This window comes from Martes martes (assembly GCF_963455335.1).
Source record: "Martes martes genome assembly, chromosome: 5".
NCBI classification, from domain to species: domain Eukaryota; kingdom Metazoa; phylum Chordata; class Mammalia; order Carnivora; family Mustelidae; genus Martes; species Martes martes.
In genome coordinates this window covers 17,837,927-17,906,860 of record NC_137892.1, presented here as the reverse complement: position 1 = coordinate 17,906,860, position 68,934 = coordinate 17,837,927, and the positions used below count along the sequence as shown (strand labels likewise).

General features: G+C 48.1%; 4 protein-coding genes across 11 annotated transcripts; 3 read left to right on the top strand and 1 right to left on the bottom strand.

Annotated features, from left to right (window-relative positions):
- The first annotated feature begins 11,542 nt into the window (after positions 1-11,542).
- TRIM52 (tripartite motif containing 52) lies at positions 11,543-20,841 on the top strand. 2 transcript variants are annotated; one of them, XM_080803493.1, is made up of 2 exons: positions 11,543-13,889; positions 18,573-20,841. In XM_080803493.1, the coding sequence occupies exons 1-2, from the start codon at positions 13,098-13,100 to the stop codon at positions 18,852-18,854; spliced, it is 1,074 nt and encodes a 357-aa protein (XP_080659619.1). In that variant the 5' UTR covers positions 11,543-13,097; the 3' UTR covers positions 18,855-20,841. The 2 variants fall into 2 exon arrangements, with proteins under 2 accessions (XP_080659619.1, XP_080659620.1); XM_080803494.1 differs by lacking the exon at positions 18,573-20,841 and adding an exon at positions 17,039-18,382.
- Positions 20,842-26,343: 5,502 nt separating this feature from the next.
- RACK1 (receptor for activated C kinase 1) lies at positions 26,344-31,307 on the top strand. The gene is made up of 8 exons (XM_080803504.1): positions 26,344-26,860; positions 27,879-28,050; positions 28,574-28,721; positions 28,955-29,050; positions 29,650-29,760; positions 30,180-30,320; positions 30,717-30,827; positions 31,188-31,307. Exons 1-8 carry the CDS (start codon positions 26,752-26,754, stop codon positions 31,251-31,253), a joined length of 954 nt encoding a protein of 317 aa, XP_080659630.1. The 5' UTR covers positions 26,344-26,751; the 3' UTR covers positions 31,254-31,307.
- An 852-nt stretch (positions 31,308-32,159) lies between these two features.
- On the bottom strand, positions 32,160-42,545 carry TRIM41 (tripartite motif containing 41). Of its 7 annotated transcripts, none has more exons than XR_013966816.1 (8): positions 41,038-42,545; positions 37,170-37,265; positions 35,167-35,430; positions 34,579-34,601; positions 34,251-34,378; positions 33,337-33,762; positions 32,947-33,010; positions 32,160-32,494 (listed from the first exon to the last, which is right to left on the bottom strand). XR_013966816.1 is itself a non-coding variant. In XM_080803473.1 (7 exons), exons 1-7 carry the CDS (start codon positions 41,845-41,847, stop codon positions 33,003-33,005), a joined length of 1,755 nt encoding a protein of 584 aa, XP_080659599.1. In that variant the 5' UTR covers positions 41,848-42,545; the 3' UTR covers positions 32,160-33,002. The 7 variants fall into 7 exon arrangements, 4 of the variants coding, with proteins under 4 accessions (XP_080659599.1, XP_080659597.1, XP_080659598.1 ...); XR_013966817.1 differs by having other exon boundaries at positions 35,167-35,397; XR_013966815.1 differs by having other exon boundaries at positions 32,947-33,762.
- Positions 42,546-57,977: 15,432 nt separating this feature from the next.
- TRIM7 (tripartite motif containing 7) lies at positions 57,978-67,997 on the top strand. The gene is made up of 8 exons (XM_080803485.1): positions 57,978-59,154; positions 60,050-60,145; positions 61,224-61,454; positions 62,420-62,442; positions 62,739-62,854; positions 63,369-63,404; positions 64,855-65,393; positions 65,856-67,997. The coding sequence occupies exons 1-7, from the start codon at positions 58,648-58,650 to the stop codon at positions 65,364-65,366; spliced, it is 1,521 nt and encodes a 506-aa protein (XP_080659611.1). The 5' UTR covers positions 57,978-58,647; the 3' UTR covers positions 65,367-65,393; positions 65,856-67,997.
- Positions 67,998-68,934: the final 937 nt, after the last annotated feature.

Below are 68,934 nucleotides of genomic sequence, written 5' to 3'. Positions count from 1 at the left end.
AGGACGGGGAGAGACACAGAGAGCCAAAGCATTGCAGTGGGGATGGAGAGAAGCTGCGCCTGAGTTAAGGAAATGGAGGGCTGTACGGTAATCCACTTCCCACTCAGGGCACCAACTCAGAGGGAAGGCAGGGTAGGTCTTTCGAACCACCTCCTTCCAGGCATTTGCCTGGGAAGTAACACAGCAGCCAGTGGGAGGGAGCTGGGGCGTGCCTGGGAAGGTTGGGAGGGAGAAGAACCCTGCCAGGTCCAGGGTGGGTCTTTCATCCAGGTTAGGCCCTTGCCTGACTAGAATCCGATGGGGCTGGCTGGCGGGAGGGGCCGGTCCTTCTCAGGAGCTCTCTAGTGGATTCTGAAGCACACAGCCCCCCTGCTCTTCTCTGCCTGAGCACCAGGGGAGAAGACGCAGGGGAACTGTCGCGGGTCCCCTGCCCTGCATCCAGCCTGTCCCCACCAGGAGATGAGGGGCCCGGCACTCATCACCTTCAGTTCTAAAGGCTAGCTGGGCAAAGGGAAGTAGAAGTCCCCTTGGGAGAAATGAGCTTGGGGACAGGCTGAGCTTAAGCTCTCCCCTAAAATCTCTGATGATGAGAACATGCTGTTTTTGAAATCCCTAAATTCATGTGCTGCCTTGAGGACTGGTACCTCATGCCAGCTGGCCTGGCCTACTCTGGGGAGATGCCCAGCAAGGAGAGGCCTTGGGTAGCCCTCCAGGGGCCTGGTTACAGCCTCTCAATCAGCCTCAGTGTCCTGCTCTGGTCCAGCCCAGCCCAACCCACCCCCGTGAAATGACCAAAGTACAGGGGACTCTTAATCTCAAGGTTTAAAGAATAGTTAAGTAAGATATACCAAAAAGTAAAGACATGTATCCCTCTGGCTCAGCAATTGCACTCCGAAGTCTTATGCCCAGGAAAAGAAAATGCATACTTTCGTTCACCCAGTGATGGACAGATTCATTAATAGACCCACACTGGAAACAACCCAAATGCCCATCAAGAGAAGAGATAAACAAATCTGCCCTACTCACACACTGGAATGTTTATACCAAACGAATGAAGAATTTGTTACTATAAACAATGGCGTGGATGAATCTCCTGGACGTTGAGTAAAATGAAAGAAGCCGAGCATAAAAGCTCACGCCATATTGTTCCTTTTCTGTGACGTTCACAAAAAGACAAAACTAATCCATGGCTAACGGAGTGAGGACAGTGCTTGCCTGCGCGGAAGTGGATCTGCGGTTTCTGGGGGTGCCCCATTTCTTGTCCTGGGTGTACAATTTTAAATGTCTTTTGGAGCTATGCCTTTATGGTTTGTGCATTTCTGTATGGTCGTCACATTTCAAGTGGAGCCGAGGGAGAACCACCAGCATTTCTGGAGTCGATAACGGTGAAACCACCCACAAACGCACACCCAGTCTCGAGGCAGACCCGCTGGCTACATTCGCCCTGTCCGGGGAGGACTTCTGGAATCTGGCTCTGGAGTGCTAGGAATAGGGCAAGGGCCTGACTCTTGAACCCAGAGGGGAGACACACGCCAGAATTCCGACCTCAAAAGGCTCTCTGGAGGTCCCCTCTTCCATGCATCCTAGCCCGGGCAGCAGCTTTCTCTCCAAAGTATTATACAGTAAATATTTTAGATTTTTCTGGCCACATACAGTCTCCAACCACATACATAGGCTTATTTTTTATTTATTTATTTACATTCATAGATTGATTGACTGACTGATTCTGGTTTAATACATGCATACAACTCCTTTAACATTTAAGATTGGGACTCACAAAAAAGAAACCGGGGGCCAGTTTGTCAAGCCCCGTGCAACCCGGCCAAAGCCCGAGCCCCTCTGGAGCGCCTCCCACAGATGGTCCCCGGGGTGTGTGCGAGGGGGACTCGCCTCCTCACCGAGAACTGGAGCGGAGATACCGGCGACCGGGAGGAGAGAGGCAAGATGGCGGCGAAGTAGCGACCCTCGCGGCCGCCGCGGGACGCCGAGCTGAGCTGGAGCTCTCCCGGCCGTCCGGGACACCCCCGAAGTCAGCGTGAGATGTAGGGATACGCGTCTGGATCTCTACACGCAGGAGAAACCACGCGGGTGCGGGAGGAGGGGCGGTGTCACGGGTCTGCGGGCAGAGTCTGAAGGTAAGTCGACGCGGGGGAGCCGCGGTGAGCGCGCCCCGAGAAAGGGAGGTGGAAGATTCCGGGGCGCGGAAGCGTCCTGCGGGGACGGCGCAAAAGCTCCCAGCACCGTAGCCCCGGGAAGCACTGCAGGGCCGGGGTCCCACCGGGGTCCGGGAGCTGCGGCGGAGAGGGAGCGCGGGCGCGCGCAGACCCGGGGCCCCTGCCCCTTCTCAGGCGCGTGGGCAGAGACAGAGCTGGGACCCCTGGGCCGACCTCGGTGGAGGTCGCCGGGGGCGCGCGCGCGGGGAGGCGGCGGTGTTCAGCGGCGCCTGCGGAAACGGAGACTGTGTTCTGGAGGGTTCAGAGAGGAGCGGACTGTGGTCTCTTCGCTCTGGGACAGAGGTTTGGGGGCGGCTATGTTTGCTTGGCCGCTGGGGAGAGGCGGGAAGACGCCCTGAGAGCCGCGGGAGAACAAAAGCGCCAAAACTCCAAACGCGGGTTTCGAAGGAGTCCATCCCCCCACCTCAGCAGGGAGGCCTGAGCAGCGGCGAGGCAGGCCCCTGCCCCCGAAGACCGGCTGGAAGAACAAGGGGCAACCCTAGGGTCCCCATAAAACTGTAACACCCCCACACCGGGGGGAAATAGTGTATTGAATTCCAGGAGTTGCCTCACGGCTTGTGTCTTTTTCAAATACAGTTCTCTTTTTATTCTTTCTCTTATGCTTCTTCTGTGTGTGGTTTTTTTTTAACCTTTTTCTCATTTCAACTAGATGTTCAATATATCAACTTATATTTCATAAAGCTTTTTAACTTGTACTTTTGCACACCTTTTTTTTTTTTTTTTTTTACAAATATATGCTTTAGTGTAGTCCTTCTTTACCCATTCAATATTACCTTTGCATATACACCAGTTTTACTTTCCCTGTATTTCTGGGAAGTAGTATCCTCTAACAAACACAATAAAATAACCCCAGGAAGAACCGAAACACCCTACACTTTGCCCACACTGAGAGATTATAGCCCCCTTCCCCTCACCCCCCCTTTTTTTTTATTTTAAATTTTTAAAAATTTTTTTAAAACTTTTTATTATGTTTCAGGGCGCCTGGGTGGCTCAGTGGGTTAAGCCTCTGCCTTCGGCTCCGGTCGTGATCTCAGGGTCCTGGGATCGAGTCCCCCATCGGGCTCTCTGCTTGGTGGGGAGCCTGCTTCCTCCTCTCTCTCTGCCTGCTTCTCTGCCTACTTGTGATCTCTCTCTGTCAAATAAATAAATAAAATCTTTAAAAAAAAAAACAAAAAACTTTTTATTATGTTAGTCACCATACAGGACATCGTTAGTTTTTGCTGTAGTCTTTCATGATTTGTTTGTGTATAACACCCAGTGCTCCTTGTAATCTGTGCCCTCCTTAATACCCATCACTGGGCTTTCCCATCCCCTCACCCACCTCCCCTCTAAAACCCTCAGTTTGTCTCTCGGAGTCCAAAGTTTCTCATGGTTCATCTACCCTTCTGATTCTCCCCCTTCATTTTTCCCTTCCTTCTCCTAATGCCCTCCATGCTGTTACTTATATTCCAAAAATAAGTGAAATACATGATAGTTGATTTTCTGTGCTTCACTGACTTCACTTAGCATAATTGCCTCCGGTTCCATCCATGTCAATGCAGAAGTTGGGTATTCATCCTTTATGATGGCTGAGTAATACTCCATGGTATATATGGACCACATCTTCTTTATTCATTCGTCTGTTGAAGGGCCTCTCAGCTCCTTCCACAGTTTGCCTGTTGTGGACATTGCTGCTATGAACATTGGGGTGCATATGGCCCTTTTCACTATATCTGTATCTTTGGGGTAAATACCCAGTAGTGCAACTGCTAGGTCATAGGGTAGCTCTATTTTTAATTTCTTAAGGAATCTCCACACTGTTTTCCAAAGTGGCTGCACCAGCTTGCATTCCCACCAACAGTGTAAGAGTGTTCCCCTTTCTCCACATCCTCTGCAACACTTGTGTCTTGCCTTGTCAATATTTGCCATTCTAATTGGTCTAAGGTGGTATCTCAGTGTGGTTTTGATTTTAATTTCCCTGATGACTAATGATGTAGATCATTTTTTCGTGTCTGCTAGCCATTTGTACGTCTTCTTTGGAGAAGTGTCTGTTCATGTCTTCTGCCCTATTTTTGACTTGATTATTTTTTGGGTGTTGAGTTTGAGAAGTTCTTTTTAGATCTTGAATATCAGCCCTTTATCTGTAGTGTCATTTGCAAATATCTTCTCTCATTCCATGGGTTGCCTCTTTGTTTTGTTGACCATTTCCTTTGCTGTGCAGAAGATTTTTATCTTGATGAAGTCCCAAAAGTTCATTTTCACTTTTGTTTCCCTTCCCTTTGGAGACTGGTCTTGAAAGAAGTTGCTGTGGCCCATGTTACTGCCTATGTTCTCCTCTAGGACTTTGGTGGATTCCTGTCCTATACTATCACACTGAGGTCTTTTATCCATTTTGAGTTTATCTTTGTGTATGGTCTAAGCAAACGGTCGAGTTTCATTCTTCTGTATATAACTGTCCAATTTTCCCAGTGCTATTTATTGAAGAGACTGTCTTTTTTCCATTGGATATTTTTTTCCTGCTTTGTCAAAGATTATTTGACCATAGAGTTGAGGGTCCATATGTGGGCTTTCAGTTCTGTTCCATTGATTTGTGTGTCTGTTTTTGTGCCGATACCATGGTGTCTTGGTGATCACAGCTTTGTAATGTAGCTTGAAGTCAGGCAACATGATGCCCCCAGGTTTGTTTTTCATTTCCAACATTTCCTTTGGCAATTCAGGGTCTTTCCTGTTTCCATACAAATTTTAGGATTCTTTGTTCCAGCACTTTGAAAAATGCCCATGGAATTTGGATTGGGATGGCATGAAACTATAGACTGCTCTGGGCAGTACTGACATTTTAACAATGTTTATTTTTCTGATCCATGAGCATGGAATGTTTTTCCATCTTTTTGGGTCTTAAATTTCTTTCATAAGTGTTCTGTAGTTTCTAGAATATAGATCCTTCACCTGTTGTGTGGGTTTATTCCGAGATATCGTCTGGTTTTGGTGCTATTGTAAATGGAATTGATTCCCTAATTGCTCTTTCTACAGTTACATTGTTAGTGTATAGGAAAGCAACTGATTTCTGTGCATTGATTTTGTATCCTGCCACATTACTGAATTGTTGTATGAGTTCCAGTAGTTTGGAGGTGGAGTCTTTTGGGTTTTCCACATAAAGCATCATGTCATCTGCAAAGATAGTGAGTTTGACTTCTTCTTTGCCAATTTGAATACCTTTTGTTTCTTTTTGTTGTCTGATGTTGCTAGGACTTCTATACTACATTGACCAATAATGGCGAGAGTGGGCATCCTTGACATGTTCCTGATCTTAAGGAAATGCTCTCAACTTTTCCCCATTGAGGATGACATTCATTGTGGGCTTTTCATAGATGGTTTTTATGAAATTGAGGACTGTTCCCTCTATCCCTATATTCTGAAGAGTTTTAATCAGGAAAGGATGCTGTATTTTGTTGAATGCTTTTTCTGCATCAATTGAGAGGACCATGTGGTTCTTCTCTCCCCTCTTTTAATGTGTTCTATCACACTGATTGAATTGAGAATGTTGAACCACCCTTGTATCCAAGGGTAAAATCCCATCTGGTCGTGATGAAAATCCTTTTAATGTCCTGTTGGATCCTATTAACTAGGATCTTGTTGAAAATTTTGGAATCCATATTCATCAGGGATATTGGTTTGAAATTCTTTTTGATGGGGTCTTTGCCTGGTTTGGGGATCTGGGTAATGCTGGCCTCAGAATGAGTCTGGAAGTTTTCCTTCTGTTTCTGTTTTTTTAAAAACATCTTCAGGAGTATAGGTATTATTTCTTCTTTGAATGTTTGGTAGAATTCCCCAGGAATCCATCAGGTCCTGGACTCTTGTTTTTTGGGAGGTTTTGATTGACTGCTTTAATTTTGTTACTGGTTATTGGTCTATTTAGGTTGACAGTTTCTTCCTGTTTCAGTCTTGGTAGTTTATAAGTTTCTAGGAAGGCATCCATTTCTTTCAGGTTGCTTAATTTATTGGCATATAGTTGTTTGGTAATAATTTCTGATAATTGTGTTTATTTTCTTGGTGTTAGTAATGATCTCTCCACTTTTATTCATAATTTTATTAATTTGGGTCCTTTCTCTTTTCTTTTGGATAAGTCTGGCGAGTGGTTTATTAATCTTTTCTTTCAAAGAACCAGCTTCTATTTTCATTGATCTGCTCTACTGTATCTCTGGTTTCTAACTCATTGATCTCTGCTCTGATTTTAATTATTTCTCTTCTTGTACATGGCTTAGGCTTCATTCGTTGGGTTTTTTTTTTTTCCCCAGTTCTTTAAGGTGTGAAGTTAGTTAGTGAATTCGTGATTTTTCTATTTTTTTGACTGAGGCTTGGATGGCTGTGTATTTCCCCCTTAGGACTGCCTTTGCAGTATCCCATAGGTTTTGGACCAGTGTGTTTTCATTCTCACTGGTTTCCATGAACTGTTTGAGTTCTCCCTTTACCACCTGCTTTTTATTTTTTATTTTTTTCAGTGGCAGCTTCTGACACTACAGATTTTCCTCAGATTCATCTTGCCTGAGTCGTAGTTGATATTTTGGACTCTCTGCATTCCCTCAACCATCCCTCAAGAGAATGACTAGGAGGAGGAACTCCCAACAAAGGAAAGAACCAGAGGCAATGGCCTCTGCCACAGACTTAATAAATACGGATCTAAGAAAGATGTCAGAAAAAGACTTCAGAAGACTTCAGAAGTCAGAAGTAACATTTATAAAGTCACTATTTAGTCTTGAGAAAACTGTTAGCCACGGTTTAGAATCTATAATGGCAGAATGTAGAGCTCTTGTTGCTGACATTAAAAATGCTATGAAGGAGATGCCATCTCAACTGGATGCTCTGAATGCCAGGGTAAATAAGAAAGAAGAACGAATTACTGATCTAGAAGATAGCTGTTAGAAAGGAAGGAAGTCAAGAATGATAGAGATAAACAACTACAAGCTCATGAGATCAGAAGTAGAGAGACCAGTGACACCATGAAACATTTCAAAGTCAGAATTACTGGGATCCCTGAAGGGGTGGAGAGAGAGAGAGAGGACGAGGATGTATACTTGAGCAAACCATAGCTGAAAACTTACCTAATCTGGGGAAGAAAAGAAGGATCCGTGTCCAAGAGGCAGAGAGGACCCCTCCCATGATCCATAAAAATAGACCAACGCCCCGCTATATAATAGTAAAACTTGCTAATCTTAGAGCCAAGGCAGCTAGGGGGAAGAGATATCTTACCTATGGAGGGAGGAACATAAGAGTAACATTAGACCTGTCCACAGAGACCTGGCAAGACATAATCAGGGTACTAAATGAGATGTACATGCAACCAAGAATACTTCATCAAGCAAGGCTGTCATTCAGAACAGATGGAAAGACAAAGAGCTTCCAGGACAGGCAGAAAGTGAAAGGATATGTGACCACCAAGGCAGCCGGTGCGGGGGTGTGTTCTATAAAAGAAAAAAGACCCCAGGAGTAATATAGACCAGAAAGTAACAGAGATAACCTACAGAAACAGGGACTTCAGCGCCATATGATGGTACTAAATTCATATCTCTCAATGGTTACTCTCAACATAAACAGCCTGAAAAATGAAATGGCACAGGGTTTCAGATTGGATAAAAAGATGGGACTCATCCATATGCTGCCTACAAGAGACTCATTCTGAACCTAAAGACACCTCCAGATTGAAAGTAAGGGGATGGAGAACCATTTATCATGCAAATGGACCTCAAAAGAAAGCTGGGTAACAACTCTCATACAAGACAAATTGGATTTTTAAACCAAAGACTGTAGTAAGAGATGTAAAGGAACACTATTATCATACCTAAAGGGTCTATCCCACAGAAAAATCCAACAGTTGTAAGTATCTCTGCCCCCAAGATGAGAGCAGCCAACTGTTAACCAAAGTAAAAGAACCATATCGATTATAATACATTAATAGTAGGAGACCTCTCAGCAATGAACAGGTCATCTAAGCAGGAGATTAACAAAGAAACAAGAGCTTTGAATGGCACAGTGGACTAGATGGACTTTGTAGATACATACAGAACATTCCACCTTAAAATAACATAATACTCATTCTTGAATGCACATGGAACTTTCTCCAGAATAGATAACATACTGGTCACAAATCAGGTGTCAACCAACACCAAAAGATTGAGATTATTCCCTGCATGTTACCAGACCACAGTGCCTTGAAACTGGAACTCAATCACAAGAAAAAATTTGGAAGGAATTGAAACATGTGGAAGTTAAAGAACATCCTACTAAAGAATGACTGGGTCAACCAGGAAATTAAGGAAGAACTTAAACAAGTCATGGAAACTAATGAGAATGAAAGCACATCAGTCCAGAACCTATGGGATACTGCAGAGGCTATCCTTTCAACAATGTGGCAGGATACAAATCAAAACCACAATGAGATATCACCTTACACCAGTTAAAATGGCAAAAATTAACAAGATAGGAAACAAGTGTTGGCAAGGATGTGGAGGAAGGGGAGCCCTCTTACACTGTTGGTGGGAATGCAAACTGGTACAGCTACTCTGGAAAGCAGGATGGAGGTTCCTCAAGACATTAAAAAGAGAGCTACCTTATGACCCAGCAATTGCAGTACTAGGTATTTACCCCAAAGATACAGGTGTAGTGAGAAGAAGGGGCACATGCACTCCAGTGTTCATAGCAGCAATGTCCACAATAGCCAAACTGCTATGAGAGGCCCTTCAACAGATGAATGGATAAAAAAAAGATGTGATTCATGCATACAATGGAATATTACTCAGCCATCAGAAAGAATGAATACCTACCATTTAAATCAACATGGTTGGAACTGGAGGGGATTATACTATGTCAAATAAGTCAAGCAGAGAAACAATTATATGGTTTCACTCATATGTGGACTATAAGGAATAGTGCAAAGAACCATAGGAGAAGGGATGGAAAACTGAAGGGGGAGAAATTGGGGAGGGAGATGAACCATGAGAGACTATGAACTCTGGGAAACTGAAGGTTTCAGAGGGGAGGTGGGTGGGGGGATAAGGTCACCCGGTGACGGGCACTAAGGAGGGCACATTTTGTGATGAACACTGGGTGTTACACGCAACTGGTGAATCATTGGACACTACATCAGAAACTAATGTACTATACAGTGGCTAACTGAACATAATAAAAAAAAGTGAAAAAAAATTATCTGCCGCTGAACTCTTAAGTGGGCTTCTCCAGCCTAATAAAGCTGATGTGAGTGGCGCCTGGCTGACTTGGTGGGAAGAGCATGCAACTCTTGATCTTGGGGTTATGAATTCAAGCCCCACCTTGAGTGTAGAGATGCTTAAAAATAAAATCTTAGAAAACCAAAGAAGCTGATATGAGTTTGCATGGATACATTTTCTGAACGTCCTGTGAAAAATACACTGGCAGCTACCACCATTGCTAAGCTCCAGCCCCTGAGTACCCCCACTGCTGCCATTTTGCCAATGCCCTGAGAAAATGGCCTGATGCCGTGGGTGTGCCAGGTCACCTGCTCTGATAACCCACAGCTCCAGGTTGGGTTCAGGAGAGAGCAAGCAGTCCTCCTGCAGATAGAAGCATGCCTTGTTGCAGGGTTGCCAGGGTTGCAAAGGGGCTTAAAACCAAGCCTCACCTCTCTTCTGGTAAAGATCAGATAAGCTTTACAACAATCTGAGGGAATATGAAGGAAGCCCCTTCCCGCTGGCACTTGAACTTCAGGAAGGGTAATTTAGAGAAGATAAAAGAAATAGGTATTAAAGATTGGAGGGGGGACAGGTGATAACTGCATATACAATTTTTTTAAATTTTTTTGAATTAACATATAATGTATTATTAGCCCCAGGGGTACAGGTCTGTGAATCGTCAGGTTTACACTTCACAGCACTGACACACATACCTTCCCCAATGTCCATAACCCAACCACCCTCTCCCTACCCCCCTCCCCCGGTATTAAAGATTCTTATACACCTAGGTATACTTTAGAATGGGTATCTGCTATATGCCTTTTAAGTTTTACCAGTTCCTCCAAGATGCTCCCTCTAGCCTTCTCTCACCATCTTTTCCTTGTACATGTTACCCCTTGCTCTTTTCCTTCAGCCCTCCTTCCTGCCTGGGTTCAGTGCACCCCACCCCCCTCCAGGGCCGGCAAGACTTTGCTTTTGAGCAGCCCCCTCTTCCCTTGTTCTCCCCAGCTGCTTCTGCCATTCCATGTGTAAGGTAAAACCTGCATTCAGAGATGGGTAAGTATTCCAGCCCTGAAACAGAGTTCCAGTTCTTGTTGCTCAAGATTTTCCCTCATGGCTCCTCAGGCTCAGTCAAGACCTCTGCGAAGTCTCCCAGACTGCATACTGGGAATTTGTTAGTTTCATAACAAACACTCCCAATAGATGCCCCACTGTAGGCAGGTCAGGCCTAGGTTTCAACTCCCTCCCTCTCCAAACATACAGCTCTGAGAACCACTAAATGAGAGACGGTGGGCTACTTTTCACCACAGGGTTCCAATCTCTTGATCCTATTCAAAGAGGAAGAGGACAGGAGATGGGCTGAGTTTCTTCTATGGCTCATCTACTACAGGAATGGGGATACAAAGATAACACCAGGTCTAATTACAGATGTCAATAATAATTGGAATACCAACTTCACAACAACCCTAATGTGTGTGCTACTATCCTCTTTACTTTCCATATGGGGATATGGCAGCACAGTTGTTAAGAAAATAACCCAAGGTCACACAGAAAGTGACTGGTGGGGTGCTAACACAGCCTTGGACCAGCCTCGTGGAAGAATCCACATTGTGTCTGGACAGAGACCTGAAGGATAATTGGGGAGCTATATCTGGGGGGAGCAGTGAGACAAAAGCCTTCTAGGTGGGAGAATATGCCCAAAGACAGAGGCAACAGCCTGGGATGAGTGTGTCAGACTTCCATTTCAGGCAGATGGACTGAAATGTTAAGAAACTCCGTCCATCCAGCTGGAAGCCGATGGGGTCGGGTCTAGGTTGGCAGGAACAGAAACAGAGAAGGCTGCCTAGGTTTGAGGAGATAAAAATCAGCAGGACTTGATGGTTGCAGTTTATTGGGTTGGTTCATTATTTACCCAGCAGCTATGTAAGAAGTACTTGCTGTATGTTTGGCACGATGATAGAGGAGCTGCATGTACAATGTTAACAGCCCATTTACCATCCTTGCTCTCTAGAACCTTCTGTTCAAGTCTGGGCCCAGAGGGAGAGGAGGGATTCCAGGAGTGCAGGTGGTGTTCCTCAAATCAAACAGTGACGAATTAATGAGGGGTCCAATCATACCAGTGGATCTTGAACAGCATTTTACTTAAGCAAAATAGAACATATCACGGTGCATTGAGTGCCGTAAGGGAAAGGACAATTTCCAGAAATTCTGTTTCTGTTACACATGTGCAAGTCTGTATTGGATTAACGTGTGCAGTGCATTTCTTAGTGAGGGTCAAGTAAAAACAGAAAAAACAGACCTTGTGAAACCTTGGATTACAGATAACCGCACGCTTATACCTGAACTCCTTGAAGGGACTGATCATGCCCTGCTCACGTTTTTGTTCCTATAAAGTAGATGGTAAATGGATGGGTTATGCGTGTGTATGATGAACGGAATTAAAATGAATGGGCAGGGGCGCCTTGGTGGCTCAGTGGGTTAAGCCTCTTCTCAGGTCTTGATCTCAAGGTCCTGGGATCCAGCCCCACGTCGGGCTCTCTGCTCTGCAGGGAGCCTGCTTCCCCCTCTCCCTCTGCCTGCCTCTCTGCCTACTTGTGTTCTCTCTCTCTGTCTGTCAAATAAATAAATAGAATCTTTTTAAAAAATGAAATGAACTGAATGGGCAGCCGAGTGGATGGATGAACGGATTCACGCAAGCGTGGGTAGACAGGCGAATGGACAGTGAAGGGAAGCATTATCGATGAAGGCGAAAGCGTCTACAGAGTCAGTGCAGGGCATGCGGAGTCTGAGGTAACTGAGTGGTCATAGGGTAAAAGTCTCGGGAGAAAGCCGGCTAGGAGGCCGAGGCTCCTCAGGCAGCAGTAAAAGGGTTAACTAGTTTTGAGAAAAGGGAGGCACTCGAGCCCCCACACGAGTCCCCCTGACCTCACAGTAGGCCCCATCCCGCCGCGATTCCGCAGGCCACGCCCCCGGGCGCGACCTCGGAGAGGAGGGCGTTCTCACCACCACCAAGATCTCTGGCTAGAAGGGCCGGAAGTGCACGAGAGCGCGAGCTTGGCCGCCGCGCTCCCCCTCCTGCCGGTCGGTTCCTGGGTACTAGCTCGGCTGAGAGAACGCCGGGCCTTCTCTATCCTACTAATTGAAGCGGCGCTAACACGAATCGAGGGCTTAAATAGATTCTCTTCCCACCTCTGCCTATTCTCACCAGTCTTTTCTTCTTCGGGCCGGCTGCATGGCCGGCCGCACTCCCAGCTGTGGCGTCCCCTGCGGCATCATAGAGAATGTGGTCCTCCGTCGGCTCAGTCTACCCCTTCCCGAGTGGGGGTTAGAGCGCCTGCGTCATTCTCTGTTGCCTCGGGCTGGGTGAGGAGTGTAGACACCCGAGGAAGACGCCGCTGGGTCGGGCAAACTCGGAGGGAAGCGAGAAACGTGTCAGGATCTGGGTGTGCATTCTGAGCCTCAAAGGGAAGTGGAGGCTGCAGCCGGGACCGGAGGGCTTTCGTTCCTTGAGCTGGGAAAAGCCTGCGGGAGGGGAGCCAAACATCTTTTCGGGCCTGAGGAGGAAAAGCAGAGTTGAGAACAGCCTGGGGTCCCAAGCGTAGCTTGGGGGCAGGCCCGCAAGCTGTCCCCCAGCTCCTCAGCTCCGAGCCGAGACATCCACACCCACAGGCTGCACACTAAAATGGCTGGCTATGCCACTGCTCCTAACCCCGTGCAGACCCTTCAGGAGGAAGCGGTGTGCGCCATCTGCCTGGATTACTTCAAGGATCCTGTGTCCATAGGCTGCGGGCACAACTTCTGCCGAGGGTGTGTGACCCAGCTGTGGGGCAAGGATGATGAGGAGGACAGGGAAGTGGAGGTAGATGAATGGGAGGAGGACGAGGACGACGACGTGGAGGGGGCCATCGGTGGATGGGACACCTCCATTCGAGAGGTTTTGTACCAGGGCAATGCCGATGAGGTGTTCCAGGACCAAGATGATGATGAACTCTGGGTTGGTGACGGCGGCGTCAGGGACAACATGGACTATGTGTGGGACCAGGAGGAAGAGGAGGAGGAGGACCGGGACTATTACCTGGGAGGCTTGAGACATGACCTGAGAATTGACGTCTACCCAGAAGAGATACTGGAAGAATACGACGAGGACGACCAAGAGCTGTATCCTGACACCCACCTGCATCCTCCGACCCCTCCACGTCAATTCACCTGCCCCCAGTGCCGAAAGAGCTTTACCCGTCGCAACTTTCGTCCCAACCTGCAGCTAGCCAACATGGTCCAGATAATTCGCCAGATGTGCCCCACTCCTTATCGAGGAAGCTGGGAGAATGATCAGGGTATCTGCTCCAAACACCAGGAAGCCCTGAAGCTCTTCTGCGAGGTGGACAAAGAAGCCATCTGTGTGGTGTGCCGAGAATCCAGGAGCCACAAACAGCACAGCGTGGTGCCCTTGGAGGAGGTGGTGCAGGAGTATAAGGTGAGAGGCACAAGGAGGGAAAGGGGGTGAGGGCTTGAAGGGAGTGGAGAGAAAACAAGGGGAACTGGGAGATGGGTACTTGCTAGTTGAAACTCTTTTCTGTGAGAGATGAGGGCACAGTAGTGAAGATGGACATAGGTAGGCAAATTGGTTGAGGCTGATTGGCTTCCCCTGGGGAAGCTGAGTAAAGACACAACAGTCACCAGAAACATACTACTGTTAATTCCCTTTCAATCTCAGTATAGGTGACACATCCCTAGTTCTTGACTTGCCTCTGTTGAGTCTTGAGTCTGTACCTGACTCAGATTCCCGGACCCTTAACACATAGGAACAGAAAGCTTATAGATAATAGACATTTGGGACCTCAGAGCACAATGTCAAAACAGATGACTGGAGAAGAAACACACATACAGAAAAAACATAACTGGTATTGGTAGGCTGAAATGCCAGGTTTGAGTCCTGGTCTAATTAAGTGGAACTGGCCACACCCCTTCCCAAAGTCTGAGGTTGCTTCCTCATCCTCCTTAAGGATGGATGTAGGGAAACAATGGATATAGGAAAAACAATTTCCCTACAGAGGGAAGCAGAGGACATAAAAATGTTTTTACATCTTTTTAATGGGTCAGAAGAAGCTTCATGCCCTGATCACTCTCCTTTCCTGGTATTTTATCACAGTGAAAGGAGTGAGGGATTTAGGATCAGATGACCTGGCTCTGCCACTTACTGTCTAATCTTGGGCAGGTCTCTACCTCTTAGTTTATTTTTCCCTAGGCTTAAGATTAAGAGATCATGTATTGTGAAAGTATTTTATAAACCATAAAGCACTGAACAGATGTCTGCTTTTTTGGTTTTCCTCTAGCTTGTCTTCTTTTCTTTGGGTTCTGATTTGATTAATACATTGCTTTCCTGATCTGAGTATTACAGGGTTGTCTCAATGACAGCTGGAATATTGTCTTTCTTACCAAAAGCCTAGGTGAATGTGACTCGTAGCAGTACCAAGGAAGGAGAGGATGTCTCAGGCCCATAAAAATTTTGTCCTGGATATTAGCAGCTGCTCACATCTTGGTGTGCTTTATAGTTTATAAAATATCTCCTCATGTTCTCCTAGAGTAGGGGTTTTCAAAATATGGGGATTGACCAATTAGTGGGTCTTAAAATAAATGGGTCATGACCAGCATTACTTTAATATTAAACAGAAAATATCAGAGTGCATGGAACACACAAAGGAAAACACTGTCTTTTGAAACTTTTATATGTACACGTGTGTATACTTAGCCTGAGAGTAAAACGTATTGCTTACTCTGGATTGCAGTCAAAACATAAACAGAACACTGTCCTAAGACATCATATATTTGCTATTATCATTACCCTTTAACTTGCAGTTACTGGTAAATGGACACATAAGACACAAATCTTAACTACAAATCACTGCTAATTTCATCATACGAACTTGACTTTATGGACAAATCCTAGCACCATGCTTTCCCCAGGGTAACAGAAGTTGCCACCAGGAGAAACTATGGGTTTTAGCACACTGCCACTTATGTAAGGAGGTAACCTTTCAGTCCTCTGTTAGAATTCTCTGTAAGGATTCTGAAACCAAAATTTTAACTGAAAGCCAATTTAAACAGGAGAGATGGTCTTTTCAACCTGGGAAGCCAGAGAATACTCATTTGAAACTCGAGGAGTTAACTTATAAAGCATACCAGTAAATATAAACACCAAACCAAGTAAAACAAATTGGAGATAATCCCTTTCAAAATATAGTGTATTTAAAGGAAATTTAACTTTTATTTTCAAACACATACCAGAATTTAGGTAGGTGGTGTTCCCACACATAGAATTACACCGAAGAGGTAAAAATTTTTTATGTATGTATAAACTTTTAGTAATTGATGATATTGTTTTGTTACTGCCTTTCATTGGTCAACATATACATTACAGGAGCATAACTTAGAATTTTACCGAATAAACTCTCATAATAATAGTTAACATAATAAACTATTTTTGTATATGGTTTATTTAATATTATGCATTACCCTTCACACAGTTCTGGTTAGTGTATTCTTGACAGCTACCAATTTAACACATTTTTTATCTACTTTGGAGGTAAGCAAGCTTTTTAGTTTTAGGAACTGAGTAGGGTGTTGTCACGCATAGACTCAAGGACTAGTCAGTGATTTTTAGGAATATGAGAGAAAGGCATTCTCTCCCTCCACAAATTTTATTAGCACTGCAGATATGGGGAGAGTTATAGTTTATAAAATTGTATAGTTTATAAAATTAGTGTTGTAATGTTAAAAAGAGAAAATATTTCTTAAGAAATAAAGAACTCCTTGGCTGGTGGGAGTACAAAGACAGAACAAGAAGCGTTCAGAGTAAGGCCTAATTAATGAAGTTGGACAGACTGGGTAGCTACATATGTTCACTGCGGGTATGGTGCTATTTATACTGCTATTTTTATAACATATCCAAGACAGTTATATGGTTTTGAGGTCAATGTTCTTTTAAAGTTTAATTTTGTATAGAAAGAGGCTTTTTAGCTCTGAAAGCTTACTTATTTACATCTTCCATTTTGTCCATCCCATGAGTTAGAGTTCATCTTGACTCTTCAAGCTAGAATCAGAGGATTCTGAAAGTAAGATCATTTAGATTTGACCAAGGGCACCATTAAATGGTGTCAGGTTTTAGGCGGCAGATGGGTGTATAAAAAGGAAATGAACAAAGATTTCACCTTTTGGGGTTCAGGCATAACTGGATGCCTATATTGCTCTGCCACCCAGCTGCTGCCAATAAAATCACTCATCGTTCTCCAAGAGGGACCAGATGCTTCCATCATCAGTACTCCTTTTTCTGTTCTCTCCTTTGAGGTAGCTAAAGATGGCAGCCAAAAATTTTTTTGAGGCTTTTATCAAGTATATATTCACATTATGATGCAGAAGATAGGGTCAACTTCTTCAGTTGAGTTACCTGAAAATGTTGGCCAGTGACACCATGCCAAACACTGTTAAATTTATGCTATAAAAACATTGGAGTATTCTGCAAAGCACAATTCTCTGCAGCTTTAAGATTGGACAGTATTGGAATATTAACAGCAATCTTCAAAGGCTATGAAAGCATAATATTAAACAGCCCTTTTAATTGCAAAGGAGAAAAAAATGGAGAAACTTGTGAAGCCTTGCATTCCAAGTGCTGCCGCAACTTTAAGAGGAAATTGAGGAATTCCAGACTTTCTTCATCTACTTCCTGCAGTCTTAACTCTGGATTGATGACTGAGTATATCAAACTTCAAGTTTTAAAAACTTCAGCTCATCCTTCTTTGCTTAGTTGAGAAGAATCTACTGATAAAAATGTGCTTTGCTTATATTTAAAATAGGCTTTAAAAACTGTGAGTGTGCTGGTTTCACAAGCCTAACACTTGACCACTAAAGACAGTATTTTTGAAGCTGTACAAAAGGAACTGAGTTGGAAGAAAATTTAATATTATAAGGGTATATATTACAGTAGTGTTTTAGATCTAGGTTTTTGGCAAAACTGAAGAAAACTGTGTTTAAGATGTACTATAGCAATCACCACCAAGCATCAATTTCCATCAGCTGGCCCATAATCTACTGGAAATCTTCACCTTGCTGTCAGTGTAACCTTTGTGAAAAACAGTAGATCTGATCCTAGTTTGCCTTGATTTTTGAAGATCTGTTGAGAATCCTGTTGAAGAGTATTTTCTGTTACATACTGAGGTTCCTTGGTTGTCAAAGAACTGTATTCAGCTGAATTTATGGACAGAATGATTTTGGAACACCAATGCAAAACAACACCTCTGATTTTGGAATACCACCTGAAGAGAATCTGTACTTTTAAAATTTCAAAAATTAAAACTTTCAGCAGAATTTAATGCACTGAAGCCTAAAATACACTGACTGTGAAATGTCAGAAGGCGAGCACCAACAATCCCTGCTTGTTTTGAAATAGTTGGAGCAAAACTTACCAAAACCCAGCTACACATAGCAAACTCGTACTAAAAATGTCTAATTTGCTTGGCCATTTAAAGGACTAGATTCATGTTATTTCAAGAAAAAAGCATGAAATGTCCAGAACTATTTTGGGTGATTGTTCTTGATGTTTTTCTTAAAACCTACCTGTGGTAACTTTTGGAAAGAATGTTTTCACTGATATTTGGTCCTCACTGACAGCACTTCAAGAGGAGTATGAGAACTCAAAGACTTGATTGTTTTGACTAGAAACTTCCAGATAAATACTCCAGAGAAACTGAGATGTAAAATGTCTAAACAGATTAAAAGAATTTATTCCATTTTCTCTTTACATCTTAAAAGCTTTCTGGGAGAGGGGGTATATCTAGCTCCGGAGAGAAAACAGTACCAGAGTATTGTTAAAGCAGCTTGTGTTTTGTTACATCTTCTACATCACCCAGGAAAGAAAAGTTAAGGCTTAACAGTGACATGGTTATCACATCATCTGAATAAATTTTGGCTTCCAAAATTACCGTTGCTTTGATTTTTAGTCACGATACTTAATAGTGAAATTTTAAATAACACTGAAGGAGGGGGAGTGTGAGATTTTTAGGTATATGAAAAGTAGAGCTATGGGTTACAGAAACGTTGAGAAAAACTGGTATATCCATATTCACAAGATACTCATCTGTTTATTGAATGTTTTCCCTACTAGGTTCAGCTGTTGACTGCTGTATCACAAGTCAGACTGTTTAAACTTGCTCCTCGCTACTCCTGTGGCTGTACCTGGGACCTCATCTTTATACAGACTTGCTACACATCTGAAATCCTCATCTCCAGTTGCACTATGACCTTAGCTCTTAGCCTTCTAGTGCAGTCAAACACACTCCAGTTATACCTGCCCTTCAGTTTTATGGAGACCACAGTTCCACTGACTCCTCATTTTTTTCCTTCCCAATTTAATAGACACTTGCCAGCCTTAATTATTACCCACTGAGTCTGGACCTCATGAATAGTCGTGACTTTAAGAACTGATCCACACTGTAGTCTAGACCAGTGTTTCTCAACTTCAGCACTATTGACATTTTGAGTAAGATAATTATTTTGGGGGGAGAGAGGCTGTCCTGTGCACTGCAGGATGCCTGGCAGCATCCCTGGACTCTACCCACCAGATGTAAGTAGCACCCCTCCACCAATTGTGAAAACCACAAATGTCTCCCAACATTTCCAAATGTCTTGTGGAGAGGAGAGAGAGAAGCAAATCATCCGTGGTTGAGAACTAATGGTCTCTACTCAGGGAAAGTGGTCAAATCACAGATGTGCCATTACCAGCTTTACTTATGCCCTATAGCCTGTGACTGACCTAGGTGTTTAAGTGTTCAGTGGAAGAATAGCTCCACCTAGCTAGAACATTATTAAACATAGTCTTAGCAGATTAACTAATATAACTCCTACTTCTAGCTCTTGGCAAGCAGATGGCAGAGTCAGCAAACCTTTTTTTAAACCAGAGCTGCCTCTGTCACTGCCATTTGGGAGAACAAGGGCTATGACAGATAAAGCAGTATATGAAATGAAGATCTAGAAATGATTAATAAGGCAATCACTTCAGCAAACATCAGTTTCAGCAGGGCCATAGGACAGATTGTTGGTTTGTTTTTTTTTTTTGCTTTTTTTTTTAAAGATTTTATTTATTTATTTGACAGAGATCACAAGTAGGCAGAGAGGCAAGTAGAGAAAGAGAGGGGGAAGCAGGCTCCCCACTGAGCAGAGAGCCCGATGTGGGGCTTGATCCCAGGACCCTGAGATCATGACCTGAGCAGAAGGCAGAGGCTTAACCCACTGAGCCACCCAGGCGCCCCATTTTTGCTCCGGTTTTTAAGTATTAGGCAGAACTTATAAAACCAGAACCTGTCTGCTCCTGTTGGTTGTGTATGGCCCTAGATTAATACAATATAACATCAGCTCCTAAAGCACTTCCTTAAAACCTAGTCTCTTCTGCCACTGGCCATCAACCTCTGGCCCCTATGCCATGCCTCCAGAAATCTTTACAGGGTAAATTCTATGCTATTCCCCACCCCCAATCCCTGACCCCCCAGCCCGGAAAATTATCCTGTAACAGTGAAGTTATTACAAATATTTATCAACTGATAAAAAAGGATAACAAAAAGGGGGACACAAGACCGCCTATTGTACCAGGTCTAAAAGGACTCTGCAACAGTGGAAGTGTTCTGAATCTGTGCTGTTTGACATAGTAGGTATCACTAGCTACCTTGAGCTTGAGCTCTTGAAATGTGTTTAGTCCAACTCAGGAATTGAATTTTTAATTCTATTTAATTTTAATTAATTTGAAATAGCCATACATGGCTAGCGGCTGTCAAATCACAATGAATTGTATAGTTCCACAGAAAGAAGGCAGGTTGAATTCTGATCCTTTCTAGGACTCTCAGGAGTAGAAGCAAGTCCAAAGGGATGATGAAAAAGAAGTGAAACAACTCTTTTCCCAATCAAGAGATGTAGGTTCAAAGGTATTTTGGGGCATGGAAAATATTTAAAAGAAGGCCTTCTTATATTTTCTAAAAATCTGACTAAAGCAGTCTTTTTTTTTTTTTTTTAAAGATTTTATTTAATCTCTGTCAAGATCTCTGACAGAGAGGGATCACAAGTAGGCAGAGAGACAGGGAGAGAGGAAGGGAGAAGCAGGCTCCCAGCTGAGCAGAGAGCTTGATGAGGGGCTCGATTCCAGGCCGGTGGGATCATGACCTGAGCCAAAAGCAGACACTTAACCCACTGAGCCACCCAGGTGCCCCTGACTAAAACAGTCCTGAACAGTTCCACTTGTGATTCATGTGGATCACATGTGAGAAATGTGATAGAGGAGAACTCTAATAGGAAGTAGGTAAAATACAAACTGCGTTACCCTCTTCCCAAAAAAAAGCCAGGACTGAGGCCTCAAAATAGGAGGAATATAAGAATAAATAAGGTTTAAAAAAAAAAAGAATAAGGTTTTATTTGGTGCCTGACTTTTTGACAATGGGATGTGGGGCAAAACCTAGCATTAAAGTAGGTAAGTGGTTCTTCCCTTTCTCCTCTCATACCCAGATCCTGACAGAGGGTGGTAAAGAGATCAAGGAGTCCTAGAAGGAAAACTAGTGTACTGGCAGTGATAATGAGAAAAAAAGGAAGTGAGAGGTTTTAGGAATAACAGGGCTGAAAAGGAGGAGACTGTGAGAGCTAAAAGTGGTGACAAATTTAACTTTTAATCATAGTCTTTGCCCACAAACCAGAGTCCATAGAGCAGTATGAGTACCCTGGGCAGGGGGAAATAGCTTATCTTGGCACATGAGAAGTTGAAGATGTGACAACAGACCAGCAAAGAAGGAAGGAAATGGCCCTCTAAGTTACTACTCTTCTCCCCACCTCTATCCCTCGAAAAGAAGGAGGAAAATGGCCTTAAGTAGATTTGAGTTAAAAACAGCCTTAAAAAAAACAGGGAGGGGCTTATTCTTATTCTTCCATAGCTTAGGCCTTCCTAATATTTCACCCCATCCTAAAGGACTCAGATGCAGAGTTCATCAGAGACTTGATTGACAATTCCACCTGGTACCAAAGCAGGGCTCCACAAAAATGAAAGACCAAGGCCACCTGCAAGAGGATCCCTGGAAGTCACACCCCCTTTTTGTCTGCCATTCCCTAAACACATAGATTTCTCTCTCTACCCCCACCAGCAAAGGATGGAATTTCTCAGCAAGCTCTGGCGCTTTTACCCAAGTATGAGCATGAAGGACTGTTTTCTCTTCAGCCCTTTTGTGGTAAGCTAGCCAGCCTCAAAGTTCCATTTCGACAATTCTCCCAAACCTACTTCTTACCAAATTCTCTTCCAGGTAAAAAGCTGAAAAAAGACACCTTGGGTCACCTTCTGTTTCTCCCTACCACCTAATGGTGTTTTAAATCCTTTAACAAGCCAGAGGCTTGCCTTCTCCTAGCATGTTTATAATTCTGCCTGAACTACAGCCCAGACCTGCCTGGATCATGCCCACTTCCACAACCTCTGACTGCATATTTGCTGAAGCACCTAGGGCCTGGGGAATCCCACAGTCCCATCTCCCAGGGAAAACCCAACAGAATGCCTTAGATGCTTTCTAGGGGACTGTTAGACCTCAGATTTCTGCCTAAAGTGGACACTAAATATTTATCAAGACACATAAAGAAGTGATATGTGATTTTTTGTAACATCTGTTCCTGGCAGTGATTTACTATCACATCCCTACCTCTCACCAGGAATAATGGAATAGAACCTACAATAACAACAGAATTTCCCATGTTGCCTTCCAGCCTTTTTGAGCTTAATTCTTCAGGCCTCAATCATGAAACAGTTTCTATAATCAGAGCCCAATTCTAGATACTGGAGTGAAGAAGGTGGGATAGGGAGGAGAGAGATGGATTAGAGATGTTGACTTGATCACTCATGTGGCCAATGGAAAGTCCTCAGTGCCTCCTTTTACAGGACTCTCATGACCTTCCTACAGACCCTCCTGTCCAGCTTCTAAATTCTCGTTTCTAGTCTCTTCCAACCTACCCTCCATTCTGACAACAAATGACTGTCAGCAAAATCAAGTCTAGGCAGGAGAGGGATTAGACAATCCTAAAGAGACAATTAGAGGCTTCAGGACAAAATTCCTTTCTAGTCAACTCCTTCCTGATAGGGGCTCCCCGACCACCTTGGGTTTCACTCTCTCCTACCTTTGTATTAAACCATCTCCCAAACCTCTGCATGCAAACCACTCTAAGACCTCTTCCCCATGGTGATCCCTCTGCCTGGAACACCCTTTAACTACCTGCCCTTAACTACTTAGCCTCTGAGGCTAGTCACCAAGATTAGAATCTTCCACAACCAAACCCTCTACCAGAGGATGCAGCAGCCCAAACAGACCATCAGTCCCTGACCTCAGGGCACCGAGGAAAAGCCCTGAGGGATTCAAATAAGGGCAAACTGAGCTAAGAGCTATGAAGGCCCCAAACACCATCACTATGAGGGCAGGAAACAAGGAGCCTAACCTAGACTTGAAGGTCACAGAGGGTTTCCTTGAGCGGCAACCTGAGTTGAGACCTCAAGGAAGCTTAGATTAACAAAGAAAAGTGAGGGTGGGATATGGTGGACTTCCAGGCAGAACAATGTGTGCGTTCTGAGAGAACTGACAGATGGAGAAGCAGAGGGCCAGTGTACCCACAAAAGGAATATGGTGCATGCCAATGCCAACCACACAATCTGTGGAGGAACAGCAAAATGAAGGGAAGCCACTTGCTTTAGCTGACAGAAGCCCTCTGGTCTTGGCCACACCCCTTTCCCAAGCCCCTCGCCTATCTCCCACAATAGTCCTCACCACCTCATTGAAGAGAAGACCTGTTTCACCTCCTGAATGCTGGCAGGAGGAAACAGAGGCCTCTGTTCCTAGAAGAGAGGTCATAGGCCTCTAGCAGGGAAACCAGAGGGACTTCTTCGAGCTGTGTCCATCTTAGGGATTGCCAGCAGAAAAGGAATGGTGAGAGAGACATCCTTAGAAATTTCTCCTTTGTTTACCTTGTCTGGCGAATGAAGGTGGTGCCAATGGGGGCATGGGAGAAAACAGGCAGCCCAGGAGAGGGGACCAAAAGTGGGTGGGGAACTTACCAGAGGGGTGGCCTGAGGAGCAGAACAACTAGGCAGAGTAACTTTCCCCAATTTCTCCCAAGGTCGGGTGGGGCCCTCCAGCAGGTTTCCACCTTCGAGAGGACAGATCAAAGACACTTGGAAGGAAAAGGCCCTGAGGCCCCCACCGATGCCTACAGAGGCAGCAGACTGTTGTGGGAAGTGTGAAGCTTATTCCTAAAATGCATCCAGCAGCTGAGATTAGTCCTCCCTCTGGAAGGGGCCAGGCTTGAGGAGAGAGTAGTCCAGGTGGGCCCATATGCCTAGCAGGGAGCCAGCGGGCCAAGAGGGAAGCAGGCATGTGTGGGGCTCAACTCCAACTTGGGCTGAGAGGGGAAGGCTGCCGCTGCACCCCATCTCTACACTTAGCTACACCAAAGTGTCCTGAGAGTCAGGGCCAGGCCTCCCTCCATTCAGGAGTGCCCCTCAGTGGTTTTATGGCTTGCCGGCATCCTCTCCAAGAGAAGAGAAGCCAGGCAGTGATTGGAGGGAAACTTCGAAGTAGAAAGCCCAATCCTGTAGTCTGGTTGTTCAGGAAGTCTACTACATTCCATTTCTCCCTCTCCTCCGCTGGCATTGCCAGATCAGTGCTGGTGGGCTCCAAGGCAAAACCCGAATTCCTCCCTTGGCCCGGCAGGAGGGGGAGCTGCCAGAACAGTCTCAAAGAGTAAGGGGCCAGTGTAGGGAGGGGCTCGCGGAATTGCTGGAGGCCAAAGACAGCTACAGAAATCTTGGTCTGATATTGGTAGCCCGAGGGGAGGACTTGGGGAAGGGCCTCCCCGAACCCCCACCGCCGCAGAAGGGGCCTGGGGAGGGCAGGACTAGCCTGGGAACCAACCGGTGCCGAGAGGTGGCGTTTTAAAGCAAGCCTGAGAGACCTGGAGGCTCATGTTAAACCTGTACTCCTGCGGATGCCTGGGTGGCTCAGTCGGTTAAGCACTGGCCTTTGGCTCAGGTCATGATCCCACATGAGCTCTTTCTCAGCACAGAGCCTGCTTCTCTCTCTGCCTGCCATTCCCCCTGCTTGTACTCTCTCTGTGATAGGTTGACAGACAGACAGACAAACAAAACAAAATAAACCTGTACTCCTGACCCTACCTCAGGGATGTTGATTCCACAAGGGCTCCCTCGCAAAATTCAAGAAAACAGAGAGCCAAATAAGATTTCTCGGGGGGGGGGGTAGGAAATATGATATGACTAAGCAATGATCTCTTTAGAGTGTGGGTAAGAGATGAAGAACATGTATGTGTTCTTGAACTGAGAGCAAATCCTCTGCATATATAGGCCAACAGCCAGGGGAGTGTTTGCGCTGTGCATCTGCACTGGAAGATGCGTGAAATCTCTCACCCCTCCATTTGTCCCAACTGCCCAGAGTACTTGGCATGACCTGAGCTATGAACAGCAAGCTGGATATCAGTGTGGGTCTCCCATGACCACAGGATAAACAAATCATGGGTGTGAGTTGGGTTCCAGTTCGAGTTTAGTGTTGGAAAAGAGAAAAGGCAGCTAATTGGGGGTGTTATGGAGACAGGAAACAGGGCCCCTGAAACATAGGACTGCACCCTGAGAAGCCATGGCCCTTTGCCAAGCCTGCTGGCCCTCTGTCAACTGCTCCTCACCTCCGTCTCACTGTTTGATTTTCCGCAGCTCCAACACTCCAGCTCAGGGCTTTTGGCACTGACTACTTCTCCCCTCCCCCACCCCTGCCATATGAGTTCCCTTATGAAATCTTATCTTCCCATATATCCACAAGGCTGTCTCCTACTTCTCCTTTCTCTTGTTGCTCCAATTTCCCTCTCAGTCTCCTATCCACTCACCACAGAAAATGTACACTCCAAGAAAACCGGCTCCTCACCATCTTGATCACAGCTGTATCCCACAAGACTTAAAACAGAACCTGGTACCCAAGAGGTGCTAGGGAGTTTAAGTTTGCCTGCATTCATTCTGCCAGGCATTGTTCTGGCACTTTACCTATCTTAACTCATTTACTCTCCTCAATACCATTTTTGGTGGGTAATATTATTTCCAACCTCATTTCACAAGTGTGAAACTTAACACGTGTTACAAACAGAAAATAAATACTTACGTATAATCCCCCCTTATTTTGCATAGATGACAGCGACTGCTATCACTCTGGTCTATGCATCTTCCCCTTAAAAAATTTTTGTGACAAGGGCGCCGTCTGCCAGCATCGTCTCTTAACAGCAAGGATGTGCGGTAGTGGGAGGCACCACATATTCACGTACCATGCGGTTATATGGGAGGCCGGTAAGCAGCCTGGGAGCCATGTTCCACTGCTTCCCAGTCTGAGGGGATACGCCTGGACCCCCAGACACGCCGACCTTTCTGTGAGGTGGTGCGGCTCAAAGCCGGCTTTCCACCGGAGTCCCCAGAAGTCAGAGCCCGGAGGCCTTTCCTCTCCTTTTTGTTTCTGCGACGGCTCTCCGCACTCCTGCCCCGGCGAGAGCTGGGTGGCCGACAAGGAGCCCAAAAGCCAATTTTTCGTTCTTCCCCGGTTTTCCGCTCCGTAACCCATTCGTGCCTGAACCTCCGCCTGCACTAACTCCTTCCGGTCAGGGAGTGGCTTAGCCAATTTCCTCGGAGCAAAAACCTCCTGAGGGAGCAGCTGCCCTCTGCGATGAAAACCTGTCAGGGTTTAACAGTTCACCTGAGCAGTGCACTTTAAAAAAACCGAGCGCCACATTTTTCATATTGCTTACCCTTCTTCGCAGTTCTCACCTCGAAATGAAGGCGAGCAGCAAGCGGAAAGGGCGGTGCTCGCGCTGCGCCACGTGGGGGCAGTGAAGGCGCGGGGCGATCCTTCCGGGAACGTGCAGTGCACTTCGGCTCTTCCGCTTCTTACGCACCATACCCCAGTGGACGTTTGAGGGCCTTTTTAAACACTTGGTGGAGTTGGTTTCAGCATGTTTTTGTATAGCCCTGCCAAACTATGTTGCGTCGCAGAGGGGACCATGAAGTTTTGTCATTTCAACTCGCCCTTTACCCTACGTGGCGCCGCCATCTTAAGCAGAAGTGAACGACGGGGGCCGCCATTTTTGTTCGAACGGGCGGGTATTTCCGGTTCCGGCGGGGGCCTTTTCTCCCTTTTCTTCTGCAGGGCCGCGGCGGGAGCGGCCGGGCTGCTAGTCTCTCTGAACTATCCAGTTCCATCCTTGTCGCCTCGGCGACACCCGCACTCGCCACCAACATGACTGAGCAGATGACACTTCGTGGCACCCTCAAGGGCCACAACGGCTGGGTGACTCAGATCGCCACGACTCCCCAGTTCCCGGACATGATACTGTCCGCCTCTCGAGGTACGAACTAAGGTGCGGGGCAGAGGATTGAGGGATAGGGGGGTTGCGCGCGTCGCCTGGCGTTGTCAGTGGCGCGCGAGTTGGCTGCTTGGAAAACTCGGTCCGGGTGTGCGTTGCGGTATGCGGACCCGGCCCTAGGCCTCAGGCCGGACAAGCCCGTGAGATATCCCACTTGGCCGAGATGGAGGTCTATCAGCTCGTGGCTGGCAGGAGGATTGCAGGGTTAGGTTTTCTTTCTTGCCCACCTTCTCGCAGGTGTGGCTGAGCGTGCACAGGAGCCTACGGGGTCGGGCGGGGCGGTGATGATCCCAACATGCCATCTGAGTGCCTGTGCTGAGATCCAGAGGCTGTTTCTGAGCTTCCGCCCGGCCCTGTGCGTGGTGGGTAGTGGATGGACTCCACGGAAACGTCGTGATTCCAATCTCCTTGCTGGCCCGTGCCTTCCACCCCCGACCCCGCGCCCTCGGTTTTTTCATTTTCCGAATTTGGCAGCATTTGGAGGTTTCTCGTGTCTTTTGTTTGCCCCGCCGCCCACTATAAAAGCAGTCTGGGGCCAGGATAATGTTTGGCGCTAAATTGGAAAGCTTACTGAGCCTAACACGTTTCAGTGAAAGCAACCAGTCCCATAGCGTGTAAGGCAGCTTTCCAGCAGCAGTTGTAGGAATCCCATAGTTCGTCTTCCCATACCCAGGCGGCAGTGTTCATGGTTCAGACCTCAGAGCTGACTCAAAAGAGATGGTGAGTTGATCTGAATATTAGAAGAGGGCATCCATAGTCGGCTCAAGTTCTGCACCCCTGAGTTTAATTTTTGTGGCATTACTTAGTTCTACTTGACTCCTTTCTAAATAGCCAATCGCTTGCCGTTGACTAATAACAGCTCTCAGCCTGTGGTTCTCCTCCGCCCTTGGGTGTCTTTAATTTGTTCTCTTTTGAGTGCAGCAATGACCTTGAGGGATCCTGGATTATCAGGAAGTGTCTATGGGATTCCTCACTGGGTTTCTCTCTTAACCTTCCCTAGATAAGACCATCATCATGTGGAAGCTGACCAGGGATGAAACTAACTATGGCATCCCTCAGCGTGCTCTTCGGGGTCATTCCCACTTTGTTAGTGATGTGGTCATTTCCTCAGATGGCCAGTTTGCCCTCTCCGGCTCCTGGGATGGAACCCTTCGTCTCTGGGATCTCACAACGCAAGTAGCTGCTCATTTAACTCCGGGGCAATGGGGAAAAGCTGAGCAGAAATGAGGTAGATGCTGTTGGGAGGTGGTTTCCAAGGGACAGTGAGGTTCACTGTGGGAACTGTGAGGCAAGAGAGTACCTAGAGAAGCTGTTTGGGGTTGATAGGTTTCCATCCTTGCTACTTTTAATTAATTAGGCAGAATTGTTAGGAGTGGGCTGGTTGAGCAGTTTTGCCACACACTGTGGTTGGGAGTAGGCGAGTGTTTGAAGCTGGTTAGCTTGGGAGTTCAGTCTTTGGGTGGTCAGGCATAATGGAGGATCCCAGTGATGACAGATGACATTGTCAGCCAATCCCCACGTGGGAGTGAGGACATGTCCTGCAATTCTGAAGGGATGCTCTGGCCTGTTGTGATCAGACCCATGTCCAGGATCATGTGATTAATGGCAGCCCCAGTGAGACAGGAACAAGGCCAGGGAAACAGTGTGACGTGGATGTTTGTGGCATTTAGAGACTGACCAAGTCCTCCTCCTCAGGGGTACCACCACACGCAGATTTGTAGGACATACCAAGGATGTGCTGAGTGTGGCCTTCTCCTCCGACAACCGGCAAATTGTTTCTGGCTCCCGAGATAAAACTATCAAGCTGTGGAATACTCTGGGTGTATGCAAATATACTGTCCAGGTAACCGTGAAGGCACATGCAGAGAGCACATGTTGAAGATTCTCTCCTCTTAACCTTCGCAGTATGTGGTGATTTCAAACCTGGCCTGGACTCTTAAGGGGTTTTGTTAATATTAAGGTTTGGGTTCTGGGGGTATGAATACTTTCCATGTAAGTGAGGGAAGGGGGGGTGGTGGCGTTCTGGTTTCAGAGGGACAGGACAGTTTCTCCTGATTTCTTTTCTGTCCTTTGCAGGATGAGAGCCATTCGGAGTGGGTATCTTGTGTCCGATTCTCACCCAATAGCAGCAATCCCATTATTGTCTCCTGTGGCTGGGACAAGCTGGTCAAGGTGAGCGTGGAAACAGGGTGTAGGGCCTTTACCAGCCACAGTGTGCTCCCACTGCCTCCCAGGTGGTCATAGGCTCTAACTTTGAAAGCTTTGTCCTTCAGTTGGCTTTTCCTATTGCTGTCTTCTAAGTACAGGTCATTAGTTCTAGATACCTTGCTCTGAGGTAGCTAATTAAGCCCAGTGTCCCTCATAAAGCAACACAGAACATTTGTTAATCTTTTTTTTTTAAAGATTTTATTTATTATTTATTTGACAGAGCGAGATCACAAGTAGGCAGAGAGAGAGAGGAGAAGCAGGCTATCTGCCAAGCAGAGAGCCCGATGTGGGACTTGATCCCAGGACCCTGAGATCATGACCCGAGCCGAAGGCAGAGGCTCAACCCACTGAGCCACCCAGGCGCCCAGTCTTTTTTAATCTTAATTGTCCTTGGGTGATCCAGATTCTTTGAACCTTTTTGTTACTGATAGAATGAAAAATGGCCACCCTGTCCTTGAGCGCTTTTAAATAAGGTGCCATGCCTTTTTGTCTTGAGCTCTCCTGACCCCAGTGGATTCAGAGCCAGTGTCTTCACCTGTTAACCCCCAGTGTCCCAAACCTAGGTATGGAACTTGGCAAACTGCAAGCTGAAAACCAATCACATCGGCCACACAGGATACCTGAACACTGTAACTGTTTCTCCAGATGGATCCCTCTGCGCTTCTGGAGGGAAGGTATTCAGGAAATGGGAGTTACTACTCAGTGGGGGACAGTGTTTTAGAAAGAATACTTAGAATAATGAGATAGTAATCCATGAATAAGTATTTCTTAAGATTGCTTTCTAGAAATGACATAAATAAGGTATACTCTTTGAAACAAAAAGATTGTTTTCAGTAAAGCTGATTTCTTGAAGCTATTGATTAGGAGGTTTCAGTTTTCAGAACTAATTGTAGTGATTTACTTAGAAGTTGTCAGGATGTTGCAGGGTTGGTGAGGTTTCCTGGATTAAAGGAAAGGCACTCAAGTAAAGACTGGTTTTTGAATCATTAGCTTTGGGGACATTTGTTGGGGGGAGGGACGGAATTTTGAGACCATTGAGATTAACATCTGCAATAGGTTGCATACTGGTTTGGTCACTCCCTTCTCTTCCCAGGATGGCCAGGCCATGCTGTGGGATCTCAACGAAGGCAAGCACCTCTATACACTCGATGGTGGTGACATCATCAATGCCTTGTGCTTCAGTCCTAACCGATACTGGCTCTGTGCTGCCACGGGCCCCAGCATCAAGATCTGGGTGAGTGTGGGCTACAGTTAAGGCTGAGCACCTGGCTGTACTCTCTGAGCCCTAGCAGTGTTGTGAGTTCCTGATTTGTCACGGATGGGATTCAAGCTTCTTGAACCGTGGGGCTCTCAGTGGAGATGTGGGAAAAGCAAGTTAACAGCTTCCCGTGATTGGAATTTACAGTGGTAGCAGATACTTGCCTGCTAAAGGGGATGGCAAATTATAGCTTATTCAGTCTCAGCATAAATGACACGATGGTCTAGGTTGTTCTGGAGGGGAGGAAGAGAGGCAGTCCTCTGCATTTTTAGGCTGTTCAGCAACATCCTCAGCCTCTTCCCCCCTGCCCGGTACCCAGAGATGCCTGTAGTAGAGTCTGTTCTTATCCGGAATTTTTTTCCTCTTCCTCAGGACTTGGAAGGCAAGATCATTGTAGATGAACTAAAGCAAGAAGTTATCAGTACGAGCAGCAAGGCAGAGCCACCTCAGTGTACCTCTCTGGCCTGGTCTGCTGATGGCCAGGTAAGTAGGTCTCTCCCTAAGTGACCTGGTTTCTACCGTTTCTCTCTCCCTTTATGTCCTTGCTGTATCTTTGACATAAGGTAAAATGACGAAATTTGCCAGGGTGATTTGGGAGGACCAGATTAGCTGTGTCAGTGAAGAGTACATGTTCCCATATTAGAAGGTAAATTGATCTAGCAGTCAGTGATTACCTGCCTTCAGTTAACACCTTGGATGACTTAACCATTTTACAAAAGTATGACTCCTTACAACCTGGTGGTTAGAAGACTAGGAATCTTAAAAGAAAGGCCATCCTTATTGTTAGAAATGTAGAGTTCTGTGGCTCTGACATGACCGGTTGCTATCCTTTCTCCCTTGCAGACTTTGTTTGCTGGCTACACGGACAACCTGGTGCGTGTGTGGCAGGTGACCATCGGCACCCGTTAGAAATACGTACCGCAGAGCTTTAGGAATAAAACATGGTTTTCTGACTTTTAGAAAGTGTCTCTCTCTGATAAGCAAAAAAACTACTTTGTAATGCTACGCTGTATCACAATATCCTGTGTTTAAGGTATACATCCTCTAGGCCTCCCTTAAGTCTGGAGAAAATGTTCTTCAGGATTAGTAAAACCTCAGTTCTAGCTTCTAACACGTAAGAAATAATTGAACAAATAGGCATTTTGTCATTGCTCAAAGCAGTATGATAAAAGAAGATACTCTGAAACGCCTCAGGTTAGGATAGGCAGTCAGGTTGGGTCTTTTTGTATCCTTCATCTATGATGAAAAAGCTCTCATGAGAAGAACTGCTGCTTAACCATTTTTACTCTTTCCATTGTTGGACATTAAAAATTGTAGAGTGGTCTGCAGGTATTTGTAAATAGAGTCACAGCAGGCTTTTTTCTCAAATGGTGAAGGAGTAACATGGAACATGTTGATGTAGCCTGTACAGATTTTTCATTTCCTTTTCTATCAACTCATAATAGTAATGAGACTTCTCCGGCTTTTATGGTATTTCAACTAGATAAAATGACACAGAGATTATGAAAATGTGAAGATTCTTGGAAAAACCATAGTCTTAAAGCCTCAAAGCAGTGATCTACATAAAGCAGGAAACAATCTCAAGTACATCCTAAAAAGAGTTTCAATTAAAAAAAATACTGTAGGTCATTCAAATGGGGCTGGGGGAGAGTACCACAATCTGGGAATAAGATCACAACTGGTGACCAGCGCAAAAGGCAGGTTAACATGTGAAGGTATAATCAGTCCTCAGTTGTTTAGCATCACAGAAGAACTGGCTTACTGTGGAGATTGTCTAATCCTGGTTTTGCTCATCTAAAGGAAAGGACTCCACAAAAGAAGCAAATAAACTTTTTATTTCCACAACACAACCCATCTTCCCTTTTCCCCAGGAACATAAATTGACCTCTGCCATCAAAGTAGAGGACAAAAGCTGACAAATGACAGAAGGCAAGGGGTTACTAGAAAAATAGATTATACCCAAGGCTCTTCTGGGGATCCAAACCCCTGTCCCCAGGCTCCTGGTCAAGGCTCACCAAATGGAGAGAACTAAAGACATGAAGAGGCTGGAAACTGACACAAGGAACTCCATTGAGCAAAGGGGAAAGGAGCCTGGCAGTGAAAAGACCTGGAGGGGTTGGGTGGGGTGAGCTTTACTCCTAGTTTGAGTGCTGGAAAAAAGGAAGGGGGAGAAAATAATTTATTGGGTGATACAATGGTATATAGTTTCAATCATGTCAACCATTCCAGAGCTCTCAAGCTAAATTCTGGCCAGTCTATGGAGGTAGAAATTGGGGATGGAAGGAGTTCAGAATCCCTCCTACTTCCCCTGGAGAGTAGACATTTATTACCCAGCTCTACCCTTTCACCCAACCTGCCTCCCCAAAAAAAGCTTCCAAATCCCTTAGCTAAAATTTGCATCAGAAAATGGAATGGGGGCAGATCTGTGTCTTGCCCAAGTACCCCCAGCCTGGGAACTGACAAGGTAGAAGAGCAGGGGCAGGGAAAGGGAAGTTAAGTAATGGAGTTAAATCTCCCCTCATCCCCTACTCAAACTCAGACCCCTGGGTGGATAGAGGGAAGGAAAACCAGGCAGCTGTTCTCATCAGGGACCCATGCAGACCTGTTGGACAGACATTGCAGGTGAGAGAAGGCTGAGCTGCAGGCCAGGAGGGTTCTTTAGGCTCCTAGAGGGAGAAGCGGGCCTGGGTCAAAGGGGAGCAGGAAGCAACAAACAGTGGAAGGAGCCTTTGAGCCCCCAAACTTAATGGGCCACCCTCCACCACCACCCGCCCCCCAAGTGCTAACCAGAGGGGCCCCTGCGGGTGGCAGGCTAATCAAGGGCAGAGCTTAATACGGGTGCCCTTGGAGAGCACCCGAAAGAAAGGGAAGACACGCTCGCCCAGGAAAGCAGCTGAGAAGGTATGCACGTGGGCTAGAGTCTCCGCATTGTAGAAGCCCAGGCGCCCAGCCTCATAGTCCAGGTACACGCCAAAGCGCCGTGGTTTCTCACTTGGGCTCAGCAGTGTCTGCTCCGTTGAGCTCTGTGCCTGGTAGCGTTTCCCGTTGGTGCCCACACACCACACTTCCCTCTGGAGCAGGGGCTGTTGGGGTAGGTGGAGCCGGCGGCGGCGATGGTGATGGCGTGAGGAGCTGGCATCCCCGCTGCCCGCAGAGGACCCCCCAGAGCCCACCTTCTCCTTATGATGGGTCGATTCACGGGCAGCGCCCACCGCCCAGCCCCGCCGCCCGCCCACCTCTACCTCCCAGTAGTGCCGGCCAGAGCGGAAGCCTTGGGCCCCCAATACGCAGCAGTCGGCTGAGAAGCGCTTGGAATGGTCAGCAACCTCCTGCCGCCGCTCTGCCAGGCGGACCCCCCGGCGGTCAGGGGACAGCATCAGAGCCGGGTGAGCCGTGTCAGGGTCCAGCGTCAGGTCCACTTGGGGCGGGGTGGGGGTGGGGGGAGAGGACAAATACGCCAGAACAACTGAACAAAAGAACAACTTTTCCCCATCAGTAGCCAACTCTAAGATTCAGCCTTTCCTGCTGTCCACCCCTTGCCTCCCTCCCTCCCAGGCTTCCAGGTGTCCTCACTCCACCCCATCCTAAAAGCCAGACTTGAGTTTCTACGGCCTCCACTTCTTGTTTCCGTTCTTGTTTCCAGGACACTGGACAGGTCTAACCTCTGGCCCTGGCTGTTCTTGCTATCCACCCCTCCTCCCCCACCACCACCACCTACCTGGTCTAGGATAAAAGCTGCTCTTGGCTTGAGGCCCCAAGCAGCCTACCTGTATCCTGCTCCACTTCAGCCCCAATCTCCCCCAGCCTGGGGCCCCAATCTTCCCCCCAGCTCAGAGCCCAATCAGAACCCAATCTCAGGTTTGTAAAGGGAAAGGCAAAGGAAGGTCGTAGAAGTGACCTCCCTACCTCGGGCAGCCTGACAGAACATCCGGCTCATTTTCCTCACGATGGCATCTGTCAAGAAGTCATGGCTATGGGGTTGACACGGGTCAGGGGACCAGACCTCTGGGGGCTGCAGCTGTACCTCTTCACACCTGGAGGAAGGGGACCGGGCAGGGGGTGGGACCATGATATTCCCCAGAGGGAAGAGCAAAAGCTGAGGGAAAGGAGAGGAGGGTCCAGGAGGCAGAAACTCGGGTCCTGGGGAAGGAAGGAAAGGAGCGGGATATCCAAGAGAGGTAGGGATGGGGAACCAGATGCCACTGGGTCACAGAGGAAAAGGGTGGCAACACACCTATTGAAAGTCTCCTTGATGTCCTGGGAATAACAGAAACAAAAAGAGGGAGAGGGAAAAAGAGACAAAGAGAGAGTCAGCTGCACAGAGACAGCTCCTTTCTCCCAATCTGATTCCAGCCAGAGAAAGGACTGAACTTGAACAGGGAGTAAGAAAAACCATCCTCAAGGCCCTCAATAAGCTTATGTCTATCTCAATCATCCCTATGCCTCAGCACACCTAATTCATCTCATCCTGTTACGAGACCAGTAACGGAATTTTCAACCCCAATAAAAGAATTTTCACAACATGACTTGTGAATCTTTTTCAGGATATCTCTGTCAAAAACTCTTTCCTCAACTCTCCTTTAAAACCTTCATTCTACAATTGAATCTTCTTTCTTTTCACTGGGTATAATCACACGCACACCATATTTGGCATTAACTCTGTCCCCAGCCTCAAAAAACCTTTTGGTCTTAGGGTAAATCATTGTGGGGTCCTCTCAATGAGGAGAGAGGCAGCTCTGAACAGATGTTTGGTAAGCACTGCCTGACAGAGCAAACAGGGGTTTGGGGGAGAAGGGGTGATAAGGAAGGGGACACTGCTCACCTGGAGCAGCCGCAGGCCCCCCTGCTGGCTCCGCTCCTGGGCCTCAGCCAGCAGGCGGCTCAGCTGGGCAGCCTGCTCTGCCAGGCGGCTGGCTGCTGCTCCTGCACGCCCTAGCTGGGCTTCATGCATCTCTCGGAGGCGCCGCTCCAACCCTGCCTGCTCTTCAGCCAGAAACCGTGTCAGCCGCCCGAACTCCGAGGCCACAGCTGCCAGCTCTGACTTCATCTGGCTCTGGGATGATGCAAAGGGGATGGTGGATACCACCTCAACACACAGAAACATAAACTTCCAATTTTGCAACTGCTGCCCCTCAACCAAGGTAACGGAGCCCTACATCCCAAATGGAAAGAGGTCCCTGTCCCCTTCCCCACCTCCCAGCCTTACCGGGCACCACTCCCACACCCCCAGCACACTGGTCTCAAACTCAACAATTTCTGTCTGCAACTTATCTCCACCCTGGCTAACTAACTTCATTCACCCTTCTGGTCTAAACTTAAAGATATTCCTAGAGAGAAGCCCTCCCTCCCCTCCAGATCTAAATCAGGACCACCCCCATAAGTATCATTGTATATCATGGCATTAATCTTAATTTAAAATGTTATGTTTACATTGAAGTATCTTTTAACATCCTTTTCCACCACTGCATAATCTCTGTTTACCACAAGGTCCTCAGACCCTAGAAGAGCACCAACCACAAAGTAGGTACTTAGTAAGAACTTTTTGAAATGAATGAATACAGGAATCAAGATGTCAAGTTAGGATCTTGACTATACTACGAATGACCTGAGAAAAGTCACCTAATCCTTCTAGATCAGGAGTCTAGCAAACTTTTCCTATAAACGGCCAAATAATATTTTACATTTTAACAGCCAAGAGGCAAAATCATGGGCATCATGGTGTAGGTACTTCTAAATGTAATGACAGAAAACTTCTGCTCACTCTCATCCCATTTGCCTGGGCTGGGGACTCCCAGATAAGGGCATGCTTTCCACCCATCAGCTAGAGACATTCTTGGGACATAGTATAACAGGCCAGAGAGGGGAAAGGAAGTTCTGACTGACCAAGTGAGTGAAGGAAGTCAGTTTTACCCTCTGTCCCAGAGACACTCAGATCCTGACATCATCTCTCTGTAACCCAGGACTCCAGAAGTCACAATCTGAGTATCTGACTAGAGGCAAGAGGACTCCGTGACTCCCAGACTCAGATTCCACCACTTGGTCCCTGGCAGTTGCCCGCAGCACAGTTCCTAATATGTAGGTGCAAAAAATAAGCACAAGCCCTGGGAAGTGGCAAGACCCCTCACTGGCCAGGGCAGTAGGCACGGAAGAGATGAGGGAAGAGGCTTGGTCTCCAAAGCTCAGTGCCAAGTCGTTCTCAGTGCTTGCTGACCTTACAAAAACAGGTACGGAGTTGGGGGTGAGGGATTGATATTAGGGGAAAAAATATCTAAAAATACTCTTTGGGGAGGGGTGATCAATCATGAGAAACAGCTGAGAAACACTGGACTAGAAAAGACTCAGTCTCTGCCATGCTAACAGTCACAAATTCCTATCCTCCATTAAACACCCTGGTCCCCCCTCTCCTGCTCAGGGCTGCTCTGCCATCTGTCCTGGGAACTGTACAATTCCCAGGAACTGGGAACTTCTCTGATGGCTGTTACATGGATTTTCCTTGCTCACTTCTGCCCTCTGTGCTATCTGGTGTGCTGGGGACTGGGCCTGGAGCGAGGTGTCTGAGTGGTAAGCCTGCTTCGCAGCCCTGGGCCAGGGACCCAACCTCTCCTCACCATGCCTGCTACCACTCCATTCTGGAACATAGGAACAAACACGCTCTCTACCATCCAAAGCCCCTCTCTCTTCCAGATCCTGAGAATGTGTCTACTTCTCTCCCAGGCCTCCGCTGCCCCTCTTCAGGGAATCTAGTCACCACTTTAGAGCGTAGGCAGCCCATCTTCCCTGCCCTGATTACAGAGCCAGTCAGCCCTATCAAGGACATTCACCCACCTTCAGCTCTGTCACCCGCCTCTCCTCCTTGGCCTTCATCTTCTGCACAGCCTCTAGGTGCTTCCTCAGTGGTTCCACGTGCCCCTGCAGTTTGGCCTGAGGGAATAGGAAAGGGAGGTTAGAGGCCTGGGATGGGAGAGGCACCTGCTTTCAGTGCCCATCTGCCCCATCCTCCCTGCAGTGCACTGGGGCCCAAAGCCTGATCCCCACCACAGGTACCAAATAAGCATCATACTCCCTTCTTCCCCTTTCTTCTCTTCAGATGACAAATGCCTCCAATACTCTGCCTGTACCCATGTACAGAAGCCCTGGGTGTGTTCTCTAAAAGTAGGATCCTGAGGACTACAGAGCTCCATACTCAGAGTTGGGGTGGACCTGGCTTGAAGCCCTCATCACATGAAGTCCTCCTGTATGGTGTTCCTGCCTATGGTCCCTTCCCCCTCGTTAGCAATCTTCCTTGTAACTTTCATCTCTAAAAACTTCTCTGACGATTTTGTTCCTGTCCTAAAGATCCTTCAGTGGTTCTCCACTATCTGCAAAATATGAGGCCCTCATTGCCTCTACGTTTCTAGCGTCCTTTCCTATACTTAGCCCTTTCTAATACAGACTCTTAGTTTCAGCCACATAAAACTACCTGTCTTTTCCTGAATGTAATTCTGTATCTTTATCCGTGCTGCTCCCTCTACCTGGGATTGCCTTTCTCCATTTGGCCCAAGGCATTTTTCCTTTAAAACCCAGCTACCCGACCATGGTCCAGATCCTCCCTGCCCCCACTTCCTGTCACCCCAAAGAACATGAATACAACCTTTATAATACTTCTGAGGCACTGTAATGATTTTTAAGTATGCTTCCCCCAAGACACAGGGGCTCCTGGGGTCTGATTTCTATGCCTCTCTGTCCATTTGTCTCCCACTCACTTACTAAGTGAAAAACAAGGGGCGCCTGAGTGGCTCAGTGGGTTAAGCCTCTGCCTTTGGCTCAGGTCATGATCTCAGGGTCCTGGAATCGAGCCCTACATCGGGCTCTCTGCTCAGCGGGGAGCCTGCTTCCCCCTCTCTCTCTGCCTGCCTCTCTATCTACTTGTGATCTCTCTATATATATCAAATAAATAAAATCTTAAAAAAAAATCTTACAAAAACCCTCTCTTCCTATGGTTTTAATCTTCACAGGTAATATGCATTGAGCTCTATGTTCCAATCATCTGTAACCGAATCTTTTTCTTTAAAAGACTGTTAGAGACCAGAGATGGGCCCAACCTGTTTTCTTCCCTTTTCAATGTCTCCTACTACTTCTGCCTTTCTCTCTCCTTTCCTTGAGAGGCAGTACAGGGCAGAAGAGCTTAAGTCTAGACTCCAATCTAAACCTGAATGTATCCAAGTGACCTGATGCAAGCTACACTTCAAGTTTCCTCACCTTACACAGGAATTGGTAATAACAGAATCTACCTAATGGACAGTATGCTTCACACAGTCTGGCATGTACCAAAGATCAGTAACTGTTATGTAGTATTCTCTACCTATGTCTAAGCTGCCAATGACAACCTGATAATGACCCTTGAACTAAAGAGGTTACTGACCCAGAGTACAAAAGGCAGTTGTTGCACAGGATAAGTGGTTGTAGAAAAAACTACATTAAAAATATTATAAGCAATCACTAACATGAAAGCAGCATGAACTACAAAAAATTGTCTTTTCATACTACTTTCTACTTTTCTCCAACTCTATTCAGAATTTATGATGCTTAAATTTCTCATTTAATATTTTTCCTAAATACTGGAAAACTGACAAAAAATTCATAAGCACAAATCCAAACAGAGTACTATTTAAGAAAAATTATCAAGGGCTTTCAACTTTTTAGGAGCTTTATTTAAACATCATTTGTATTATTACCTATTCAATAAAGAAATACTTCTAAAAAACAACACTGTTTCAAGCTAGTGCTAGTTAATGTACATATTTGAAAAGATTAACTGATTAACTATCTGCCCATAACATAGCCTGTAAGTTAGAAAAGGAATCACTCAATTTAGTTCTATATAATAAAACTTACGTATTTACATTTGCTGATCAGTTAATGGCAGATTATTTGCATCTATATGGCCTCCTCAAACTGCAGAACCCTACTGGGCTGGCATACAACAGATGTGGCTAACACAAATTAAAATCCAGTTTCAGAAGCTCTTCAGAAGAGTCTTGTAGGAGGAGGGTGGAGAAGGCGTGGAACGCCCATGAATAGTCCACCCCAAGATTCAGTTAACAAACTGACTGTCCGTTGATGTGTATGGTTAACTAGGAGCCCCCCCCAAAAAAAGAGGTAAAAAAGGACAAAAGGAGATCACAACTTTCCCCAATAATGCAGGGTTTAAAAGACAGGTGATGTTACCAATGCAGTGATTCCCATGCTACACTGGGCTTTCTTAAAGATATTCTGATATTCTCCCTGTCTCTGACTCAGAATCTTGAGTGGTAGGGCCCACTGTACTTTTGAAAACTCCCCCAGTAACTGGGACAATCACTGCGTGGAAGAAACAGTTACTTGTCATGAAAGGATGTTAGGTTTGTCTTAGCTGTACTACTCATAGCTGAGAAGTTCTAGACTGGTTACTCTAAAATTAGGGTAATGATAAGATTACCTAAATGAGGTTACTGTGTGAGAAGATACGAAAACATGGGTCATAACACAAAAAAGTTCCACACATGGGAGTTACCCTCTCTTCCTCCTGGTCCCACTATTTCAAACCCATCCCAGCTTTCACTAAGTAGTGCTATTGTGCTGGCTGTCTCATAGACAGATCTTCATTTATATCCCAAAAGACTGAAGGCCAGAAGTACGGTGCAAAGTATTAACCAAACTAGAATCAGACTCCAAGAAGTCACATGTCAGGAAAGTCAAACTAACAAGACATCTAAATGGTGGTGACAGTTAACAGTATGCAGGGGCACAGGCACAGGGGAGGGGGATCATAACCAAGTCCATCACTTATTAGTAACTGTGTAGCCCTGTGTGTATATTACTTAAATCTGTTTCTTAACCTGTAAAACAGGGATAGAAACTATATCAAACTTACACGATTGTTTTGAGTTTTAAATGAGACAGTCCATGAAAAGTGCTTAATACAGTGCCTGGTGTACATCATAAGTTAAGTGTTCCATAAAAATTAACTTTTAATCCTGGAGAAATTAGAGTTCCAAAACTTTCAGAGATGCCTGAGTGAATATTCGCAAGTGCAGAGCCCGATCTTCTGACTTAGAAGCGTCTCCCTTTTCCCTGCGTTCTCAGGAAAGGTAAGTTCTAGTCAGTACATTAGACTGATGCAGATCCAGCAAAAGTCCGTGAGGAGAAACAAGTCCTATCAGGGGGTAGGTGAGAAACGCATGAAACGGCAAGTGCAGAGTATCTGGGTATGACACTAGTAATCATTTCCACATTCCTGCTCCTTAAGGCACTTTCTTTTTCCTTGAGGCCCCAAGTCCTTCCCAACTCTAGGGGTCTGAGTCAAGGACAGAGTGAAGACTCACCCAGAGGAAAAGGAGCCTGTCACCTGCACTCCTACACTTAATAGACTCTGGAAGTGGGAAACAGGAGTGCTTTCCCTAAGAGATGCAACCCAATGATATGCTATCACCCAGGCTTTGCCCAATTTCTTTTGAGGAAGCCAATCTTCCTGGTCTTCTTCACTGTTCTGCTTTGTCTGTGTGCAGGATCCTTCTCAGTCTAACCCACCTTGAGGCCAGTTAAGTGCTGAGAAAAGGAGAATCAGCGCACCAGGGCATGAAGTTCTGGGGTTAGGAGGGGACATGTTTCCTTTTCCCAACTCCTCTTACTTCCTCTCCACCCCCACTAAACTCCCATCCTCTACTTCTCTCACCTTATACTCCTGCACCACCTCCTCCAATGGCACCACGCTGTGCTGTTTGTGGCTCCTGGATTCTCGGCACACCACACAGATGGCCTCTTCATCCACCTCGCAGAAGAGCTTCAGGGCTTCCTGGTGTTTGGGACAAATGCCCTGCTCGCTCCCACGGCTCCCTCGACCAGGAGTTGGGTGCATCTGCCGAATCACCTGGACCATGTTGGCCAGCTGCAGGTTGGGGCGGAAACTCCGCCTGGGAAAGCTCTTTCGGCACTGGGGGCAGGTGAAGCACCTCCGAGGGGCTGGAGGCGGGGGCAGTGGGGTGACGGGGTCTAGCTCCTCTTCCTCGTCCTCCTCCAGCACTTCCTCCTCGTCCTCCTCATCCTCCCCTCTCAGGTCCTCCTCCATGTCCCCCAAGTAGTAGTCCAAATCTTCCTCCTCGTCCTCCTCCTCCCACACGTAGTCCATGTTGTCCCAGTTGGACCCTCCCATGCCACTGGTCCAGAACACACCCTCCTCTTCCTCCTCGACCTCCTCCTCCATGTCGCCCTCATAGTCTTCATCCCGCATGGGGGTGTCCCACCCCCCACCGGCCCCCACAGCCTCCACTTCCTCCTCCTCTCCGTCCTCCTCTTCCTCCTCCCGGTCCAACTCGTCTCTGTCCTCCTCATCCTCCCCTCCCCACAACTGGGTTACACACACTCGGCAGAAGTTGTGCCCGCAGCCGATGGACACGGGGTCCGTGAAGTAATCGAGGCAGATGGCGCACACCGCCTCCTCCTGAAGGGTCTGCACAGGGTTGGGTGCCATGGCAACGGCAGCCATCTTAGTGTCCAGTCAGCCAGTGTAGATGGGCGGTGGGGGGGGCGGGGGGCGGGGGTCTTCCCTCTCAGACGCCCTGACGACCCGGCCCCACCCCCACCCCGCCTCTCCACACCTCGCCTCAAGCGCAGACAGAGGAAGGTCCTCCCGACAACCCACCCCTCCACACAGAGTTCCCTACTCCTAGACGACAACCGTGTCTCTGCGAGTGGAGGGGACAGAGCTGAGAGCTACAGCCAAGTCCCTCAGGTGGCCCTGAGTGCAAATCTGTCCCAACGCTCCCTTGGCCTCCTCATAAACCCCCGCCCCTCCTCACTTCCTGGCTCCGCCCCCTCACTTCCGGCCTTCCTTCCAACACTTCCGGTGTCTGCGAGTCTCCTAAGCTCGCGATTCCCTCCGCGGTAGCGCTACGCCCCCTTCTTTCCTCCCGGGCCCCTGGGCGACAGGAAACGGCGAGGAGACGCTCTAGCAGGCACACGGGAACAGGGCGGGAGGGCTAGAACGATGGAGGCCCACGTCTCTGTAATATGAAGGAGGAGGGAACGCGGACGACCTGGAAGAACTGGCCTCCCCCATCCCCCGCCAATGGGGGGTAAACTTCGGGGAACGGCGGAAGCGCTTAGCGGCCGTCCGCTCTCGGTGCCGTGACCACGTCGGCCCGGCGCCATCCTACTAACCGAACACGGAGGACTGCACCAGGGACTCCCCACAGCCGATTCCGGAAGCGGAGGGGCGGGTCCCGTTGAGCATCCTCAAGTACTTCCGGCCCTTCTAGGCCGCGTACTTGGTTGTTTGGGAACTCAGAGTTCCTCGGAGACGGCTCGGGGCGGGACCGGAGTCCTTGCCCGTCCTCCCCCACCACAGTGGGCGTTTCCACACGCGTTTGAGGAACGGCCGTGCGCTCGCTGCCGTATCGTTCAGACGAGTCGTCCAACTGCTCCTCCGTAGAGGAGGAGCGAAATCATGACATGAACATTCACACAGTGGAACGCTCTTTAGTTGTAGGAAGGGAATCCTCTTCAGGATGTGTCGTGAGGTGTGGAGGGCGAGGTGCTGAGAAGTGTAGAACCATGCTACCGTCTGCAACACGGGACGGGGTGTCGGGTGTATTTGGTAACTTTGTCGTCCTGCGTTTGCTCATGTAAAGTAAGGGCAAGCGTCCCTGTCAGAGGGTTTTGTGAAATTAGAGTCACCGTCATTTCAAAGCGGTTAGCAGGTTGCTGAGCACACGCTGGGTGAGTTCGGGGCCGTCGGTTCATTCGATGAAGCTCGGCGCTGGGCGCCACGCACGCCCCGTGCCCACACTGCCTTCAAGTGTGCGCGCGCGCGGCCCAGCCCGAGAGCAGGGCGTCAAACCGGGTTTGCGGTGCTCAGTTTATCCGGGAGGCTCCCATCCAGGCTGCGGGACCGTGTGACTACAGGTGACGCTTTGGGACGCAGGGCGTCTCCGTCAAATACATCTTTGGGGCGACCGAAACAATACCCGAGGCTTCTGAAGAATTTCTCCTTTAATGAAACAAGACAGGGAAGCCTGCAGGGGCAGTGACAGGAGCGTCCTTCGCGGGCCGACTTCCGGGGGAGCGCCGGCCGCCGCCGCAGGATGCCCGGACTGGGCGCGCGCGCTACTCACCCGGTCCTGAAGGCGCTTTGCCGCCCGTGGGGACGCGCCCGGGGGACGCGCCCGGGGGACGCGCCCGGGGGACGCGCCCGGGGGACGCGCCCGGGGGACGCGCCCGGGGGACGCGCCCGGGGGACGCGCCCGGGGGACGCGCCCGGGGGACGCGCCCGGGGGACGCGCCCGGGGGACGCGCCCGGGGGACGCCCGCTTCCTCAGAAGGGTGGCCGAACACGCCCGAACCAGCAGTGCTCGTGGGTGAGCAACCAGACGAGGCCGTCCCCGGAAAAGTGTGGCCGCGAGCCCCGAACATAGCTCGGCCGCCGGCGCAGGGAACGCCCGCTGCTCGGAGCCTCGGCTTCACCCAACCCGGTCACTCCCGACCCTGTGTAGCTTCAGGGAGGTGTTTCCCAGAGCACGTTGACGTCGGTTTCCGTAGTGTAGTGGTTATCACGTTCGCCTCACACGCGAAAGGTCCCCGGTTCGAAACCGGGCGGAAACAACTTTTGGTCTGCGGTCACTTCGCGCCCCTCCTGCACCCCCAGGAGGGGAGGGCTAGGGTCACGCAGAGGAAAGGACGTGTGCACGTCTCCCTCTTTTTCTTGTTGGAGACAGGCAGTAAAACGGGACAGCGCGGAGCGCGCCCTCCATAAATGCTCCAATGTAAAGGGAGGCTCGCTCCTCCGCTGATCTCTCGCTCTTCCCCCGCAAGCGTGCGCAGAGCGTCCCCTCCCGGGTTGGGGCAGCCTTATCTTCGGCTCCTCCACCCTAGTCAGGAGGACGGTCGGACACACAGTAGGTCCTCCATATTTGCCTCCTCCCTGCATGGGCATTTCAGTCTTCTGGGATAGAACAGAAGGCGTATACATGTGCCCGGCTAGCTCAGTCGGTAGAGCATGAGACTCTTAATCTCAGGGTCGTGGGTTCGAGCCCCACGTTGGGCGCAGGTTGTTTTGAGAAGGGGAAAAAGAACTTTTGAAGCAAAGTCCCGAAACGAAGTTCTCTCCAGACGGCAGCGAGTGGAACTCGGCCCCCTGGCGGGGCACGCGGGAACTAGGCAGGTGGCTGCCGGTACCCAACAAGAGTCTGCTGCCAGCTCTCGGGCCCCCGCTGGCTTAGGCAGCAAGGCGGGGTCGGTGCTGCCCGCGGATAAGTTCCCCCCGAGGGCCTGCTCCTTTGGCCACCATTCCGCTCGCTGAAATCCTCCCGCCCACGATCAACGCGGGTGGGGCCCCTTCTGTGGACCGTACTGGCTGTATGGTGTCCGCGGGGTGCGGCGGGGCTCCCGGAGGCTGCGGGGGACCCAACGGCCGCCCGATTCGCGACCACTTTACTGGGTGACAGAGAGGCTGAGCACTCTCGCGCTCTCGCCGCGCCGCGGGGTCTTTTTTCCGGGGAGACAAGAGTGCCCTTCCTGATGGGAGGCCCTCCTCTTCAGCGCACTCCTCTTTTTAAGGGTCCATCCGTTGGGAAATGTTGCCCCTACACAGAGAGGCATGTAAAAATATCCTTTATTTTGGAAAACCCTAGCATGAACATCGTCAGTTTACTGGTCTCTTCAGAAAATTCTTCCTTAACTTCAGTTGAACTGCTTTTTCAGTCCTGCAAATTCAGCCCGTTTTCTGGTTTCTGTATGTACAAGTCTCCCTGGATGCCCGTTAGACCGCAGGAGAAGTCTATCGGGCACGCAAAGCTGATTTGCTGGACTTGCTAAGCAGAGGGCTGAATCGCCGTCAGTCTTGAGAATCCTGTGTCGAAGACGGGAATTAGGGGAAGTTTAGCCTGATAATGTATAAGGGCAGTCTGGACAGGAATTGGTTAAAGTTTGTAAAATAGGTGGATTTGCTTGTACAGTCCTACCTGGCTCATGGGAAACTTACGGTTACTGTATGGTCTTAGCTTGGAATTAATGGGTCTAAATAAGCTTGTGCCCCAGGAGTTTCAACTTTGACATTTTCTCTTGGACAAGTATTTGTGGATTCATTTGCAAATTGTAGTTTCGGGGTTTTAATTTTTTTTTTAAACCTTCTTCCCTGGAAATGGAAAACATCGTAAAAGATCCTGGCTTTCATTAAGGGGAAGCCAAAGCGGACAGGCATACCGTTGCCATCTCCCAGCAAGCTAGGGGCATCCCCGCTGGAGCTTTTTGCTACAATTCCTGCTTCTCTTTCCCCTCCACTGCTTCCACGGTTGCCCCTCCAGCCAGGCCCAAATGGGAATCCCTCTGGTTGTTATGCCTGAGTTTTCCCGTCGGAGAGACCACCAAGGAGCCAAGCACCAATGCAATCACACGAGGGTTTATTTGACAAGCTTAAGCTTGGGCCTAAGTATACCGTACACAGCGAAGTAGGGACTTGGACCCGGAGCCAGATTACAGTCAGAGTTTTTAAAAGGAAGAGTAGAGGCGGACTTAGCGGTGGGTGAGGACAAAGGGGGTTATGGATGATGTAAGTCTCTAAGGAATTTTGGAAGCAAGGTCTCCAGGACCTTGAGGGACTAGCTATTGTCTGGGGAAAAGGTTATTCATTACCAGTAATAAAAATCTTCTCATGAGACCCTTTAGATGTGTATCAGTGGGTCATATGCTTGGGAATGATTGCTGACACTATCTTGTAGGTTTAGAGATAAAGTTTCACATTTCTCCTATCAAGTGTCCTTGTTAGTGAGATTTAGGCTTAGAAGAAATTTAACTTTATTTACATTTCCTTCTGCCTCAACCTCCTTTAGTTTTATGGTGGGGAGGGCGACATTATTGTTAAGATAGCTTCTTTGTTGTAAATGTCTAGGACATTTGTAAACCAAAGGAGACTCCTGTCTTGCAGGATTGTGATCTCTGCAAGTTAACTATTTGTTTTTCTTTTAGGGCAGCCAGGGGTGCCTGAGGAATGTCACACATACTACCGAGGGGAGGGGAGCGGGTGGAGAGGGGGTGCAAGGTGCCAGCTTTTGCTTTGTCAAGATGGCTGTACTTATGTCAGGGCTAGACTCGAGGTGGGTACAGCCTTGTTTTTCTTGGCCTCCACATGGTAAGTGATCCTCTGCTCTTAGCACAAAAGAGGCAAACGCTGATCAGTTCAGACATTCAGCAAACACAAGGAAAGTAGGAGTTTTGGTCTTTCTCCTCCTTGGCAAAGGTGGCCATGGAGGCAGAAGGACTCTCTCTGATTTACCTTTCAGAAGGTAAATCCTTCAGGAACAGTGACCAGAAGGTGTGACGGGAGTGAGAGAGGAACTGGAGGTACACAGTCATGGTCTAGACAGGAAGCAGTTAGCACAGCAGTGGGGAGGCAGCAGTCAGATGGGAGAAGTGGGTGAAGGAGCTAGGTGCATGGCTTATACCTGGGCAGGAGAGGGGGCTCCTTGGGTTCTGCTTTAGATGGTTTAGTAACAGAAATCAAAGTCTGAGGGCAGGAGTACGGCCAACACTGACCCCCCTTTTGGCGCTCCATCCTCTTCAAGCCAGGGCAATGACCTCCCTCCCACTACATGTTCCAGGCCCGTGGAGGTTAATTAATGCCATGACACAGAATTTGGGAAGGCTTGTTCTGATCTTCCTAAAGTGGCACACAGAAGGCACCACTCTAGGTAACTAGTAGAGTTCCTTTGATGTACAGATGGCGCCACTTTAGATAACTACCCTGTGACCTCACCACCATATTCCTCATTCCATAAAATCTAGGGACTAAGGTCTGGACTGCACAGAGAATAGCTGTGGAGAATGGCCCAGCACCGCCTGGATGGTTTGTCCCCACCCATAGTCCCTATCAGTAAGTTACCCTGAATGAAACTCTCCATAAGCGATATGGAGTGGCTTGCTTTATTTTTTCCCTCTTAACATGCCTTCTCACTCTAGAGGATACAATACTGGCTCTCCACCTTCTAACACTAAGGAGTGGGGTGGGGGGTGAGAGAGAAGTAAGGAGTTCAGTTTTGAACAGGTTGGACATGTCAAAACATGTCCAAGACACATGGATCTGAAGCTTGGGGAGAGCTGTCTTTGCCGGAGCCACAGATGGGTGGGGTAGAGGTTGGGTCAAGCTGTCAGTCGCAGTGTGACTCTCCAGGGAGATAGTCTTGAGTAGACAGATGGAGGAGTCAGAACAGGAGTAAAGCTAGCAATGAAGCTTCCACTGAGGCCAAGGGAGTCAAGATGTACAAAACAAAAGAGGAACAGATCTGTAGAGTCAAATTCCATACACGGTCTAGTAAAGGAATGTGGTAAGGCCTCTATGAATTGGGCCACCTGCAGGCCCCTGGTGATCTTGATGAGAGAACTAGACTCATGCAAGAGGACCTCCTGCCCAGTGGTTTGGTGGATAGGGACTTACAAATTGAAGACGCTCAAGGATCCCGACTCAGCAGAACTCTGCCTCCATTCCAATTCCTGTCTCTACAGGTCTTCCAGAATCAGCATAGGTGACCAAAAACCCATTTTGCAATATTAAATCATCAATAATAATCTTACATTTGCAGATATAGAGATCTACATACACCATGCGTTAAGCCTCATCCCAATTATGGACATTCAATGCTAGAATTGATTAGTTTTATTTTTAGAAAATACTTAAAAGATTTAATTACATTTCAAATTTTAAATTTTCAGTTTTATTTAAATAACATTGACTTAGAATTTGATATTTCAATATCCTTTTTATTTTTAATAGATAATTCCACCTAATTTAGAAGAAACAATCATTTCTGAAACATATGTAAAACTAATTTTATTTTTGGCTAATTTATATCTACATTTTGACAAAATATATTCAAAGCTCATATTCTTTGAATGTATTTACCATTTCCTTAATCCTTTAGATCGTTAGTGTCAATCCAGCTCAAAATGGGTGAAAACTTAAACCCTCGAGTTGTCTCACTAGAGAAAAGAGACAAAATGGAGAGAATTATGTAGTCTCAAACCTCCAAAGCCGCATCTACCTTCCTTGCTGCGACGCCTGCTTTCTTTCATTCTCTGTTTTGAGTTGCTGAATGTGACTGGTTTCCGGATCTACTAATCGGTGGAGCTCGGCAGTTAGGCAATATTACCGGGGCCCACGTGGAATGGTTCCAAGAGCTCTGCCTCCAGGGTTGGGTAGAGACCCTGGCAGTGCTCATGACTATGAGTCTTATTAGACTCATGAAAGGAATGCACGTCTGTCTGTTTCCGTAGTGTAGTGGTTATCACGTTCGCCTAACACGCGAAAGGTCCCCGGTTCGAAACCGGGCGGAAACACTGAAAGGGCGTTAGTTTTTTCCTCCTTATCTAAAACAGTTTCAGTGAATTTGTGTACTTCAGTCATCTGTCTTTGGAACGCACGTGCATTTATGTTTGAATACTTTTTTATAGTTTTACACGTACTCTTGTCTTTTCTAATTCTTGACCCGTTCACTTCAACCAATACAGTCCAGGCCTCTAGGTCTGTGGTATTAGAAGGTGGTGGATGTCTTTGGAGCATTCCTTCAAAGAACTTAACCAGCGTGACCGGTTAAAAGGCAACGAAAGGCAAGAAGGCCACGCAACCACACATGAAATATTAAAAAGTGCAAGCAGGCATGAGCTGGAAATATATGGTGGAAGTCAGGCCAGGGAAAAGTACTCTCAGGGAAGACCGTAGCGGTGGTAATCACCGCGCCAGGTGCATGCTCTGTGCTGACGGTGTCCGGTCCTGTTTTAGGGGTCCGCCTCAAAGGAGCCTAACAACCCCGGGAGGTACGTAACCTTGTTGTCCCCGGTTTCCAGGTGACGCCGCTGACGCACGGACACTTCACAGAGGGTGAGGGAACCTGAGGGTACAGGAAACAGAAGTGGGAGCTAAAGGATGGAGGAGAGGAAAAGCCGCAGGGCACGGAGAGAAATTCAAGCAAGCCCAGGGGGGAAAGCAGCTTTGGTTCTGCCCGAGGACTGTCAGTGATTGGCTGGGTGGGGCCAACGGCGACGGCGGCCAGTCCACACCACCGACAGTCCCACGTGTAAGTTTAAATTCTTCTACCCCCGCCCCCCGTTTCACTCCCAGCTTGGGGCCTCCATCCACCTGTCCTCAGGGGGCCCACCCCTGCTCCTCCAAGTGGCGCCCTACTGCCGCTCCCCGCGTTGCCCCCTAAGGCAGACCCACCTGGCGTCTACCCTGCATTCCTCCCACTGTGTCCTCCTCAGCGGTGGCGAACCGTCAAAAGAACCATCAGTCCCTCCAGAGGTGTCTCAGCCAGCCGCCCTCTTCACCCAGCCTCACGTGCAGCTCGTTGGTCTGGAGCCTGTGGGATGCTGCAGGTGTGTAGAAGCAGGCTCTAGAGTTCAAGGGGGGAAAGAAAGTGAAGGCTTCCGGGAAGCAGCCCAGCGACTCTTGAGGGAGCCCCCCAAGCCCAGTGCTCCTGGCTTGAAAGATGTCGGTAGAGACGCACCCCTGTGCACCTCTGTAGTGCAGCTTGCTTTCCCGCCTGGAAAATAGGCCTCATGCTGTCACACCTGATTAACACATCTGACAAGCAGCTGCTTTCCCAGCACTTCTATCCAACTGGAAGGCCAAATAAAACATCAGTGTTGTAAATCACATTGCCTTTGAAGTTTCACACATCTTAAATGCAGACAAAGCATAACCAAAAAGAGCATAAGTTTCTAAAAAAAAAAAAAATCAATGCCCATCTCTTTGTCATTTCTCTTTCATCCTTATTTGTACACTTTCCAGAATTTACAGATGTAACTCACCCACCATGAAGGCTAGGGACCAGCCATGGAAATTAGAGACCCAGAGGAATGAAGAGGGAAGGATTCTGGACCTCACCTGGAGAATTCTCCTCCTTCGATTGCTGATCCAGTTTTTTCTCTTTTGTTTTGTTTTTCATGCTTTAATGAGTTGAGGTGAGTTAGTACATGCCCCTCACCCCAGGTTCTATACTGCTGGAGTGTCTCCCGCACACCCTCCAAACTGACTTCCTTGGTGGCCCCAGAACTCTGGGAGGTCAGCACCATCACTCAGCCACTCTTGCCAGAAGGATTTTGGTTTGTGCCTCGGCTAACTTAAGAGTTTTCATCCCTGCTCCTTGTGGAGACAGTAAACAAATCCAAAGCAACAAAGTTAACACCAAAAAACCAGCTGGACTGGGACAACACGCTCCACAGGAAGCTGTCTGGTTTGAGTCATATTTCTTTTGGATTACACTTAATGCTAACTTGTCATTTAACATTGACATTAACATTGTCATTTAAAGCTTTCCTAGACTTATCTTCTTTCAATTAATGCTATTATTCTCTTGTTGATGCTTAAATTATAGCTGCTTATCAGTGGGAGCCCCTTCACATTTGCTACTTTTATCTTTTCATCATTGCCCCCACAATTTGAAAGCATCTTTGTTTCCTGGAAGCAACTCATGCTTTGGATCCATCTGTAATATTTCCTGCTTTAGGATGCAGGAGGTTGTACAGGGAGCTTCAATTTTTTTTTTTTCAGTGATGAGTAAAAGAAAAGGCCAAATCTAAGTGCCAGGACAATGCATGGAGCCCAAGGTCTCTGATTCCCTCACTTCCAAGTACCCTAGGGAAATAGTTTAAAGGCCATGAGTTAACACTGAGCATTCTATTTAACTGTAGCTTTTGCTAGATCTTTACATTTTTTCAAGTAAGCCTCAATATCATTACTGTACAAAATTACTTACCTAATTTTTTAAATCTCTCACTCATAAGTATATAACCTTTTGCTTTATTTAAAAAATATTTTTATTAGGAAATTTAAAGTAGAGACAATGGTATTATGAAATGCCAAGTACCCATCATCCAGCTTCAGTTTTCTCTCTTCTACAATTCCAATTTTATCTTTCCCCACCCCACTGGCTCTATCTCAGAGGGTGAAAAGGACTGTAAGAAAATTAATGAGGGAGATCTGATAGAGTGGCAAGCAAACAGAGGACAGCATTAGAGAAGGGCTAAGAAAGATGTATCAGAAGAGGTAACAGTGAGCTTAGTCAGGAAAAAAGGAGCCAGCCTTTCAAAGATCTTGGGAAGAGGCCTTTGGGAGAGGGAGCTGAGGGTTGGAAGGCTCGGAAGTAGGAGTGTGCTTGGTGGATTCAAGGCGGAAAGGAAGATCAGGAACTTGGAGGATAAGGATTCACAGCCATACCTCCCTGGCTCTGCATTCTGGTGATTCCATCCACACCAGCTGATGATTTTGTTTACAAGTGGATAGAAAAATGTGTGGAGGACACCGGATCTATACTCCTAGAGGACTCCCAGGCTAATGAGAAATACAGTAGGACTTCGATGTGGAGTTTTTAAGGGCAGATGAATGAACACATAGGCTCATTCAGAAGATTGCAAGTAGACAATACACGTGGTGTTTCTAACTGCTGTGAGGTGGTGGTTAGGGAGACAACAGCAGCAACTGAGGTTCAGGTCCTGGCTCTGCACTCCAGCTGTGACCTAATCAGTGCCCCCTTCTCCTCCATACTCAGTGGGGGTTCAGTCCGTAATTGTCACTTGGAATGTCTAAGAGAAAATATCACCAGTGGCTCAGTTGTTCAGAATGATGCCTTTTGATAATCACAATTCATGAAGGAACTAGGGAAGGAACTAGTTAAAGGAAATAGTAACTTTTCCTGTTCCAGAAACTGCTAGTTTGATTAAAAAAACAAAAACAAAAACAGTATTTGTAAATTGAACTTCAAACCTTAAGAAAAACTAGGCTTTAACATTTACAACTAGATAAATTGAATATTAATCACACAAGTTTGTGTTCTTTTCCATATTAAAAAACCTTCCTTAGTCCTTGGACATTAAACATCTCAAATGACAGCAGAGAGAGTTTCCCAAAATATCCAGTGATTTTAATCCAGTTGGTCCTGACACAGAATGGAAGAGCAGGTCATTCTGGGTCATCTATTTGGCCACTGTTCCTTTAGCACGCAGTCCTCCAGAATTAGGTTGCTCTGGTCGACATTTTGTCTTCCTATTTGCCCCAAATTTACATTCCCCAGGACAACACCATGTGACTGAGACCTGCCTTTTATTTAGGGGATTTTGCACCCACAAACATCAAATGCTGTCCTGTTTATATACTATAAACAGGACAGCATTTGATGGTAGTTGAATCGTTTCTCCTGATGCTACACAGACCCTAAGAGAAAGGCTTTGCCAACTCTAGTAAAGGGAAACCACTGACTGTTAAAGAAAGAGCTGATATTGGAGTATTTTTAGACTAGCTAGAAAATAGCCATAAATAGCTTAAACCAGGAGATAATTTTCTGTCTCAAATGAGGTTTTAAATGAAAATATTCAGGAGGATGTTTGATGTATTTATTTATATGTAGATTATATATTTATATAATTATATAAGTAAATTATAAATTATATATAATTATCATAAACCACAAGTCACATGCATGACCTAATAATTTAAATATGCCCCACATGACACCAAGACCAAGTGGAAAATCACATACAAATTTAATTTTTTATATTTACTTGGATTCTTTCTGTCCAAGGGAGAAAAGTCTCAGAATAAGAAATAACTGAGTAGGCCTTTCCAGTGGTGTCGTGGCTTTGCAGTGATGTCATGGTTTTGAAGAAAACATGATAGCCTTCACAGAAACAAGCCTGAAAAAAGAAAAAATGTATTAGAAGCCATAAATAAGAGTGACACTCATCTTCAGAATCTTTTGCCTGAGTATGTTCCTGTGAGCTGCAAAAGGAAGGCCCCTCTTCCCGTCAGACAGTGCCCTGCCATGGATATCATCTTATCTTGTAGGGCAAGCAGTGAGGGAATTTTAGGGGGGGGGGTGGAGTCATGTCAGATTTGTTAAAGCTGCCCGTTGTCACCAAAGCAGTGGAGAAATAGGCAACCCGGTTCATGGCTGGCAGGAAGAATTATCAATCACCCCAAAAGATCTACAGTCCAGTGATTTATTTCCATAAAGTTACAATCACATATAAACCTTGACCCAGCAATCTCACTCCCAGGAATTTGCCCTACAGATATGAGTGCAAAAGTACAAAATAACAACACTATATACTTCTTAACTGCAGAATTTATTATAATAAGAGATTGGAAACAATACAAATGTCCATCAGTAGGTGATCTGTTAAATAAACTATGAGTCATCTACAGGTGAACATTATGCACCTGCAAAAAAAAAGATTTAGAAAGTTTTCTACATCTTGAGATGGAAAGATCTTCAAATATGAGTTATAATTATCTTTTCATATAAAATAGAGGAAAATAGAAATATATTTGCATCAGGGGCGCCTGGGTGGCTCAGTGGGTTAAAGCCTCTGCCTTCGGCTCAGGTCATGATCCCAGGGTCCTAGGATCGAGCCCCACATCGGGCTCTCCGCTCCGCGGGGAGCCTGCTTCCTCCTCTCTCTCTCTGCCTGCCTCTCTGCCTACTTGTGATCTCTCTCTCTCTCTCTCTCTGTCAAATAAAATAAAATCTTTAAAAAAAAAAAAGAAATATATTTGCATCAAAAGATATATGACTGTACAAGACTATATACACAGGTACAAAAATTGTTACCTAAGGAGGGAAGATGGCAGACTCTTTTTGCTGAATATTTTTATGTATGGTTCAATTTTTGAACAGTACAGTGTACAACCTACCAAAAAATGTTTTAAAAACTCATTTTATGAAACTCTGTGGAAAATGTTATGGTGATTCTTCAAAAAATTAAACATAGAAATGCCATATGTTACACTGGAATTAAAATTAGAAAGAAAAATAAGAAAAAAAAAGAAATATCGTATGTTCTGCAATTCCACTTCTAGGTATATCCTCAACAGAAGTGAAAACAGGAACTTGAACAGATATTTGCACACCATGCTAATAGCCACATTATTCACAAAAGCCTAAAAGGCAGAATTGATGAAGTTCTAGAACCTAGGTCAGGTTCGGTGGAGTGAGGTTCGGAGCCGACGGCTAAGAAAGAATTCTTAAGACGTCTCTGGTGCAAAAAGGTGGTTTATTAAAGCACGGGGACAGGACCCGTGGGCAGGCAGAGATGCAGCTGCCCCGGGGATGTGAGGAGTGGTTGGTTATATACACAGGAGTTAGGTAGGTGAGGACAAAGGGGGTGTTCAGAAGGGCTATCAGGGTAAAGAAGACTGTCAGGATATTGAAGTCCTTGTTACTATCCAGCCAAGGCCGCTTTCCCTCTAATGAGGCACTGACATAAAGACAATTGGGAGTCTCCTGGTGGAATGTCGCATTCCTGCTATCAAGCGTCCTTGTTAGTGAGATTTAGGTTTAGAAGCAATTTAACTTTATTTACTTATCCTTCTACCTCAGCCTCCTTCAGTTTTTATGGAGGGGAGGGTGATGTTAGGGCTTGAGGAACTGAGTTATGTGCCTCTGGAAATTGGGCTATTGATAAGGTAACTTCTTTGTTGTAAATCTCAAGGACATTTGTAAACCAAGGGAGACTCCTGCCTTGCAGGATTGTGATCTCTGCGAGTTAACTATTTGTTTCTCATTTATGGCAGTCAGGGGTGCCTGAGGAATGTCACCTATAGTACCGAGGGGAGGGGAGCGGGTGGAGAGGGGGTGCAAGGTGCCAGCTTTTGCTTTGTCCTCAGCCAGCCTCCTGCTCCCTCATCAGAATGAACCCAACCAAGTGTTTATAGACAGATGAAGGGTTAAAAAAAATGTAGCGTGTGGATATATATATAATGGAGAGTAGTCATAGTGATAGTAGAATGGTGGTTGCCAGAGGCTGGAGGAAGGACAAAATGGGGAGTTAGTATTTCCTGACGAAAAAGTTGTGGAAATGGATGGTGGTGATGGCTACACAACTATGTGAATGTGTGCAAAGCTACAGAACTGTACATGTAACAATTAGTGAAACAGTAAGTTTTATTACGCATATTTTAACAATTTTAAAAACTAATAATTCACATACGCTTCTATAAAATTCATTTTGTTAGCAGTAAATCATAAATTAATGAACAAAGCTATATCCACAAAAAAGCTATATCCACGATACCGCACACAAGAAATTTCCAGAATAGAATTTCTCTATTCGTCCCCGTGGGAGTCAAGAAATGAACCAAATTGAAGACATAGGACGAAAATGAGACGTAGCGCCCAACGTGGGGCTCGAACCCACGACCCTGAGATTAAGAGTCTCATGCTCTACCGACTGAGCTAGCCGGGCGCCTCGGGAATTGCTTTTCAACAACTCTTACTTCAAGGTAGGATTCAGGTTATCGGCCGCTTGAGACACACAAGAGGGTTTATTTGCAAACTTTAGCCGCTAGGAAGACCTGGAAACTCAACCTCCGCAGATCCTGCGCGACCGCCCCTCCCACCTGGGTCTGTTTTTTGCTTGCTCTGCTCTGCCCGCTACCCAACCTTTTCCCACTCCCGGAAAGCGCAGGGCGCAAAGGAGGGGAAACGTGGGCCTCCTAATGCCACTAGCACGCTCACCTTGTGATATTTCAATCAGGAGGTTAGAGGTAGGGTCTGGGGTTGGAGTGAGTAGGTCCCGCCGCCGCCCCTTGCAATCTGGGCGAACTCCAAGATGCCGGATTTCCCCATCGGGCTCTGCGAACATTCGCCGTTTGAAAACTTGGCACGAAAGGAAAAAAGGGAAGCGCAACCCCGCGTTGGAGATGCCGGGGATCGAACCCGGGGCCTCATACATGCAAAGCATGCGCTCTACCACTGAGCTACATCCCCACTTTGCTAGAACCTTCTCTGTACATTCCCTTGGCTGCTTATTAGTATGGGCAGTGGGTGTGCGATAAGCCTGGTAAGACAGCCCAGATGTTTGCAGAGCCGGTCGGGCAGGGCCGGAGGTGTGTTCGAACCGTTCACCGACTCCAGGGCAGCGGGTGTCCACTGAGGGACACCGGCGGGGAGAACAGGGCCAGAATAAACACCCGATGGCAGTCGTGGAAAACGTAGGGGAAACCATCAGGCACGATGCCCCAAGTAAACTGTGAGCGAAAAAGGGAAAGTAAGGAAGACTGTGTACAGGCTGCTACGTGTGTTAACCAGGAAGAACGGGAGTGTAGTAAACGACATAATATTTGTGTAAAAATAATTCAGAATTGCAAAGCTGATCGCTTGGGATGGGAGGAGACTGGAGCATAGACCATGGGCACAATTTTCCCTGCTAACCACTTCTGTAAATCTGAATTTGGAACCACGTTTGAATCAGTTCAACCCAAGAAGTTTACTTTTCTTACTGTGCAACAAGAATTGCTCTAGAAACCTGGGGGTCCAGCCACAAACAAAACGGACACAGTCATCTCCTCTAACAGCTCAAATTCCAGAGTGTTAGAGAGAAAACAGAGCCAGGTTGAAGGACAAGAGTGTGGTAAGAGGTGATTTTAAACAGTGCTGTCCCGGCCGGCTTCACTGAGAGGATGACATTTGAAACAAGACTGGCAGGAGGTGGGAAGTAAAACATGCAAGTATGGGGAAAGAGAGGTCCCAGTAAAGGTAAAAGCCAGTTCAAAGGCGCTGAAATAGGATCTTGCTGGCATTTTGCAGGAATAGCAAGGCAGTCCCTGTGGGAAGAGAGGAGTCAACAGGGAGGAGTGATAGGAGATGCAGGTAGAGAGGCTGGCTGGGTGCTGGGGGTGGGGTCAAAGAACAGGTAGGGTCTTTGGAGGATTATAAAAGACTTCAACTTTTACTTTGAGCAGTGGGAGCCAATGGAGGGTCTGAGCAGAGGAGAACTTAAAATTGATCTGACTTAACATTTCAACAGGACTGTTCTCATAGCTGGGTGGAGAAGCCGGGGTAGGGCAGTGTGACCGAAGGGGAGAGAACTGTTGTGATCATGAGGTCATTGGAGACGGTGCAGTGGAGGGCGTGAGTGAGGACACACAGGGGACTGAGGGTGGAGCGTGTGCATTTTTTCCTCTCGGGAGTCACAGGGAGGACTCCCAGTTTGGCCTGAGCACCTGGAGGGATGGAGTTGCTGTGACATGGGGTGGGGTGGGGTGGGGAAGGCTCTGGAAGGAACAGGTGGAGGGGCAGATTAGAAGTACATTTGTGGATGTGGTGAGTGTGTGATATCCCTTAGAACATGCTACTGGGAGTGGGATGTGAGAGCCAGGAATAGCAGGGGATACTGGGTGGGGATGTGTACTGTGGCATCCACAAGAAGAGGGTCTTTCAAGCCAAGGTAGTGGAAGAAATCAGGAGTGAGTATAGACAGAGGTCCAAGAACTGAGCAAGTGCAGGAAGAGAAGGAGGAACCCACGAGGGAGGTCAAGAAAAAAGTAGGAGAGCCAGGGACTACAGCATCCAGAAGATGCCTGGAAAGAGTGTCAGCAAGGAGGAAGCATCAGAGGAAAGGGCAGGTGAGGTATGTCCGAGGAGGAGCCTTTGCCTTTAGGTTACTGAGGTCATTGGTGACTTTGACAAGAGTGGTTTCTGAGGAGGGGGGTGTCTAAAGCCCGCCGCGAGTGCCCTTTGGGAATGAGGAATGGTGGTGGAACCAAATATTCCTGGCAGTTCTGGAGGGACAGTAGAGGACTGGATTCGTTTGGTGGAGACTGAAGTGGGAAAATGTACTGTAAATGTATTATTTGTTCAAAGCCAAGAATTAAAGAAAGAATACACAAGGGGGAGAACAACGGTGGGGGAAGAAGCCACAGAAGTGGATACAAGCCACGCTTGGGGGTGGGGGCAAGAGCCACGTTCCAGACCCTAAATTTAGCTCAGCCCCGAGCCAGGACAAACCTGCACTCCGGGAACCTGACACTGCGGCCCGGGCGCTAGGCCCTCGGCCCGGCCGTGCTAGGTCGGGCTCGGGAGTGGCGCCCAGCTGGGTGTGTGCGCCCACCTGTCCAGGCCCGTTTCCCACGGCTGACTGGGTCAGGCTGCGGGTGGCCTAGAGAGGCTTGCGGAGGGGCTGGGCGAGGTGGGGGGTGGGCGACGGAGAGGGGACGCCAGGGGACGGAGGAGGCTACAGACCAAAGCCAGTGTTTGAGGGGCCCCGAGTGCGGCGCACGGCGCTGGCCCGCACTTGGATCCGATCGAAAAGTGAGGTCTGGCCCGCCCACCGCGCGCTCGCGCCGGTCTCGCTTCCCGGCCGGGCAAGCTCTCAGCTTCGGTCTCCGCCAGCCCGGGTCCAGCCCCGCCCTTCCTCTCCCAGTGGGTGCTCGGAGGCCGGACCTGGCCAACCCACTCGGAGCCGCGTACTGTCGGGCCCCTTGACTTTCCCGGCACCGCCCGGCTCAGGCGCGCCGAGGGAGCGCATGGCGGCGGTGGGGCCGCGGACGGACCCCGGCGCCGGGGCCGAGGCGCTGGCACTGGCCGCCGAGCTGCAAGGCGAGACCACCTGCTCCATATGCCTGGAGCTGTTCCGCGAGCCGGTGTCCGTCGAGTGCGGTCACAGTTTCTGCCGCTCCTGCATCGCGCGCTGCTGGGAGCGCCCCGGCGTGGGAGCCCCCGCGGCGTCCCGCGCGCTGCCCGGCCCGCTGCCCTGCCCGCAGTGCCGAGAGCCCGTGCGTCCCGGACAGCTGCGGCCCAACCGGCAGCTGGCCTCGGTGGCCACGCTGCTGCGGCGCTTCAGTCTGCCGGCGGCCGCGCGGGGGGAGCGCCGGCCCGCGGAGGCGGCGGCGGCCGGGTGCATCCAGCACGGCGAACCGCTCAAGCTCTACTGCCAGGACGACGGGCGCGCCATTTGCGTGGTGTGCGACCGCGCCCGCGAACACCGCGCGCACGCAGTGCTGCCGCTGGACGAGGCTGTGCAGGAAGCGAAGGTGAGCGCCGCGCCCCGCCCCCACCCCCGCGCAGAACGCCAAGACCCAGCTCGCGCCGTGTTCCCGCGCGCGCGGCGCAGACGGCCGGCGGGCAGGCGGGGGGCCCCGGGGAGACCCTGCCTCTTTCCTCCTCTGCCGAGCTACCCAGCACTGGGTGCTGAGTGCGGCTCTCGCTGTGTCGCCGCCACTCCGCCAGCACCACCCTCCCACCCACCTCGAGATTCCCTCTGGGCTCCCTACTGGCCCGCCTTCGCGATACCTCCACGGACTTGGCGATTCTCTCCACGGCTTCTAGCAGTGTCTCGGCCACACCCACACTTCCCTGCCGGTTCTCTCAGCCCTTTCCCTGGGCGTGGCGCTGTGCCGAGTGGGACGACCTTCCGAGAGGTTGGGGCCAGGCAGGGGGGACTCCTGGGTTGAGTAGAGAACCAAAGGCTGTCTTGGGCTGTGTCAAAGACATGGATCTGGGGCAGTCTCTTCCCTGCCTCCTTTCTGGGGTGTCAACAGAGGCTTCAGGCACACAGCCCCCAGTCTTTCTTTACTCCTTACTCCGCTCCAGCCCTCCCACCCAGGAGGCTTTCTGATGGTGAGGAGAAAAGCAGAGGGGAACACTAGGTAGACTAGGCTTGTACATAGCCTGCATTTTAGCTTGGATTGTGTACAGATGGTCTTTAGGAAATAAGACCTTGGGGCTTAGGAGTTAACCTTCAGTTGCCCTCTTCCCTTCTGTGAGCCTGTGCAGGTGGTAGCCATCCCTATGTCCAGATATGGCTTCAACCCTGCCTCCTCCTCTTCAATGAAGAGGTTCTCTTTCTCCTGGATACCTCCAGAAAGGCACAAGTTGGGGTTTCCAGAGTCCCCCTCCCATAATGTCTCCCTTCTCACCCCCCCACAGGAGCTCCTAGAGTCCAGGCTGAAGGTCTTGAAGAAGGATCTGGAGGACTATGAAGTGTTTCGTTCCACGGAAGAGAAGGAGAGCAAGGAGCTTCTGGTGAGCTGGGCACCCCCCAGGTGGGCTCTCTTTCAGTGACAACAGAGGACCGCCCACCATCCTGGCCCTGTGGGGGCATTCTTGAAAGAAGTAAAGGCAAGAGTGAAAATTGGAGGGATGACAAATGTTAAAGGAGAACATTTAGCTGAGTAAAATTTGCAGATATTATTGGCTTTTTTCAGCAATTCATGAATGAGGCAGCAGCCCATCTAGCAGATAGGAAAGAACTCTGAAGGGGCGCCTGGGTGGCTTGTCAGCTAAGCGTCTGCCTTTGGCTCAGGTCATGATCCCAGGTCCTGGGATTGAGCCCGTGTTGGGCAACATGCCTCTCTGCCTGCTGATCCCCCTTTTTGTGCTCTCTCTTTCTCTCTCAGACAAACAACAACAACAAAAACAAAAACCCAAACTCTGAAAAGCTATACAAGGCAAAAGATTTTATAGGCAGAAGGGAGCAGGAACAAGGAATTTATACTACGCCAAAAAGCAGATTGGTTATTGCAAAGTTACTTTCCCTCTTGGGGAGGGTAGGGGTTTATCAGATAGTTACTTAACTAATGCTGATCAGGGGATTCTTGCTTGTCTTTTTTAAAATTCTATTTCTGGGAAAATTGAATCTGTAATTAAGTCTCTGTTTCCTGATATGGGACTTAGCATGGGTGACTCCATTTTGGGCCCGCTGTCTTGTTTTTAACTCAAAATACATGTGTTTGGGCATGAGGAGGAAGTGATCTCAGTTTAATCCATACAGTGGCTCTGGGAGACCCTAATTTATTCTCCCTCCTTTCCAAATGAGACAGCTATAGCCCGGGGTGGTTCTGCGGCAAGTTTGCTGTTGCTCTAGGTTGGTGAGAGAGCGCATTTGTGACAGAGGATGTGAGAGCATGTGTTGAAGCTGCTGTGTGCTCAGAGTTGGAATATTTAAACTAGAGGATGTGGGTGGTGGGTATGTATAGGTGAGCCTCTGACCCCTGAACAGTGAGGTGGGTGGAATTCTGTGCCGTGGGATGGCTGAGGCTACTGTCCAAATGCTACATCTTGATGTGCCATTGCCTCTCCAACTTCTACTTTCCTGAGACAGAAGCAGATGGCAGCTGAGAGAGAGAAGGTGAGCGCAGAGTTCCAGGCACTTCGGGCCTTCCTGGTGGAGCAGGAGGGCAGGCTCTTGGGCCGTCTGGAGGAGCTGTCCCGGGAGGTGACACAGAAGCAGAATGAGAACATAACTCAGCTTGGGGGTGAGATTACCCAGCTCTCCAAGCTCAGCAGCCAGATCCAGGAGACATCTCGAAAGCCTGACCTTGACTTTCTCCAGGTGAGTCTGGATTGGCCAGAGGTATGAATCATTTATCCTAAGGCATCACAAATGGCAAGTGAGAACAGAGTCAGATTCTGTGAGTTTAGTAGAATCACATACTTGAGCAGAAGAGGACTGGAGAAGACAGCCCTGATTCTCCCGGGGTTAAAGGTATAAAAAGATACAAAACTTTCTTGACCTTGAGCCACAATAAAGATCTTTCTGGTTTTACTCAGCGATTCATGAATTGGGCAGTATCCAATCTAACAGACAGAAAGGAGATCCAAAGAGCTATATACAAGGTGTAGAGAAGCCTTGTGACAAAAGTCTCAGAAAATAATACTTCTCTTTAGTACATGCATTTGACATTTGAAATGTCAAGGAAATTACTTTCCTTTGAGAGTAAATAGTCACAATCCACAGATAAACGTCACAGGTCACAAATGGGTCAAGCATGGTCATTTAAAAGATGCCAATCTGGGGCGCCTGGGTGGCTCAGTGGGTTAAAGCCTCTGCTTTCGGCTCAGGTCATGATCCCAGGGTCCTGGGATTGAGTCCCACATCAGGCTCTCTCCCTGCCTGCCTCTCTTCCCTACTTGTGACCTCTGTCTGTCAAATAAATAATAAAGTCTTTAAATAAATAAATAAATAAAAGATGCTGATCTGAGTGACCAGTCATTGCCAAAGGACTGTGTCTTATTTGGGGTGGTATCCAGAGCGCAGGAAACACTACGTCCCAGCACATGGCTCCAGTGATGAATCTGTAGTGAAGGGAGCCTTTGCAAAGCTGTGGGAAGGGAGGTGATGAGACACCCAGTCATCAGCCACCAGCAGAAAGCCATTGCCATCTGGACCCATGCAGATGGTGGGGGCTGGTACACCATATTGCTTATTCCTCTAGAAGCAGGACAAGAGACCAATTTATTTTGTCAAAGGTGACAGGAAGTTACCTGATGCTGAGTTGGTTTTATCTTTCTTTCCAGGAATTCCGAAACACACTAAGCAGGTGAGTGGACCTAAGAGTCACTTAGGCCTCTCTGAGCTGGCTCTTCTCCTTTTCCACTGAGCTGTTTCTCTTCACTCCCTCACTCCTGACCTTTCACCTCCCAACTTCCACACTGTCTTACCTGTGTACCTCCCTAAGGCAAATGTCCACCTGCCTGGCTGTGGATATTTTGGTGTCAGATCAGCCTCTCCTTTCTTCACCTCTCCCCACCAGGAGGACCTTGCCATCCTAATTGTCTTAGCCCATTGGGATTAGGACAGTGTTTGGGGGCCTTCCTCAGGGTCTTTGTCCTGCAGATGCAACAATGTGCCTGGCCCCAAGCCAACCACGGTCTCTTCTGAGATGAAGAATAAAGTCTGGAATGTTTCCCTCAAGACCTTTGTCTTAAAGGGGTTGCTCAAGAAGTTCAAAGGTAAGAGGCCTGTGCTTGGGGCTGGGCCATGCAGTGCTGGTGACCATGGTGTGTTTCTGGTAGTTTAGGGTCCCAAGGATGTGCCTTTCCAAAAGCTATGTGAGAAAATAGGAGCTAGGGTGTGTCAAGGCCAGATTGGTGCAGGGAAATGGTGGTAGCAAATCCATTCAGCAGCAGTTCCCACCCCCCATCTCCCTAGCACAAAGATTCCCCCAGGGACAGTCAGGGTAGAGGGGGGTAGTAGGAGCAAAAAGAGGGATGAGGAAGAAGAGCTCAGCTCAGACCAGCTCAGGCAAAAGAGGGGGAAGCTGGAGAGGTAGAGATAGGATACTGCCTTTCCCCATCCCCCACACTTGACCCAGTGCCTGCACATCAACTCTCAGCCTTTGGGGTATCTGGGGAGTGGGTGAGCTGGTAGGGCTATAAATGTCAGAGGAGGTGGTGTTGCTATCATTGCCAAATAGACAATCTCCCCAGTCAGTTACACATACAGTGCTTTGTTTCTTCTCCTCAGAGGATCTTCGGGGAGAGCTGGAGAAAGAGGAGAAAGGTATGATGGTTGTTGTGAAAAGGAGTTCCCATTATCTGGCCATGCAGAGAATCCAGTCCTTGCCCATGAGGTTTCTCTGGGCTTTGTGCATGCTTGTTCCTTCTGCCTGCCTGCCTCTGCTTTCTGCTGTCTGCTTCCTCATCCTTGCCTCCCAATTCTGGCTCCCTCAGGCTGCAGTGGGACCTGTAGGCCTATAAATTGTGGGTCACTCCCCTGGACCAGGTGCTCTCCCTTCTCCCCACTCCCAGACAGACAGAGACCTCTCCTGGGGACACAGGTTGTATGTGTGTGTGTGGGGGGGGGGGCAGGAGTGGTGGGGGTGGTCAGGGAAAGCAGGAGGAGACTGAAGAGAGGAAGGGAGGCAGTTCTGATTACTGCAGAGCTCTGGGGTGAATGGGAGCCAAAGCCACAGGAGGGCAGGCAAGGGGAGGGCACATACTCCTGATGCTGATGACTGAACAAGCTAAGTCCGAATTTACCTTGGAAGAATCTAAACCAGCTGAGTCAGACCATGCCCCTCCTTTGTGCAGGACCCTGGGACAGCCCCTCTCCCTCACCACAGTCCTCACTGTGGTCTTCCAGGCTGAGGGATCAGGCCTCAGTGCACACTCTTCCCTTGGTTTCCTCTGTGCAGACATGACAAGCCCTCCTAGCTGCTCTTGAAGTGCACCAAGCACACACCCACCTCAGGGCATTGGCACTGCATTGGCTGGGGCTCAGCCTGGTATATGCTTCCTGTAGACCTCAGTACATGTGGCTTCCTCACTTCCTTTATGTCATTGCTGAATTGCACAGTGAGGCTTTTTCGCTTTCTTCGCCACTCTGGTTGAAATTACAGCTTTCTCTCCTGATTCTTCTTATCATCCATATTTATGTTTTATTGTCTCTTCTCCCCCGCCCCCCCCCCCCGAAAGGAAGCTTCAGAAGGGCAGGGATACTGAACTGTGGGATTCCCCGGGGCAACAGCAGTCCTGGAAGATAGTACTTAGGACAAGTGTGCACATTTTAAGTTTTTATTATGAAAATTTTAAACATACACAAAAGTAGGAGATCACAATGAATATTACGTTCTCATCACACACCTTCAACTAATATTTTTCTTAAACACCCTTACCCACTTCTTCCCACTGGAAGCAAATCACAAGTTCTTTCCATAAATATTTCCATAAATGTTATCTCTAAAGACATACTTTAAAAAATCAGAAAACCACAAAACCATAGTCACCATTAGAAAAGGTAACAGTTCCTTCCAGTATCTAGTGTTCAAAACCCCCCCATTGTCTTTTAAATGGGATTTGTAGATCTCTTTGAACTGGGATCCCAATCAGGTTCCTACCCTCCACCTGTCTGACTTCCCCGAGTACTTGTGGGGGGATGGCGGTGGAGAGGTAGCCGGGGAGGGCTGAGCGAGGGGCTTGCACGGGACGTCCCTCCCTGTGTCTGCCTTCAGTGGAGCTGACCCTGGACCCGGACACGGCCAACCCCCGCCTCATCCTCTCTCTGGATCTGAAGAGCGTGCGCCTCGGACAGCGGGCCCAGGACGTGCCCTGCCACCCACGCCGCTTTGACACCAACACGCGAGTGCTGGCGTCCTGCGGCTTCTCCTCCGGGCGGCACCACTGGGAGGTGGAAGTGGGCTCCAAGGACGGCTGGGCCTTTGGCGTGGCGCGGGAGAGCGTGCGCCGCAAGGGCCTCACGCCCTTCACCCCCGAGGAGGGCGTCTGGGCGCTGCAGCTCAACAGCGGCAAGTACTGGGCGGTGACTAGCCCCGAGCGGACGCCCCTCAGCTGTGGCCAGCTGTCCCGCGTGCGGGTGGCCCTGGATCTGGAGGTGGGGGCCGTGTCCTTCTACGCCGCGGAGGACATGCGCCACCTGTACACGTTCCGCGTCAATTTCCACGAGCGCGTGTTCCCCCTTTTCTCCGTCTGCTCCACCGGCACCTACCTGCGAATCTGGCCTTGAGAGGGCTTCGTCCGCCTGCCCCAGAGGGTGAGTCAGCAAGGGTGCCTTCCTCCTTGTCCCGGCTGCCCAGGGGAAGCCGTGTCGGAGCCTCCTGGTGACCTCGGGTCTGCCCCCCTCGCCGCTCCCAGGACTCGGCTTGGGCGGCCTTGGAGGGGCTTCTGCAGACCCGCAACACTGGAGGCAGCGGAACAGGCGATGTGGAAAAGGGTTCCGCGGGCAACTGAGCTGGGGAAGAGATGCCTTGGACCCCTGGGCCCTGCCCTCTGCCTGCTGGCGGCAGGTGGATCTGGCCTGAGCTGTGGGGAAGTGGAGGGGGGTGAGGAGGGAGCCCACCTGAGATGGGAGCCCATCTCTGGGGCTTCCTGTCTGGGCTTGGCATGGCCTCTGGTTCTGTCCAGCAGCACCAAACCCAGCGCTGTCCTCAGTGCGCAGGGTCAGGCCCAGACAGCCAGGTTCACCATCCGTTCTGCTTTCCCTTCTTGTCCGCAGTCAGCTCTGCCTCCAGACACCTGGATCCAGCCGGCCTGGGGTCTCTACTCAGAAAGTAGTGCTGTACTCCCTCCCAGCTCAGAGAACAGCCTGGGCCAGAACTGGAAGGAGATTCTTGACCTGTACACGAGAAGAAAGCCCAGGACCTGGCTACCTTCCAGTACTCCTTAAGCTGATGATACAGAAAGAGTGATATGTACATTCTCAGCCACAGTGACAGCCCTGTATTCTCACAGATGCCTGAACCCCTTTGAGATGCCAAGGTATAGTCTCCCTTGAGTATGGAGACCACAGGTTATGGAATTTTGAAACACAGAACAGCACTTACGATTTTACAGACACAACTGCCATCAGGAGGGGACTGCACACAGCACAGACATGCCTCTGACACACCCTTTCTGGAACTTGGCAAATGTACGCCAGCAGCAGCCTAGTGCCAAGGTCTGTTCAGCCTTTGCCCTGGTGGGGTATTAATCCCTTGGCTGATTGTTCCCCTAGCTTCTGTTTGGGTGGGCTTTGGGGAGGGGGTGTTGGGCTGTTCCCCACTTGGTGCTCCCCAGGGAAAAGGGATGAGGAGATGGAAATACAGACTGAGCTCATTTCTAGGGGTGGCTGAGCTCATTCTTGACTCCCCAGTCTGAGTGTAAGAGCACAGCAGGAGCAAAGGTTTCTGCTAGACTGGGTGAGCACGTGTGTTTAAGTGTGTGAGGAATGTGTGCACATGTGTTTATATCTCAGATGGAGGGGGCAGAGGTGTGTGTGTGTGTGTGTGTGTGTGTGTGTGTATTTCAGAGAAGGCATTTATCAGCATGTGAATAAGGTTTAGGTGTTGCAAACAGACCTAGGTCAGTTTGGTAATACCCTATTTTTCGTTTGTTGTTAAATATTAGCCACCCCTTATTTAGGTCAGGGGCATAGGTTTCCTCCCCCACTACCTGATTACCTAGCTAGATGAAAGCCAATCTCAGGCCTATTCTGTCCTGTACAGGTTTAGACAGGTGTGTGGGCATGTAGGGACAGTGACAACTGGATAGTCTGGTCTGCAAGTATCATGGAGTTTCTGCGCTCTGTCTCTGAGAGGTTTCAAGCACACTTTGCATACAACGGTCTTACAGGGCAGGCATGATACTGTTCTAGAGGCAGACCCAGTGGACACAGCACCAGGTAATCAGAATCCAGTGACTTATGGGCTGGGGACAGGATCATATAAGAGTCCAGCCTGGAGGGTTGGCTCAGTCAGTTAAGTGCCTGGCTCCTGATTTCAGCTCAGGTCATGACCTCCAGTGGTGAGATCGAGCCCCCTGTGGGGCGCTGCGCTGGGCATGGAGCCTGCTTAAGATTTTCTCTCTTTCCCGCTCCATCTGCAGAACTCCCCTCCCTCCCCCACACCAGCTCATGCTCTCTCTCTCCAATAAATAAATAAATCTTAAAAAAAAAAAAAAAAAAGACTCTAGGCTACAGTATTATTGTCTCATTCCAGAGGGTGAGTCCTGTGTGGTGTTCATACATGGAGAGTAGCTTTAGAACACTATAGCCAATGCATGTATTTGAATACCACTAGTTTCCACAAGGAAAACCCATTTTTAACATTCACTTGCTAATTAAATTGGCTGATGTTATCATCAAGCCCTAATGGTATCTGTGCTTGTATGGGTTTTGGATTGAGTAGCACAGTTAAAGTCACGTAACAACTTTGCTGCAGGACATTTTACAGGTCACAGAAGGGGGGTGTCTGGAGGAGGTGCCTGTAGGGCCAGGTCTGGGGACTGCAGGGCTGGCTGGCTGTGTGTATATTTCCAGCTTTTGTGTTTGTGAATGGGATTGTTTGCCTACTGGAGTATGTGTGTTTGCAGAATAACTACACAGACATCAATATATCTGAAGAAATATAACAACAGTTACAATAACAATCACAGATTGGGGGTAAGAGATGCTCTCTTTCGGTCACCAGGGCAGTGTAGTGACTTCGGATATCATTCTGCTGGTGTGAGGGTATGTGTAATTGTGTGCATTTTTCTCTCCCATCCTTTGGATATCCCAAGATCTGGGAAATGTTTGGGTCTCTGAAAGCAATGACTGGCTTAACTGGGTTCGTTCAGATCCCACCCATGAGTCCCGGATTCTTGAGTTGTATGAGCCATTTCTCTGAAAAAAAAAAAAAAAAAAAAAAAAAAAGACCATCACGTGGCTCAGCCTGCAGACCAGAGGGCACCCACAGACCCAAGTCACCTGGCCTTGCAGGGACCATGGGGCAGGTTGGGCCACCAGGTGAAGGTCTACCACTTATAGCCATCACTTTATTCTTTTAAGTTTTATCTCAAGTCTTTAATTCCAGTGATTTAGTGTACAGTGTTTTATTAGCTTCAGGTGTACAATATAGTGATTCAACATGTCCCTACATCACCCTGTGCTCGTCATGACAGGTGTACTCCTTAATCCCCATCCCCTATTTAACCCCTCTTCCTACCCCATCCCCTCGAATAACCATCAGTTTCTTCTCTACAGTTAAGAGTCTGTTTCTCGATTTGTCTTTCATTTTCCCCCTTTGCTCATTTGTTTTGTTTCCTAAATTACACACACGAGTGAAATCATACGGTATTTATCTTTCTCACTTATGTCCTTTAGCATTAGGCTCTCTAGCTCCATCCATGTCCTTGCAAATGGCAAGATTTCATTTTTTTTTTTAATGGCTGAATAGCATTCCATTGTGTAAATATACCACTTCTTTATCCATTCATCAGTGATGGACACTGGGCTGCTTCCATATGTTGGACACCGGCCGCTTTCTCATCTCCTGTCCCTCACCTGGGCTCTCATACTCTCCATGACCCGTATCCCCTGGGCCTTCAGGGGCTCTTAGGAAACTGGTTCCGCAAGAGTTAAGCCGGGCCCAATGGGTTGCCTTTTCCTAATTTGTCTAATTTTCCTAATCCTTCACGCCCCGACCTTCTGATTTCTCCGACACCCTCTCTCGGGCTCTCCCCCCAGATCTCTCACTGCCCACTGAATCCCACCCTCCAACCCCGCACCTGGATTCCTTCAGGACAGGCCTGTTGACACCCTCCCCCCGCAGCCCTGA

What these genes read in the sequence shown, in the direction of transcription:
- RACK1 (XM_080803504.1), top strand. Translation starts at nt 26,752, where the DNA reads ATGACTGAGCAGATGACACTTCGTGGCACCCTCAAGGGCCACAACGGC. An exon ending in GATACTGTCCGCCTCTCGAG is followed by an intron (nt 26,861 to 27,878) that starts GTACGAACTAAG and finishes AACCTTCCCTAG; the next exon opens with ATAAGACCATCATCATGTGG. An exon ending in GCCCCAGCATCAAGATCTGG is followed by an intron (nt 30,321 to 30,716) that starts GTGAGTGTGGGC and finishes CCTCTTCCTCAG; the next exon opens with GACTTGGAAGGCAAGATCAT.
- TRIM52 (XM_080803493.1), top strand. Translation starts at nt 13,098, where the DNA reads ATGGCTGGCTATGCCACTGCTCCTAACCCCGTGCAGACCCTTCAGGAG. An exon ending in AGGTGGTGCAGGAGTATAAG is followed by an intron (nt 13,890 to 18,572) that starts GTGAGAGGCACA and finishes TTTCCCTACTAG; the next exon opens with GTTCAGCTGTTGACTGCTGT.
- TRIM7 (XM_080803485.1), top strand. Translation starts at nt 58,648, where the DNA reads ATGGCGGCGGTGGGGCCGCGGACGGACCCCGGCGCCGGGGCCGAGGCG. An exon ending in CTGACCTTGACTTTCTCCAG is followed by an intron (nt 61,455 to 62,419) that starts GTGAGTCTGGAT and finishes CTTTCTTTCCAG; the next exon opens with GAATTCCGAAACACACTAAG. An exon ending in TTCCGAAACACACTAAGCAG is followed by an intron (nt 62,443 to 62,738) that starts GTGAGTGGACCT and finishes TTTGTCCTGCAG; the next exon opens with ATGCAACAATGTGCCTGGCC.
- TRIM41 (XM_080803471.1), bottom strand. Translation starts at nt 41,847, where the DNA reads ATGGCTGCCGTTGCCATGGCACCCAACCCTGTGCAGACCCTTCAGGAG. An exon ending in AGGTGGTGCAGGAGTATAAG is followed by an intron (nt 37,266 to 41,037) that starts GTGAGAGAAGTA and finishes CTATTCCCTCAG; the next exon opens with GCCAAACTGCAGGGGCACGT. An exon ending in GGGGCCTGCGGCTGCTCCAG is followed by an intron (nt 34,602 to 35,166) that starts GTGAGCAGTGTC and finishes TGTTATTCCCAG; the next exon opens with GACATCAAGGAGACTTTCAA.